This window comes from Talpa occidentalis, unplaced genomic scaffold (genome assembly GCF_014898055.3).
Source record: "Talpa occidentalis isolate TD23 unplaced genomic scaffold, MPIMG_talOcc4v2.1 talOcc4.3, whole genome shotgun sequence".
Lineage (NCBI taxonomy): Eukaryota > Metazoa > Chordata > Mammalia > Eulipotyphla > Talpidae > Talpa > Talpa occidentalis.
The window spans coordinates 118,820,796-118,892,884 of NW_023603184.1; positions in this window are offsets into that span (position 1 = coordinate 118,820,796).

The following is a 72,089-nucleotide window of genomic DNA, read 5'->3' on the forward strand; positions in this document are numbered from 1 at the left end:
TGGACCCATACATTTTCCAATTCTAATTGAATTTACTCTCACAAATAGACAATTAGTCATTAAAATTTCCTCCAAAAATACATCCAATAAGGTCAAAATTAATAAAAATCTAGCATAAGCAAATCAATAAGTGGCAAAGGTAATGAGAACACTGTGAGAGATATTTTTCTGACCCACTACTTTGTGGTCTGTGTGTAGGAGGGAAGGGATGGCACAAAAATTGAAAGAAAGACAAAAGACTCAGCAAATGAAGAAGCAAATTATTACTGATAAGGGTTAAGTTGAAACAAAAGTTTTAAAATGCAACCCAGGCACAGGTGAAATTTACCAAATAGGAACTGACATAGCTATACCAGAGAAGGCGTCACCCGGGAATGGAGTCTTGCTCCAGAAAGAGAATCAAGGGTCTATGTTGTGCTAACCACTAAAACACAATTACAAATAGGAAAGAAGAAGCAGAAAAGGGCATAACCTGTTTATTTTTCTATAATAGAATAATTAGATAAGTTATTCTGCTCCCCGGGAATAAAATAATGGGAAAAGCTCAGAGACTAGAATATGATAGAGAATTCCATAAGCCTAAAGAATCTCATTTCCTGGGCCTCCCTGGTGGTGCAAGGGATTAAGATGCAACCTATGAAGCTATCCACAGTCTCTGCAGTACCAGTTCGATCCCTGTCTAGCGAGCTACCCACATTGCACAGCAGACCTCTCCTGACTCGCCCGCTGTTCCCCCAACATCTGCCTGTTCTGCTCCCCACTCTGTCTCTGGTGAATCCTCTCACCCCCCACATCTCTGGCCTGCACCCCAGTTCTTGTGTGCATAAATAAATAAATCTTTAAAAAAATAAAAGAATCTCATTTCCTCCCTAATAACGTTTCCAAAAATCTACATGCCTCTAAAAGACTATGCTGTTTTAAGATTACTGTTGGACATGCAACTGAAATGATAGGTTGTAAATGGCTACTCATGGTTAACCTGGTCGTTATTTCAGAGGACTTAACTAAACAAGTACATGCATTCAAGAATCATTTGAGAAGAGAATATGAATCCTGTTGTTCTCCAAAAACATTTCCTTGACATCACCTGGGGAAATTAAGGAAATGATAGCATTAAAATTTTCACAATGAATGTGTATGATGTGGAAAATTAGAGACAATAATGTACCGCTCTTAAGAAAGGTGACATTAGAAATGTTCCTGTGGGTTCAAGATACATAAGATTGAAAACATCTGGCACCAAAGATGGTGACTCAAATGTGATTTACAAAACTTGGAACCGCTACTTAAAGATGTTTGAAATGACCAGATGTATTTCACTTTGTTCTCTTTAATATATGTACAAGATATAAACATGATAAAAATCTACATAAGTGCAGAAGAACTCTCTCAATGAGTATAAAACACATATTCTAAGTCATAAATCATGTTGCAATATAACTGGCAGCATTTTTTCTTAGTTGCCCATACAATAATAGTATATTTTACAATCAATGGCATCTTAGAGTCAATAAAATAGTATATGTGATAACATGTAACATTTATTGACTATTCTCTGCATCCAGACTCAGTACTTTGCATGTGGTAATTTAATTTAATCATAGCAAAAACTCTATAAGGTAAAAACTGATGTTATTTTTCTTTGACACATTAGAAAACAAAGGCACAGAGGGATATATAATAATTATCCAAGGTCACAGACAGCAATTTTATGAATGAAGCTTTGAAATCAGGTTAACTATGTTGAAAGTCAACTTAAACACAATGTCATGTTGAAACACAATATATATTATTTACTCGAAAGTAACCGTCTTCTTTGGGGGAAATCGAATAACCTTAGTTCTGAAACTAAACTAGAAAATACTACTCCTCCTTAGAAAATTTCATCACTATCTCTTATTTTAAAGTTTTAATGGAATCCTGTCAAAGATATACTTTTTAAAAGACATTTTAAAGTTTTGTTGTGAAATGCTTCAAAGTTATTGCAAAATAAGAAATATTGACCCAATCTGTACCAGTCTTTTAACAACTGCACTTTTATCTTTTATGTATGAATGTGGGCAGAAAAGAGCTATATTCTGTACAGCCATGTGGAAGGGAACAAATTAACCATACTGGATCCAATTTTTTTTTGGGGGGGGTTAGTTTTTCATTTTCTGACCATAGAAGTTAATCTTCACGACCTCTTATTAAACTTAAACAGAATTTAAAACCATACCAATATCAATATTTAAGTTATTAACTGACTCTAGATAACACTGCCAAATAAAAATTAATTCTGTGTATGCATGTAGGGTAATATGTATCTTATTCAGCATGCAGAGAATTACAAAAGCTGTGAAGATATTAAAGTGACTATGTTTGAGAACACTCATTTTTCCTGAGTAGAGCATTGCAATCAGCGCATATGTAATTATAACTGCATTCATGCCTAAATGAAATGATGTTAGAAACATTAACTGGGATTAGATGTTTGTGATACTGGTGTTTTTTCTTGCTGAATAGGTGTTTTTGTTTTTTTTTTTTTTTTAAGTTTGCTGTTTTTTTTTTTTTATTTGCCCTAATAACTCTACCTCTTATGCTAGCATAGCAAACCAGCAGTGAAAAATATATGAGCATCTCAGACCAAACAACCTGTAGAAGCTAATTTAGAAAAGAATCATTCTCTGCATCAGGGACATCAAAATAGGACTTTCAGTGAGTAAATAAAACAGTTTTATCAGACTTGGGAGTATTTATAGCTAGAATGATGTTTAACTTAGTTTATTTCAAAAATAATTATAAATCATATTTTCCAGGGATTATGCCAGATAATATACTGGTGTAGCAAGAAGCCACATTCTCTGCTCTCAAGAAAGTAATAATTGCATGTGGCAGACAGACAAAAGGAGGCACTGAATATCATTCAGGGTATTTAACACTCAGGATGTCACCAAGTTGAAGACATATATTGATTAATGTTTTCACTGATTATAAATAAGTCAATAACATCTATAGATTTTTCTTGATATAATTTTAGAGAAAATAAAATGAAATATTAGGAGTAATTATAAAGAGTCATATAATTTTAAAGCAAGCTTACTTGCTTATATTTGAGCAATTAAGCATATGAATCTGTGGGCATCATAAAAATATGGAATAATTTTCTGAGCCACTACATCCTGTACAGTCAGGTATTATAGCAAGTATCTAGAATTTCCAATAAATAAAAGTTTGATCCTTAGTTCTGTAAAATATTCAACATGAAATCTGAAGTATAAAGACACACAAACACCACACAAGCGACAATATCTTTTCCAAAGATATGTTTTCACTCAAAATTTGGAATTTGATTTTTTTTAACTTTTGCACTTGAAATATCACTAAATACCATAACTTATACTTCATACATTTATATTTCAAGACACATGCACACAGGGAAAAATTATGATTTCATGTAATTTCAAAGATCTTCAAACCAAGAACTATTAAGATGAAATGTATTCAACATGGATTCTCTAAGAGTTTCCTTCTCAAGCTCTGACTGAGATTTTTTGTTTTCTCTGTGCTTCCAGGAATATATTGGAAAACAAAGATTAAAGAGAATTCTCAAGTAAGTCATTTACTGAGAATTTAATTGTAAGGTTGCCAGCCATGGTTTGATTTTTCATCATCTTGTTCCAGGGTTATAAACCTTTCAATTCATTTATATTTACAATTCCCACTACATTACGTGCATGGATTATTACGAAGTTCTCCCAATAGAATTTTCTGTACACAATTAATTAAAAGCCTCCGTGCATTTTTTTATCAAACTTTTACAGTGGGTTAGAATATCTGAAATCTAAACTGAAAGTGTCTTTTAGCCCAAACGACTACTCATTCCATAGTTTGGAAGGCTCTTTATTTCATGGATTTGAAAAGGGGGATTAAAGCCATTGGAGAAATCACCTTGGGCAGAATGTGTTTTTGCTGATAACAGAATTATGCTTCCCAGCAAAGGAAGTCAGACTCTGTTTCTAATTAACAAAACTGTGATAAAAACAGTTAAAGGAGAAAACTTTTAGTCTAAAATAATGATCTTACCTGCAAAAGAATAGAGAAAGTGTAATAGTTGCCCTTTGACCATGAAAATATTTGCAAGTCATATTGTATTTCTAGAAAGAACTCAAATAAGCACTGTAAGTATGGCCTTTGCCACAGAGTAAAAATCTCAAGCCCTACAATTCTAACTAACCCAGCTTCCTCATGAAGGCTCTTCTGAGTCTCCTGAGGAGTCTAAACTATTAATACCTGACCTCTAGCAACCAGAGATTCCATTCAATTAGTCCATAGTGGAAAGAAAGAAAGCGATATATTTACAAATACATACATAGTCCTTGTCTATTAATTCTGATAAATGTGGAATCATTTAAAAATGTATGTTTTGTGTTAATCTTCATAATACTTGTTTTTGTTCCCATTATTTCCTCACTATTATGTTATATTTTGAAAGATGAGTATAAATTTACTGGGAGTAATAGGTTATAGTCCAAAAGTATAGAAGGACAAAATTGGCAGTGATAAGTATATATTTAAAGTAACATATTGCCAAGTAAAATAATTGAAATTTCAAAATTTCAAAGATCTTTCATAACCACTGTCTCATATGCTTGCTTTTATTTTTTTCTTTTAGATTTAGGTGCAAAAGTGTAAGTCAATCGGGCCTCCCTGTGGTGCAGCGGTTTGAGTGCTGCCCTGTGAAGCTGTCCGCAGCCTCTGCAGTGCAGGTTCAATCCCAGCCAGCTGGGGAGATTTCCACATGGTGTGGCAGATCTTTCCTGCCTCGCCCCTGCTCCCTCAGCAGTGTATTTCTGTCATCTGCCTGTTCTGCACCCTGCTCTGCCTCTGGTGAATCCTCTCACCCTCCCGCACTTCTGGTCTATATCCCAACTCTTGTATAAAACATATATAAATCTTTAAAAAAAAAAAGTGTAAGCCATTCATGTCCCTCTAGACATGGCATATTTACTTCTTAGGACCATGATGCATTCCTCCTATTTATTTAATCTCCAAGTGTTCTTCATTTCCCTCACAACACAATGGACAGTCATTTTTTTCCTAAGTAGTGTGCATTATTTTATTACATAGTTTTTTAAGTAAAGTAGAGCAAGTTCTATTTTTCTCAATTTTAGAGGTTAATAAACTGAAAGCCAACTCTTTCCCCACCCCCTTAAAACTGGACCATGTTTAAAGTTTTCTTGTGATTGAATATATAGCTATAGTTCTCTTGATAACAACCGGCTTGTAATAATCAGAGACTTCATAGCAATTGTGGTTTTCTTGATTGCTGTGTAGTCTTCAATAATTATGAGGAGTTACTGGCACGAAGCTGTTGTCAAACAAGTATGACTGGACCTACACATCCACCATTTTTAGGACTGTTGGTCACCTGGGCATATTTCCCCAGAAAAATGTTGTCTCCTTGTATCACATGACCCAATTCACTCATGCCCCCTTCGATGACAGTGTCTTAGAGATAACTCGTAAGTTGTATATAGTGGGAATGAGGGATTCTTCTTGTTTATTTTAATTTCAAATCATATTTTTTTCTTTTTAAATATTTTTGTTGAGCTAATATTTATTGCCATTGTTGTTTTCAGAACACAGGTTTGCAATCCCTCTTTCAGGCATTGCTGTCCTACTGCACCCACCACCACAGAACCCAGAGTCTACCACCATAGACCCCTGTGCGCCCTTGGCTCTTTACAGCAAAAATTAACAGGCAAAATTGGGCTTTCATTTCAGGATGTGTTCCATAGGCTTGTATGCCTGTTAGTCTAATGAATCTTTTGTATCTAGGTTGTTTTCTTGTAAGGCTAACTCCCACAAAGCAGACCTAGTGACCATCCTCTTGCACATTTTCTTTGTATCTTTTCTGTTGAACTTTTTAATATTTCTGTTTCTCTCTGACATGGACTTCCCATTTCTCCCTATTTTCTTTTCTCATTGAGCTTGGGACTGTCCCTGTCTGTGCAGCAGATAGATGCACAGTACTGCTCCTTTTGGTGTTCTTACATCATTATTTTATTTGACGTTTGCCTTGTGATGCATTTTGATAGTCCTTTCATTTGTTTTTTCTCAATACAAGAACTTAACATTCAGACCAATTATCTTTTCAGTCTTTATTCAACATTTAGGAGCCTCTCGACCCTTCTTCTCTATCTTTCTCTTTTTTTTTAATGGCAAGTCAAACAGTATCCACAGCATTTGTGGTGTAACTCAGTGCATTCATTTTGTGTTATCATGACAACCCCAGGATCGCCTGCTGCAGTTGTATAGATGCCAAGGAGTTTTCAATTTTCTCAAGTAGTATTTTCATATACATATTTTAATGGAGTTATTGATTCAGAGGGTAAATATTTTAATATTTTAGAAACTCGTTTCTCTGCAGTTTGTACCAATATGCATACTCACAAATGGGAATCCTATTGTTCAAGTAAGCATTACTTTTAAAAGGGATATTAAAAAATCACATGCATGACAAAGAATTCTTATCTGGAGTACAGAAATAATTCTTGGAAGCCAATCAGAATAATTCTTGAAAATCCCTTTGTAACATACAATTGATGGTTTTCTACTGGTATTAAGACTTACTTATGTGACCAGAGTATATAAAATGCCTCACTAGAAATTTCTACGTAAGCTCTATTAAAGCTAAAATTTGTCACACAAAACTTGATGGTTTAATCTTGTGACAACTATGAGAAATTAGCCATTATAAGTACCATCACTCCCATCTCTTTAATGTGTTTATTTTCACTCACATCCATAAAATTTGCTCTTTATTTTAACTTTTTAGTGGTCTGGCTATAGACTCTTTGATGTGGTTTAGATGTAGGATTTGTTTTGCATTTATTCTACTTTCGTTTTGCTAAGTCCCTTATTCTGTGGCTATTGTGCTCTTTAATTTTGGAAATATTTTAGCCATTATGTTCTTCAAATGATAATCTTTCTTACTTTCTCTCCTTTTGAGGTTCCATTTTTTTTTTTTGACATTTGGGATTATTTCAAATATTTTCGATGCATTATTGTCTTTGCTATAGTTTAAAAATTTATTTCTATTTTTATTTCACTTTGTATTTTTGGTACTTACCTATATTCAAGTTCACTACTATTTCTTTCTGATTTATCTAGTCTTAGTCCACTAAAATGAATCATTTCTGAATTCATATTTTAAGTTTTTATAACTTTATTACACAGTTTTCATGACTCCTGAAGTATTTTCTTTATGAAACTTTTCTGCTTTCTTATTCATCATAGTTAATTTAAACTCCATGTTTGATGATCCAGCTCTCTTTGAAGTTAATTACATCATTCCCTTCATTGACAATGAGCTATATTTTTTATGTGGCTGGTAATCATCAACTCCATGTCAGATAGTCATGAAAAAATAAAAGCAGTGACTTAAGTAAACAATATTTGCTTCCACAATAGGCAAGTTCATTTTATTTTCGGGCTGCTAGTGCGGGGGTCTCAATCAATATAATCCATGATTCAGTTGTTTCTGGGCTTTGTTAAACCTAACTCTTCTTTTTTTCAATTTACTAGTGCCTCATGTGCTTTGAGGACAGGACCAGTATTTTCTTATTTAACACTATCTGGGATCTAAACATTGGTGTGATCCTAGAACCGTACCTCAGAGAATGCAATTGATCTGCTCAGGTTTATATAGTTAATAATTTATAAACTAGCAACTCTGAACTTTCCTATTTTTAAACCCATCATACACTTCACACTTCAAATGAATAAAGAGAATTGTATAGCTTGGAGGAGTACCCGGGGCTCTGATGTAAATCTCATACATAAGCACAGGCAGTTTAATTCCCAGATCAAACAGAAGGAATGCAAAGAAAACAATGCATTGTAAAATGTTTCAAAAATTATGTGATGTATGGCATTCAGGAGTAAATCATCTAGGTTATTCAAAGTGAAAGAAATCTATAGAACCATCGGCATATTTTATCTCAAAATTTCTATTCTTTATCATAATATGTTCTCTTGTTTTAGAACTAGGTTGCTGACTTTGGATTAGTTACCACTTTAAATCTAGGAAGATGGTGATCAGGAAGTAGAATTTGTCATTTTTATTTTCTTAGCTCCACTTCAATTCAGCATTTAGAGCCCTTATGCTCTCTCTTTTCACTTTTATTAGAATCTCCATTTGCTTTATTTCTTTATTTGCTTTGAGACTGGTTGTTAGAAATGTTGGATATGACCATGAGCCTAGTTGTGACAAACTTAGACTAATAAGTACATAATTGTGCAGTGCATTTTACTAAAAATAATCTATTCCCAAGAAAATGACACACTTCCTTTAATTTAAATAACCAGGGAGGCCAGTTGATGATACCAGAGGAATTAGGACACTACCATTTTCCATTATCCCATGAAGTCACAATATATAAGTGTGCTGCCCTTCTCAATATTTTTACACTACATATGGTAATATTTTAGACTCTATACTGAATATTATGATTCAATTTTCTGATTGAATCTACATGACACTGCATTTAGATTTGACGAAACAGAGACTTAAAGAGATGAAATCCCTTAACTAAGATTTCACAGCAATATCTGGCCAAGTACTTGCACTCCAAATTCTGCATGGTAATTATTCTAATAGTTTAATACACACTATCTAGAATGAAACATAATTTTCTAAAATATGTGATCAAAATTATTCTATACTGAGCAAGAGTTATTATATAAGATGTGTGGTACAGTAATCATTACACAGTAAATAATTGATAAATACCTTTCAGTTGGTGATAAAGATATGTATCACTGCTAGAAAAATGACTAAATGAAAAGAATTTAGCATCATATTTAATACAGCACTTAGTATGACAAAAAAATTGTTTTTTGTCTTTTACCCCTCCAAAAATACTTTATAACTCTTCTGTGTACATTATAAGATCTATATTTTAGTTAACTTACAGGCAGACACCTCAACTTTGGTTGTATGAATAAGAAATATTTTTGTCATGATATGATGTAAATAAAAGAATGTACATTCTCATCTAGATAATGCTACTTTTACAGCTTCTTATATAAAATAATACTATATAAAACAATTCACCTTTACTCTTGCATTTAGTAAAGTACTAAAGATTGCCCAAAGTCACAAAATTTACAAGAGCATCTACAAATATTTGTCATAAGTCCTGTGGGTCCTTTTTTTTCTTATCTGTGGTCCTTTTCATTTGTTTTTTTTTAATTAAATATTCTTAAGAAAGTTCACTAATGCCATTTGTAACTTGCCAACAAGCATATAATCAGAGTGCTTACAATATATTACATTACAACAATGACATGCTGACTGATATAAAAGGTGTGAAGGACATCTCATTCCACTTTTCTATTTATCAATACAATTACTCTGTAATACCTATTTTTTATTTAATTTTGATGTCCCCATTGCCGTTTCTTTACAAGTTATGAATTCCAACCAGTATTTTTGTATATATAGCCAATATTTCAAAAAATAAAAAAGTAACTCAATTTACTTCTTTCACATAAAACCATTTATTTTAAATATTGCAGCCATGCTATGTCCTATCACCAGTCATGTATAAACATATACATATATGCATACTTTCAAAATATATCTCTCTGTTATACCTATTCTGATTCAGCTTCATGTCAAGTTATGCTCTTCATTCATATTCCAACCTTCTGTAATAGTTACTGTCTGAATCAAGCATTATATTTTTATCTAGTGTTTAATCATTATATTAGTATATTAATATAATAAATTGAAGAGTACTATGTTTACTTTTTATTGAGGAAGGTAGCCAGGCACTTTGTACTACTTTTTTTTTTTTTTTCAGAGAATCCAGCAAGCTGAGTGTAATATCACTTTCCTCTCTTTGTATCAACTTATCTGTAGGAGGGTTTTCACAAATGAGGGGAGAAAAGAGAGTTTTTTGGGAACAAGAGTTAAGAGAGATTCAGAGGGGGAGAAAGACCATAACTCTTTCTAACAAAGGCCATGGATGGTCCTGGTAGGCAGGAAATGGGAAACTATAAAAGAATAGTCATTGTGTACCTCATTGAAGCAGACGCTGAAGTTTTATCAAAGAGCCTCAAAGATTCCATAAAAAAGCTGAGTTTATGAACCTAAAAGGATCCTAAAAACTGGGATAATGGATGTTTCAATGGATACCAATGAGCACTAAAGAATTATAACTGGGCCTCCCCGGTGGCGCAGCGGTTGAGTGCTGAGTTGCGAAGCTGCCCGCAATCTCTGCGGCGCCGGTTCGATCCCCGGCTGCTCCCCGGCCACCGGAGGAGGGTCCCACATGGCGCGCAGACCTCTCCTGCCGCCCGCTGCTCCCCTCAGCAGTGTCCTTTGGTCCTTCTGCCTGCTCTGCTCCCCGCTCTGGCTCTGGTGAATTCTCTCACCCTCCCGCGCTTCTGACTGTACCCAGTGCATGTATAAACAAACAAACAAACAAACAAATAAATAAAATAAATAACATGCCTCTATAAAAAAAAAAAAAAAATTTAAAAAAAAAAAAAAAAAAAAAAAAGAATTATAACTAAGGAGACCTCTTCAATGTAAGATGTTAGAATGATTATATAACATTAGTTCAGTGAGAGAAAGGGCCAAACCCTAAGACTGAGTTTAAATTGTAGTGCACAGCTTGATATAAAAAACGAAGGTATGCATCAGTTCTGCACAATTGCATCTGTGATTTATATCTTCCATATATATTAGTGTTTTATTACTCCATTATAAAGCTCTTATAAGGAGTATTCTCACATATTTGCGACCCTCTTAACACCTAATCCAAATACCTAACATAAAATAGGTTGTCATTATGTACTGATTTGTCTCTTTATCTATAGTTTTTAGAATGGAAGTGAACATTTGTGACTTAAAAAAGAAGAATTAGAGTTATTGAAATTAAAAAAAAGTCACACTATACTACTAAACCAAAGGTTAAAAGGCTAGAAATATATGTTAGCACAAACTGCTTAATGAACACAATATGGTTCTGTAGCACTGATACCACACTTCCATACACGTACCCTAGCACTGCTGAAAAAAATTTACAAAAATTTAATTTCTAAATTAAATAGTAATGTTTACATTGAAGGTTGGCTGAAATGACATTAGAAGACTTAATGGCTTCATGAATGGATATGATAGAATTTGAGACAAACACATTTGTCTTTCTAAGACAATTTCTCTTCAGAAATTTTTCTTAGAACAATAATTTCTTCATAACATGTTTCATATACTTGTAAGATTATGTAATACATCTCTGAAATAAATATGTAATACTAGATGTAATTGTAAAGTTCCTGAAGTGATTCACAAATAGAATTTGTTCTTATTCAAGTAGCATGACTGTAATTTCAACAGAATTTTCAGGATATAGGAATTTTTCTGTTTCCAGTAACCATGTGACTGGTGACCCAAAAGACAAGAGAATAATGACAAAAAAAGAAGATTCAAAGGAAAATATCTAAAAACTTTCTAAATTTAGTGGAAGACACAGACTTAAGAGACATACATTAAAAATGATAAACCTAAAGAATCCATGCAAACACACTTCTGAAAATGAAATTTTTGAAAACTCAACAACTAGTTTTGAATACAGTAACAGAGAAATGACACCTTGCCTATGGAAAACACATTTCAAATGACAGCTGAATTCTCATCTAAATACATAGAAGAAAATGGCACAATATTTTTAAAGTACTAAAAAAAATTATTGTCAACTGCAAATTCAATATCCAGCAAAATAATCTTTCAGGATAAAGAACAAATTAAGACATTGTTAGACAAATTAAAAAAAAAAAAAGCAACTTGCTGTCAAACCTAACCTTACTGTTTGTCAACAGTAAGGGAACTATTTCTACATAAATTATTTATATAACAATAAGAGGATCAATTCAGGGGAAGGACACAAATATCCTGAAGAGCAGAACATCAAAACATATAAAACTGAAAGAAAAATAGTATCTACAATGTTGAAGAATTCAATCTCTGAAAGCCTCAGCAACAGATGAAATTAACAAAGAAAATGAAGAAGCACTTAGAAGATCCGAACAATGTAAAGAAAGCAGCAGAATCTAAATGACATATAAGAACATTTGGTCTCACAAAGGAAAGGAGATCTTTTTAATCACATGGAACATTCATGAAAAAAGACCACAATATGAACTCTCAAGCAAATTTCAACTAAATGACTGAAACTATACAAAAAGTGTTCTCTGACATTAATGGAATTAAATTACAAGTCAATGAAAAATCAACAGGCAAATCTCTAGACACACAGAAATAATCCTTAAATACATAGAAATTGAATAATATACATCAAAACTAATCTATGTGTCAAAGAGGACAGATAAGATTAATTTATAAGATAAATGTAATATATTTAACATGTTAAACTAAACATAAAATGATTATGCAGTACAGATCCTAATAACAAATATTCTAATTTTAATATGCACCAGTATTGCACATTTTAAATATAAAATTAACATAAAAGTAATTATTGCATTTGCAAATTATTTCTAAATTATAAAGTATTTCCTTTATTATTTCATCTGATATTATAAGAATTAGCCTTCTCTAAGACTTCTAATAATGTTCATTTGAATGACAGAAATACATACTGCAAGATTTTTAAAAATATAAAGGGAACACTACATGATAGAATTGTTTCAGAGAAGTATATGACTCTTGACACATTCTAAATTGGTTGCAAATTATAGTGTATTAAGATGCAATTCTCTTGCATGACCTAATTCTCCCAAAGTTATAGCATTCCCTAATAACATAGGATTTAATTCAAATGTTTTCTAAGAGGAAATGATACTATTAGTAGAAGTACTATTATTAGTTTTATTGAATTTAGTCCAAAAACATCATGTCAATAAAGAATATGTATTTACCATATTAGACTTAATATATATATTTATCATATTAAAATATTTGTCTTTTCTGAAACATTTAAATCTCCTCTGTTCTCAAACTGTCTTTTAGTTCATAATGATGTACATGTCACAGAGATTCTAGAGTCAGCTATTATAATTAGCACATTGGCGAATGAACCAAAGTAATTGACACAATATAGAAGAAGGAAGATGAAGTTAGAGAATGAATACTACTTGTCTTCAAGATTTACAGAATGTTACAGTCATCAAGAAAGTGTGGTATTGGCAAAACAATGGACAAATCAATGAAGGAGACTAGAGAATGCAGAAATTGACCCACATAAGAGTCAACTGATCTTTGAAAAAGAGGCAAAGGCAATATGGTAGAGTAAAGATAAAGGCAGTGTTTTTAGCAAATGGTGCTGTAACAACTGGACATCCACATATTAAAAAAAAAAATGAATATAGTCAAATGCTGTATATTTGTTGGGGAACAGTATGTCCCAAAGAACTACACCCACTAATGTTTTATGGACTCCACCCCCATTTCCATGCCAAACATATCCCTGGTGCCAAGGATTACAACCTCCATCATGCCATGAATCTGCCATGACTCTTGATTTCTTGAAGGGGGAGTTTCTGGGAACCAAGGTGGAGTTAAGTCCATGCTTAAAACAAAACCAAACATATGGGCCTGCAGGAGTCTTAGTTTCACCTGTGTTCAGTGTACACCTGGAGTTCCTGCTCATACAGCATTATCAGCCAAGTAGCAGGTAAACAAAGAAGAAAGATAAAACCAAGCCCTCTTCCAGGCCCCTGAGTGTCCCATTTTGCTCCAAGCATGGTTGCTCCACTCCACCCTTAGTTTCCAGCAATTCCATCTTCAAGAAGTCAAGTGCCATGGCAGATCTATGGCATGATGAGAGTTGTATTTCTCAGACCCTGAAATATCTTTGGCATGAAGTGGGGCTGGAGTCCCTAAAACATTACTGGATAGAGTTCATTCAGGACATACTGTTACCCCAACATATACATTATAAAATTGACTCGACAAGAATCATAGACAAAATGTAAAACATAAACCTATAATTCTCCTAGAAGATAACATAGGAGAAAACCTAGGTGAACTTGGATATGGCAATGAAATTTTAGATACAATACCAAAAAATGAAAGAAATCCTTGACAAGCTGCTCTTCATTAAAATTACTTTGCTAAAGACAATGTCTAGATAGCGAGAAGGAAAACCAGAGACTCTGAAGAAATGTTAGCAACACTGTTAGCCATCTGATAAAGATCTATTACTCAAATAAACAAAGAAGCTACTAATCTAGCAGCCTATTAAGTGTTACCTACAGCAAATAGAAAAAATTAACAACAAGAATTTTTTTGGCATTTAATAGCATTTAAATAAAAATAAGCACCTTAATGTTAAAATAATCTTATCAGCAATTTGGCTTGGTTATGTAAATAAGATAAAACGGTCAGGTTGCACTAGTTTAATAATAATTATTTTGAGGTTAAGAGGTAGCAAATTTATAGATAGCAAAAAGAAAGAAAATTATATTAAAATAAATGTGAATAAAAATGATAATTTGAATTTAGTTTGCCACTAAAAATGAAGAAAATGGACTGTCAATATTTTGTGCAATTAGTGAAAGCACATAGAATTTGAGGGGGTAATTGTCTTTCTTTTTGATACATATATGAATGTATGTGTGCTTAAGCATGTGTGTTCATATTTCCATGTGAATCTGCTTTTACTTTCTGTTTTTCAAAAATCTTTGGATTTCTTAAACCAAATAGTGTCACCATATAGAGAAAGATTAGGCAAGTGGTGGTAAAATTTGATGATAGTGGTAAAATTCTATGATCTTAAAGAGGAAGGTGCTTTTTAAGACTTAGTCAAGATAAACAACAGCCTTGAGAAGCTGGGGTTTCATTGTAAGAATGACTCCACAGGCCTGCTGTTACTAAATGCCAAGCAAATACAGAAGCAAGTTGAGTACACTCCATGGGTTTTTTTAAAGTACCTTGATTCATAATAAAACAGTGCTTAAAATCTTGAAACTTCCTTTTCTTTTCTTTTGTAAAAATTGCTTGGAGCCTGCTGAGGTATTGTTATTGTTCAAAAAACAGTTTCATAAAGAAACCTGTTAGAATCAAAAGAGTAGCTCAAGTAGTGTTATCATTTATATGAGGAAATACATTACCATAAACATACTCTTAGGTCTTTTTCTGACTCTGTATTATGGGCTTCTAAAATTAAAGTATGACTCAAAGAAATACAAACTGAGCCACCCTCAAAAGGCTTTGTCTTTATTAAGTCCCCTTCTCTACATGATAGAATTATCTTGTCTCCTCCCTCTGGAAACCAATATCCTCCTAGAAAGTTTCCACTGATTCTGTTTCCTATCCCTATTGGTTTGATAAGACTATTACTGAAATATACTTAAGGCCGTTTCTGATATCAGACACGAGATTATACACTTTCATAATTTGCTTTGTCTGTCAAAAAATCTAGACTAAGATCTAAGAGGTTTCTTTATAGGGCGTGAGAACTAAGTGTCCAATATGAAATGGCTCTTTAATGGAGTAAAAAAACTCTCACCAGCACCATTAACATTTTGAAGAATATGGGTGAAACTGGGTTTTGCAAACTTATTTTAGTTCTCTCACTTTCCAGATATAGGGTTGTACAGAGAAAATATATAAAAGTAATTAAATCTTGCCCTTTCTAAAAGAGTAGCTATCAAATTTCACTTCTCAATGAGGAGAACAGCTGCTAGGAAATGAGCCACCTATTTAAATTCTAGCTCCCTTAGAATTTTTTCCCCCTCACAGTTCCTGTTAAATTCATGCTTAATGTGACACATGGAACACAATAAAAAGGAATAATGGTAACCTATTAAAGGAAACATTATCCCCAAATCAGAGAGTTGATTCATCTTGACTAATGCATATTCAATAACAATTTTTCTATTGCCTTTGATTTTTAGCCTGTTGAAATGGAAAAAAGAATTATAATTTTTTCATTTTTTATTGTTGGGACTTTGATTTACTTACATAGCACTGAGATTCTGTGTCAGTAGACTTTGAGAGCACAAAACAGATATTGCACTTTCTTTTTCAATTGTATCATTAATTGAGGTACCATTGATCTAGGGGTACAGGTCCACACCACATCAGATGTATATTACACCCTACACCAATGCATCCATAAATCTCCATCATATGTTGTTTGGCCCCATCTCTCTCTTCACCCCCACCTCACCTCTTATCCTTCTGGTAGCCTCAATTCTACAGTCACATTACTAGGGTTTGTTTTGCTTAGATTTTGACTGTTTTTTTGTTTTGGTTCTTTGCAGTTCACATTTGAGTGAAATCATTCTGTATTTGTTTTTCACCTGATTTATTTCCTTAGCATAAATTCCTTCAGTTTCATCCACGTTATCACTAATTATATGTATTTTTTATAGCAGAGTAGTTTTTCATTGTGTAAATATAAGACATCTTCTTAATCTACATGTTTAAATTCTTGGGGACTTAGGGTTTAGTTTGATTTAGTCCCATTTATTTATTTTTACTTTTGTTTCTTTGCCTTTGGAGTCAAAGCCCCAAAGACATGAAGTCAATGTTATGGAGTATTTTGCCTGTGTAATCTTCTATTTATTTTATGGTTTCAGGTCTTACATCCAAGTTTTTAATTCATTTTTGAATTAATATTTGCATATGGTGTGAGAGAGTAGTCTAGTTTCATTCTTTTACAGATGGCTGTTCAGTTTTCCCAACACTATTTGTCAAAGAGAATATCTTTCTCCACATACTTTTGACTCCTTTGCTATATATTATCATGTAAGTATGGGTTTATAGCTGGTCTCACAATTCAATTCCATTGATATACGTCTATTTTTATTCCAACACCAAATTGTTTTGAATATTGTAGTCTTGTAATATAGCTTGAAATCTAGGAGTATGAGATCTCCATTTTTTTTTATCAGAATTTTTTTGGCTATTCAGGGTTCTTTGTGGTTTCATATAAATTTCAGTAATGTTTCCTCAACTTCTTTGAAGAACACCACTGCAATTTGATAGAGAATGCATTAAATCTATATATTGTTTTGACCATTTAAAAAATATCAATTCTTCTAATCCATGAGCAAAGATTAGCATCTCAATTTTTCTTTCTTTTTCTATTTCTTTTAACAATGTCCTAGAGTTTTAATTGTGCAGGTTCTTTGACCTTCATTGTTACATTTATTCCCAGGTATTTCTTTTTGCTGTGAGTATAAATGGATTTTTTTTTCTCTAGTAAGTTGTTTGATAAAGGACTGCAACAATTTTTTGCATATTGACTTTTAGCCTGCTAATTCACTGTACTATTTATTGTTTTTAATGACTTTTAGTGACGTCTTACCTTCCCAACTGGAGCCTTAGTCAGGAACTAGACATAGATGGGATAAATACACATAATGACTACAGAAAAGGATCTTTTCTATGGAAAGGTTACTATAAGGAGGGAAACAGCAAAAGAAAAAAATAAAGAATGAATGAAAACAAAATGGTATGTGGTGAGAATGCTAACTGATATTCATTTTATTATCAACTACAAGATTTTGCAGTAATGTCTAATAATTACTAGACTTCAGATGTCATATTTTCTTCATGGCTTCATTTCTTTGTTGGTAAAAAAGAGTATCTATCAATTATATCTTCATGTGGTCTGAAAAGAGCAGAAATTAGTTATACTTTATTCTGTTGGCTAATTATTTGGATATTTTTAAAAAGAATTTAGTATTCATTCATTAAGAAAAAAGCACGACCTTATGGTTTCTCTAACAGTATTACTACTTCTATTGCTAAAAGATAAAGTGAGGTATAGTCACAGTTTTAAGAGTTCATTTGAGTAAAATTCTATTCAAATCAGTCAGCATCCAATCTGACAATTAGAAAGGAACTCTTTGAAAGACTGTTACAAAGAGAAGGGGTAAAGAACAAATTTATTCTAGGCAAAAGAAGCAGGTTGGTTATTGCAAAATTACTTTTGATTAGAGAATGGCAGAGTTTTGTCAAGCAGATTGCCTAACTAGTAGAAATCAGGTAATTCCTGATTGGGTGGTCTAAGATTGCATTTTAGAGAAACCCAGAACTTTAATGAAATTCTGTTTCTTTTGGTGACCTGGGGCATACCATAATGGACTCCAGTTTTGGTGTGTGTTCTTGTTTTTAACAAGGTTAAGTAGAATTGTATCTGTAAATTGAAATTCTTTAAGCTGTTTGGGAAAATATTATATTTCTGTCATCCTAAAAACACATGTCATTCTTACGATTCAGGGCAAAATTTGTCTATAGATTTAATATATTAAAAAGAGTGCTGTTCTTTCACCATTACTATTTAATATATTTAGATGTCCTAGACAGATCCAGTTTGGAAAAGAAAAAGGAAAAATGTCTTTTCTATGGGAAAAATGCAAATAAGGAAACATACTTTTAGAAGGTGAGTAGAGACCTGTAGGAGAGTCACGTGAATTTCAGTCATTTCTCTAGACTGAACATAGTTCACTGCAAAATAGAGTTGCTAGTAAAAGTTAAAGTTCAGAATTAAAAGCTTAGTTCATTAACTTCACCTGCTTACAGACACAGACACAAAAGCAGAGCAACAAGGCCTAATATAGACCTTCTATAATAAAAATCTTTAAATGAGTTAGGAAAATGCTTAAAATACAGAAAGTTGAAAAAATAATGCATATTTTAATGCATATTTTAACTTCATAATTATTTTAATGCAGTTAAAAATGATATAAATTATAAACCTAAACACCTATGATAATTTGAAATGAATGCAAAAAACACTAAATAAATATAACATCCAACTCTATTTCTTCTCAACTATTCAATATTGGTGTTTCCAGATCCATGAAAAGGCAAGCAGCATATGCAAAAATTCAGAAAGTTGAATAATTGCTGACATAGTTGTTTCTAAATTTTAATAAAATAGAACACATTTTATCTAAAATCAATACAAAAAAATATTCTTATAATCTCAATCTGAGTTTACATGTGAACATTTGCACAAAATACTGTATTCCATGGAGCAGAGGCCATGATTTTATAGTGTCAGAAAATAGTAATTTCAGATATATTTCTATAAAATAATGTTCTGCTTGTGTGATGTTTGTGTCAAATTCAAAGTATGTATGTGAATTTCAAGAGTAGTAACTAAAATCTAAACAACCAAGGCCACTTTAAAATGAGAGAATCTCCTGAGGATACTAGTCTAAATATGCTGATCATTCTATAGCGTGATGTGTTTCTAATTTTTCACACAATCTTATTAAAAATTGTGTGAGTACATAATATAATTTAGAAGGGCTTTCTTTTCATATGCTTGGTATCTCCAGAGGAGTTAATATTTGTTCTGGGGATCAGTGAGCACTAGAGATAAAATTAAAGCTAATGCGTAGATCTCTTTTTCATCTAAAAAATCCCTTCTAAGCCTCATTGACTGAAGGCCCAGTGTATATGACAAGATGTAGGGAACAAAGAAGGAAAATAAAAATGAAAAGTCTGGAAAAAACTTCTTTAATTCAATCTCCCAATTTCTGTAATTTTATTTTACATCTTCACTTGCTATTTTGCCACAAATAAATTTTATTTTTATATAAAAAATATAAAAATATAAATTTATTTATTTGTATGTTTTAAACAGTTGTTCTAACATAAAAACAGATACAAGGATTATTGATTGAAGTATGAAAAAGTGCTATAAATATTAGCATAACTTATTGAAGGAATGTTCCAATCTCATCTTCATTTGAAAAGAAATTATCTAGTAACAGTAATATTTATGAAATAACAAGTTGAGATTTGATCTTACCACAATTTATATGATAGTCACATAGGGCACAAGTTCAGCGAAATATGATTTTTATTCTTGTTTAGTAAGTTTCCTTCTTGCATAACAGAATTCTGATTACATATTTTAATATTTTCATGAAGATAAAAGGTTTGTTGTTTGTACAAAAAGGTTTTAACAATGTGTTAAACAAATTACTTCTGTGTAACTATACATAGATAGCATAATAGGAGTTCCTGTTTATATATTTTAAAGATTTGTTTCTCAATTTTATGAACAAATTCAAAAACAAAATGAGGGCCTCCCCGGTGGCGCAGCAGTTGAGCGCTGGGTTGCGAAGCTGCCCGCAACCTCCACAGCACCAGTTTGATCCCCAGCCACCAGGTGAGGGTCCCACATGGAGCGCAGACCTCTCCCGCCATCCGCTGCTCCCCTCAGCAGTGTACTTCAGTCCTTCTGCCTGTTCTGCTCCCTGCTCTGGCTCTGGTGAATTCTCTCACCCTCCCGCGCTCCTGACTGTACCCAGTGCTTGTATAAATAAATAAATAAATAAATCTTAAAAAAAAAAAAAAAAAGAATTCCTTTTCTGTTCCAACCATACATTATCACACATATTTTAATGTTACGTAAAATCACACTAAGGGCTTAAAATAAGAAAGCACTGCATATGGATCAAAGAGTTGGATATAATCCTGAAACCATAAAATATATAGAAGAAATACTCCAGGACACTGGCTTCAGTGATGTCTTTGGAGATTGAACTCCAACAGCAAAGGAAACAAATGAACAAACAAAAAAGATAAATAAATGGGACTACACCAAACTAAAAAGCAAAAGAAAGTATCATTAAAGGAATCATGTCCTATGGGATATTTACACATCGCATAGCCAACAAAGGGTTAAGGCTCAAGATCTACAAAGAACAAATACCACTGAGAAAGAAAAATACATAGCTCAATCAAAATATGGGCAGATGAGCTAAATTAGACACTTTTCCAAAGAAGACATACAAATGGGCAACAGGCGTATGAAAAAATGCTCATCACCAATTATCATCCAGGAAATGTAAATCAAAACTGCAATGAAATATCATCTCACAGGGCCTCCCCCTGGTGGTGCAGGCTGTTGAGCACTGTGCTATAAAGCTGTCCACATCCTCTACAGTGCTGGTTTGATCCCGGCTGGCCGGGGAGATATCCATATAGTCACAGCAGACCTCTCCTGTCTTGCCCGCTGCTCCCCTCAGCAGTGTATTTTGGTCAGTCTGACTGTTCTGTTCCCCGTTCTGTCTCTGGTGGATCCTCTCACCTTCCTCCACATCTGGCCTGTACTCTGGTTCTTGTATGGAAGAATAAATATATCTTTAAAAAAAAAAAGAAATAACATCTCACAACTGTGAGAATGGCCTATATCAGAAAACATTGATGAAGATATGAAGAGAAAGAGAAAGGAAACTTGGTAGGAAAATAGACTGGTCCAGTTCCTGTGGAAAACAATGTGAAGGTTTCTCATAATATTAATAACACATGTATAATGGAGTCTAGCAGTTCTACTCCTTGGTATCTACCCCCAAAATGCAGCAACTCTAATTTGAAAGGATATATGCATTCCTAAGTTCACTGCAGTCCTATTCATATTAGCCAAATTATGAAAACAACCTGTTTCCAAGAATAGAGGAATGGACTAGAAAAGTGTGATATATATTACCCAACTATAAAAAAAAAAAAAAATGAATGCTTGCCATTTGTGACAACATGGATGGAACTGGAGGGGATAATGCTTAATGAAATAAATCAGAAGGAAACACAAATACTAGCTGTTTATACTTATATGTAAAAGATGAAGAAACAATATAACGTATCAGACAAAACCAAACCAATGAAAAATTCTACAAATCTCACTGTGAAGTTGAGGCTACAATATGGGGAGAGGGACAAGAGGAAGAAAAGAAGAGAGGGAACACAACAAATGATTATGGTGGATTATGGTGGAGGGCTGAGGGTGTGATGTGGGGCATACATCTGAAAGGTGTGATCATACACCTTTGAATCACATGCAATGTTGTAAACCAGTATCTCAATTTTTAAAAAAGGACATTTTACACACATGCAATGGAACAATACTCAGCTATAAAAACATGAAATCTTGTCATTTGCAGCAACATGGATGGAACTAGAAGGGATTATACAAATGTACAAATAAGGCATAATTTCATTCATGTAGAATTTCAAGAAAGAAAACAAAAGAATAGGCAAAACACACCCTAGAAATTGTATTGTACCCTTGAGGCTATCAGAGGCTGAGGGTGTGGGTTATGGAGCAAAGCAGGAAGGAACCCCAGTGAACTATAATGTAGAATTATTGGTGCTTTGTTGGTAGATTTGTTGCTCCTATATACATCTGAAGGTTTACACCCAGAAACATGATCCTATTCTTCATGTTATAAATATATATCAAGTGCTTGCAGCCCTGGGCATACATACATAGTATAACTAAAAAGTAGGAAAAAATCCACTAAAAAAAATCCAAAGTAGAGGGAATGAGGGAGGGAGGGGGGAGAGAAAGGGACAGAAAGAAGAAAGGGAGGGAAGAGGAAGACTTAAAGGGAAAAAAATTAGAATGGAAGAAAATAGTTAAGAAAAAATAAAAGAATGAAAAAAAAATGACAGAGGAAAGAAGAAAGTGCCCCTCTACATGCTTTCAAGAAAGTTATGCTATTAAATTGCACAAAGTAAACCTGGTTGTCTTACTTGTAAACTTAGGAAAGAGACCAATTTGAGATGGTCAACCAAGATTACAATTCTAATCCGCTTTCTCTTTAACAGAAAGTTTTGAAAATACTATTTTATTTTTTTAAGATTTATTTATTTATGCATACAAGAACCAGGGTACAGGACAGATGCATGGGAGGGTGAGAGGATTCACTAGAGACAGAGTGGGGAACATAACAGGCAGACTGACTGAAGTACACTGCTAAGGGGAGCAGTGGGAGAGACAGGAGAGGTCTGCCCTGCCATGTGGGTATCTCGCCAGCCAGCTGGGCTCGAACCCACACTGCAGAGGCTGTGGACAGCTTTACAGTGCTGTGCTCAACTGCCTGCACCACCAGGGGAGGCCCTCAAAATACTATTTTATTCTCAGTGTGTTCCTTAATGAGAAAAAAAAATCAAAATTCCAAGATAAATTGTGGACTAAAAGACCTAAAAAATGTTGAAACTAATGCCCTATTTTGATGTGTAGGTCAAGAATGGACAAGTCTGTTAATTAAGCTTAATCATAAGAAGATGAGTAGAAAAATTCTGACATGGATATAGGAGTTTGTGTTAGAATCAAAGTCTGTGTGTGGCATTAAATCTTTCTTTTCTAACTCTCATTAAATCTGTTCTGACCCCAGTGTCTGTCTTCCTCTAAGATCATACTTTTACAAAGTTGTAATGACAAAGAAGCTGGGATCAGGATATTAATATTCCTTTCCTTATTCTCCTATAGATAAAGAAATATAAGCTAATGCCAGTGTTGTAAAAGGTGGAAGGTTAAAGTGGAGCTAAGGTAGAGAAAGATATTTATCTCCCCAGTTAATATTATCAAAACTTTAGTGATTATCTGAATGGACACTGAGCATCTGCAGTGAAGAGAAGTCCAAGACAGTACAAAAAATTCTTCATTTTCACATCACTTTGTTCTAACCAGTCATTTATAGAATGATGATATAAGGGCACATATTTTGTGCTTAAGCAGGGCAGGACATTTAAAGAAAAACAAAATGTGATCTTTGTCTTCAAGTAGGTAGAAACCATTTCAACAATAATTCAAAGAACGAGGCGATCAATCTGAAATTGAGATGTATTAAGAAATCATGGGCCTCCCTGGTGGTGCAGGCGGTTAAGCGCAGCACTGTGAAGCTGTCGGCAGCCTCTGCAGCGCGAGTTCAATCCCGGCCAGCCGGCGAGAATCCCACATGGCACAGCAGACCTCTCCTGTCTTGCCCATTGCTCCCCTCAGCAGTGTATTTTGTCAGTCTGCCTGTTCTGTCATCCGCTCTGTCTCTCACCCTCCCACACATCTGGCCTGTACCCCGGTTCTTGTATAAAAATAAATAAATCTTTAAAAAAAAATTAAAAATGCAAGTGTTAGGTTATCGTTATCATTATCCTTGTAATTCAGATATACATTCAACTCAACAGCTACACTGGCTTCAAGTTATAGGCCTGTTAGTTAGAACAAAAAGGAATCAAGTCATTTTTTAACATAAAATTGTGGGTAGCAGCAAAAGCACTCCACATAAAGAGAAACATATTGCAAGAGAACTTGAACAATGAAGGAGCAATCTGAGATGTTATACTGTAGCTCTTTACTTGGATTCACAGAAGTAGGCAACAGGGATAATAAGACTTTCGCTTTTAGTTAGTCATCGACCTCAAGGTAATAGAGACAAATAGAGAATGTGAACTAAATGGCAGATAATTTTCACAAGAGAATGAAATAATAGTCATTTTTATTCAACCATTTGATGGGAGAAGAGAAGTATACCTCCTCAAGTAGTTTCAAGTTATGGCAAAAATATGTACCATATATCAAGAAGGGAGAAAATTGTCGGGAAAAGAGCATTCTAGAACACAGCTCTAAATAAATTCCAGCTATAAATTTATTTGGTTACCAAAAACAATGAGTTAACCCAGGAAAACATAAAAATGCAATGGGATTTTAATGGTACAATTTTCAAGATTAATAAAGCACATCTCAAAGATAAAACAATCCAATTGCTAGCTTCCTTATTTATAGTATTTTTTTCCAAAAAAAAAAAAAAGAATCAATGTGAATGTGTATCTGTAACAGGAGACACATAACTTTATTAAGATCAGAAATGTTTACAATAAATTATAAATACCCATTTTCTAAAGTGTAATGGGTAGGAATTATGGGGGGAGGAAATATTTTTTTTCTATTTATCTTGACATCACACCAATGAAATGGAGATAAAATGCATTCTCCTTAAATGACTAAGCAGGATAAGCCATGCATATGTAACTGTTCCTCTAGTAACATCAGTGCATGATGTTAATGAGGAAATAAAAACCGATTTCTGACCCGCCCTGCTGTTATGAGGGTCAGTACATTCTTCTAATTTCTGTGTGGTTTTCTTCCACATCCCAAAGTGTGCACACTGAGTGAGTTTGTGTTTCTAAATTGTCTTGATCTGAGTGAGGTTGGGTGTGCGTGAGGGTGTCCTGTAATAGAAGAGTGCCATGTGCTAGGCGGGTTATTTTCTCGCAACCTGAGCTGCTGAGATAAACTCTCCAGTCACACATGAGTTTCAATAAGTGTGCTGGAAAATGAATGAATGAATGAATGAATGAAAACCATTGTTTAATATTAGGAGTTCTGAACTTTTATTTAGAAGTTTAGTGATGTTTACATGACAAGAAATGTCAAAGGAACTTAACTCTTGGTTGTAACAATTAGCATATGGTAAAATTGATCTTTTAGAGATCATTTTGCTTAAAGTTGCAGTTTTCAAGATCATATCCATAATGCTAAGTAAGGTCTTACTATATAAGTACATAGCATATACAACACCCCTACATATACACAAACACACACACACACAGGGAAAATAAATAGTATATATACTAACATACTTTTTCAAATCATCTGTGTTTTAATAGCACACTCTGTCTTTCTCTTGCCTATAGCAGAAATTTGAAAAGAATGTTTTGAGTTATTTAATGCTTTATTTCAAAATATAATGATATTTTCCCTTCTTTTCATTAACTCTGAAATTCAAAAGCACTTCTCAGAAATGTGACAAGTAGTGGAGACAATTTTTTTAAAAGGCCCAAAAGAGATAAATAGAAAATAGCAGCTATTTACACAGATCTTAACTAAGAAACATAATACTTTCATGAGAAGTAATGTTTCCATGTAATTTAGTTTTCAACAACTCTTTTCCAAAACTATAGATACCCTAACTGTCCAACACCACGGGTGTTCTCTCTGAAAACAGTGACTCTGAGTGCAGAAAATAACACTTTATCTCAAATATACTGAAAGGATCACACACACGTCACCAAGCTCAGTATGTGAACTGTTAGTCAAATACTCAATTACACATCAGTCACAACCATGATAACTTGGATGGAACGGAAACCAGTGGGTTGTAGAATGGTAGAAAATAACCTTGAATGTTTTTTACCATGGTAGCAAATCCAATTTGTCTTTTGTAAAAGACTAGTGAATTAACATTTTACTTACAGTTATGTAAAAACTATGTTTCTTGGCTTAGCTAAAAGATCTGGACACGATCCTCTGATAAAATAAATTTTAAAGTTAATTCTCTTTTCACCTCAAGTTCATCACTGGATTAGGTTTGCTTAGCTCATGTAAGAATCTGTCTCTCCATATTATTGTTCATCTTATCACATAAACAGTAGCACATTAATCAACAAAAATCTACTTTCTTTAATATGAGTCACACTGTGCTTCAGTGAGTTAAGTCACAACTTGGAATATTCCCCAGTTAAGAAAATTTACCTAAATTACTTAGTCATAATCATCTATCTCTTGTCTTCATCTATGAAATAAAAAAAAATTGTAATACATTTTATTTTCTAAATGTGGAAAACAGCCAGATTTAAATAGCTATTTTGTTTAAATAATATTAATAGCAAATGGAATAATCATTTCGGTGACACAAAATGTTCTTTTAATGTTAATTTAATATTATAAAACTATGATTACTGGGCCTCCCTGGTGGTGCAAGGGTTAAAGACAGAGTGCTATCAAGCTATTGCCAGTCACTGCAACAAGTTCAATCCCCAGCCAGGGAGCCGACCCACATGGTCCAGCAGACCTCTCTTGTCTCAACTGCTGCTCCCCTCAGCAGTATATTTCAGTAGATCTGCCTGTTCTGCTCCCTACTCTGTCTCTGGTGAATCCTCTCAAACCCCCCCCCACCCCTCTGGCCAACACCCTAGTTCTTGTATGCATAAATAAATAAAACAAAAGAAAATTATAATTTCTTCCATTCTATAGAGTTATATTTCAAAGGTCTTTTTCCAGTGACATATTTATGAGGAATATTAAAAACAGTTAATTTTTATTCCTTTGCTTTCTGAACTCAACTGTATGCATCTTACTTCATCCCACAGAATTCTAATAGGTACACTATGGAAGAGATGGAAACAGAAGAAAATTATATATTCAAAATGACATATCTTTTTTTAAAGTGCTGCCTGAAAATCAAAAGTGAGTAGCATTCTACCAAGATATTGAAACTTGGTACAGCAATGCCTTTAATTGACCCTGAATACAGAAAACATTTTGTCATTAGAGACATCACCTTCCAGAAATCCAGAATTGAGGTTTACACAATTTGCTGGGGTTGTAGGAAGAAGCAGGTACTGTTCTATGAAGTCATTTTCAGGAACAGGAAAAACGTTTTATATACTGCCCATTTTGCAGGGCCAAAATAAATTCCCCAGTGGATGCCTTTCAAGTTATCTTTTGAAGAGATACTATATAAGCTTAAAAATTAAAATTATCTCAGAAGTAGTGCAAAGTGATGGGACAAAAGAAATTACAAACTAAAAATATTTACATTCTATTGTTTCTGAATAGAATAGCTTATTAATTATTGAATCAATCCAGTACATAAAACACAAAAGACAGTAAATAGCAATGCTTATGTCTGTGAAAAAGGAATGAAGGGAGTTTTGACCAATTTCATTATGCTTATGTGGATACATAATCATTTTAGTGGCTGAATTAAAATTTGTATATGTTAATGATTTAAAAATTTTTTAAAACAAACATGGGTCATAAAAACTTAACTCAAAAGAATGAAAAGTGTGTTTTGCATTTTTTCGAACCTTGGATACAAGCATGGCAGTGATTTTTGCCTGAGTATATTAGCAAATGGTGCAGAGATGCCATGTGTATCTGACGACCCTTCATTTTGGCAGTGGGGTTATGGTGAACAGCTGAACGTTAAGCACTGCTGACACACCCCCAATCTGTCTAGAATGCAATACAGCTGGAACACTGGCACTGGGGTGGTGCTAAATGTTGTTTTGCTCACAACCTTGAGTAGCTTTAAAACAATTAATAATCTGTGAATCAAATAAAATTGAATATCCCTGTTTCTCTCTATATATACACATACATGTATATGCACATACATACATACATATATAGAAATTCTGAATTTTTTAAATGATGGAGTTAAAATCTTAATACTGCATTTTTGCTTTTTTAACCATTGCTCCCAGAGGTTGTTTCCACAATGGCATCAAAGATATACTATTTTATAACACCTTTTCTTTTAAGAAACTGGTTAAAATTATACCTATTAGTTAACTTGATTATTAGCTTGGTTATTAGTATCACATCTGCCTTTCATGATTTTAATAAGACAACTTGTACTGGGATTTTTCTATTTCTTTTTCAACTTTCATCATCTCTTATTTCATATACATATTATGCTTACCTAATTTAAGAAGTCTTTAAAAATCCTAGCTTCTGACTTGTATTTACTTCACAGAATGAACAGTGTGGTGAATTAATAATTGATTCTGGAAAAACTGCTTTGTCCAGGAGAAATTTTGTTAAGTAACTAAACAATGATTTGTCCATTTTTATAGAAATGATTTAGTACACAAAGCATCAATCCATGTGTTTGACATAGGCACAATCTGCGCACTTCTGAGCTAAGCTCTACTGGCAAAAATTCATTGTATGATTCCTACTTTATTCATTATTTATTTGTCTAAGTTATCCTTAGTGTTTTTATTGAGGAACATTTAAGATGATCCTATCTATTACTATAAACTTGTCTAACTTCTAAATATGAAATTAGACATTAGTAATCTAGTTTCCCCCTCTACATTTTTTAACCTAATTTATATATTTCACCTTTATTTTAACTCTTCATTCAATAAATGCTACACTGACCCTCAATTTTTAAAAGTCTTAGTTCTTAAAGGGATGATCTGCCTTAAAAAATTAGTTGGTGTCATAATTTCATTATGACTCAAAGAAGCTAATATATCCATTTTGTGAATATGGAGTGATATCTAGATATCTAAAAATATAGCAGTAATATGTTTAAAACTGCCACAGTTGAGCACTGTAATTTTATTTTGATAATTTTTTGGTTCTTTATTTCTACCAGAAGGGGAAAAAAAAACCAACTAAATTCTTCCAATGGTTAAGAACCCTAACACAAAACAAAATGGTTTATGAGATAGATTTTCTCTGTAGAAATCAGCTAAATCATTAACAATATAGCAACACTACCAAATAGGTGGATGTACCAAATTTTTACATACTTTGCTTTCAGAGAAGTTGAATGTGCATTCAACGTTGAGAGCAAGTAAATGGCCCATCAGGGCCACTCAAAGTCATGCCATGACTTGATTTCAGAATTTAGAGCATGGACAATCTTGCAGCTTACATAAAGCACTACCTGGCATTTCAGTGCATGGTTTCTGGCACATAGAAATGTATTTTTTATCTGATCATTTTAGAAATTCAGTAAGTTATGCCAAAGTCACTTGATAATGTATTCCTTTCAGTAGGATTAACTGGAAAAAACACATTATTTGTTAAAGTAGAAAATATGCTATAAGTTAGACAAAGGTTTTACGTCAGCAAATTTACCCTTACAGAGAATAATTATGAAGAAATATGTCTCAAGGAGAAGATGGATAAATTGAGGATAAGAGACAAAGTAATTTTACTTACTTCATGGTCTCTATTCTCTTTACTTAACTGATGGCCAGTTTTGTGTCTAAAGTTCTAATAGTCTTTTCAGATATGATATTTAGGGGAAAAAATAAACATATTTCTAAAATTTAAGTTTATTTGTGATAATAATACTAGAGATTAAATTTAAGCATAATAAAAATAAAATGTAGCATAATTTATTAAGATTCACTTATTATTAGGCTATTTATAATACTAAAAAATCAAACTATTTATAGTAATAACTTTAATACTACTTAAAGTTTTTCTTCCCTCATTAAGATATTCCCATGTCAAGAATAATATTTTGTAGCATATGATCTTTTAATGATATATTTAAAAATTGAAAGTACATCAATATCTAAAGAGGATAGTCACAAAGGTATGAGATTAAAAATTAAAACTCTGATTAATATCAAAGGTGAATTAGAAAGAAGATAGAATAAAAATTTGATTAAAAGAAACCCATAGCCCAGACTTCAGTTAATCAAGTGTTTCCTTAATTTTGACAGCAATATTATAAGAAAATTTAGTAAAAAAAAATTTAATCTAAATTTGGAGTAACTCTAATGCTATTCAATCTTTTGCCACATATATTGTCTATGAGTAATAAATACAGAGGTCATAATCTCATAGCATAGTAGATTCCTTAGTTCTCCCTGAAGATCTAACTATACCCAAGCAGCTAGAACATCTAAAATCTAGTCAATGATTAATGTTCAGTTACCTGTAAGGCACTGATGCCTATTTCACCTTGGTAATGCTAATTAACCAAGTGCAGAGAATAGTACTCTCTTTGCATAAGTGTTCTTGGAGTAGTACACACAATAATGCCTGATTATTGGAATTCTAAATTAATGCAGAATTATCTAGACACATTTTCATCAATTATTCACTCAAATGTTAAATTAGCTTTTGAAGTCTTAATGATCTTTCCATGCAGAAATAGGTCATTCCTTGACTTTGTTAAAGCTGTTTTTACAGAAGACCTCAATCCCATGCAGAGAACACAGAGGCCATGAAATAGTTGATTTATTGCTTTGTTCAAAAAATCACAAAAATGCTTCTGCCTTGAGATCATATGCATATCATGATTTTATAGAAACAAATTTTATGAGTGTTTTAAGGAAAGGACATCTGCTAAGAGATATGTCATTGGAGCTGTCTACTAATCTGAGTGTCATGGAACAACCAGTATTTTCAACATTGTGAGTCTTTGTGCACTGAATGACCAGTGATTCAAATTAAGGGATAATGATAAATAATGATAATTCCCCAATAATAATGAAAGAACTTGGGACATAAATGTTTGTCTAGCTCCTTCTGTACCACCCTTGAATTTTTCCATTTCTTCCAAATCTCCAAAGTGGACAACCTAGAATCAGTATAAAAAGAGTTCATCTGGAATTACTGTTTTTCCTTATTTTAAAAATTTATTTTTTTCTTTTCATTACCAGTCATTCTTTTTACTCTCTTTTCAACTTATCACTTTCATTTACATTTATCTACAACATATACTTTTTATATCCAGTTTTTATTTGGCAAAAAATATGCATACTTTAGGATTAATAAATTAATAAGTGCTTTTATTTTTTATATGTGTAGAAATTGACTGTTGTTCTTTCACAAAAAAAAACCCAGAAATACAAGTTTCTATCACTAGGCATACATTAGATTTCAAAAACTAAGCTACATTGAACCCCTTTAATTTCAAATGATTTTTACAAATGTTGTTATTTTATTTAATACTGTATAGCAGATAAAGAATTGATATGATATTATTGGTTTCATTCCTCTCGTGTATATCTCCACACCAATTACTAAGAATTGTAAGTGCTCTCAAATGAAACCATGTTTAACCAAACAGCAGCAGGAGGTAGAAAGCTGCTTTTAAGAATCACAAACAAGTATACACTTCAGCATAAGGCTTTTACTGTATATACTTCTCATAAACTCATGGTAACAATTTTCCAGAGAGCATCATTCTAAATAATGGTTAGCCAATTTTCCAGAATTATTCAGAAAAAAACACACAATATGACACAAGATATAACACAAGTGATGTAATATCACAGAAGGATGAACAAGTTTGAGAGGTAGTGGAAACATGAAAGCAAGTTTTTATATAGAATAGTAGACATGTTTATTGTAAACAAATTCTTTGTGATATCTGTTTCTGTCTGTATACTAACAAAAACAATAGGTATGACCATTTAATTCTACCCAATGCTTTAGGAAATGCAGAAGTTACCCAGTCTTCTGATTTTGACTTAAAGAAAGAAGGAGGTTTATATTTAAGCTTATATGTGAATGGAATGAAGTCTAAGGAATAATTCAGTCCTCATCAAGTATTTGAGAATATTTTGGGAACTTTTAAGAGACTTTACATAAGTACATAAAATTTTCTGTGAGCTAAAGTCCTCACAAGCATACCAGGTCTCTTTCTGCCTCTGTGTCTATCTGTGGAAAGTCATTATAGAAAGGTACTTGAAGATAAATATTATCACCATGGTTGGCTTACTGCACTGGTATCACTTTGCAGAATAGGTCTCCTTAGTTGAATAAAATAAACATTTAGTCCATTTACTATAATTCTAATCACACTTTATTAAATAAAGTCAAGTGATGACAGGTATCCCATAGTATGTTGTATATTTGAGTGCATGAAAATACTTTGCTTGGAGTTTTATTATTGATCTGAAAGTTTTATTTCCTTTTCAACATTCTTATCATTTTGTATAATTTTCTAACATAATTTTCTAACACCATAATATCTCCCCAGGCATCCACTATGTACTACTTCCAATGCATCATCCCATAACTGGAAATATTTTTTAAATCATTATAATGAAACATACATTTTTTTCCTCACAGGATTGCTAAAACACAAGAGGGCACCCAACTACACAAGACTTTTTTTTTTTTTTTGCTAGAATATTTTACTAATTCATTTGTTATTTTTCCCTCACTTCCTTTTTTTATACAGTAACATTGGTTTACAAGTTGTTTGAATATTAGAAGCATAGCATCCCCCCACCCAGGGGCTGTTATGCACCGGGCCTATCAGCAAGACATCCATAGAGCTTTACTTTATTTCTACTCTCTCTCTTTCTCTCTCTCCCCCCCCCTCTGCTTCTCCCTCTCTGTCTCTCTCTCCCTCCATCTCCTTTCTTTTACTGAGATCATGGAGATCATGCTAGTTTACAACACTGTCTATGTTTTAGGAGTACAGGCTTACACTTCTTCAAACATATAATACCACACTACACCACTACACCCACTATCAAAGTACTCCAAACACTGACAAAAGAATTTCCACTCTATATTTAACTCCCCAGAGGTTATATAACAGAATTATATTCCTCTTGGAAAGTGAGAGGAGAGTGATTGAATATTTTTTTTAACAATAATCTAATCAAAGGGGGACTATATTGCATTCCAGGATTGTCAGGATTGTGTCTTGCAGTAGGTAAAATGGGCCCATATGAAGAGAATTGTAAGATTAAGGATACTTAGGAAGTAATACAAATAGAATGTAAGATGGATAATGATGAGATTGGGATAGGGTTTGTTGAGGAAGTGACAGACATTACTCCTAGAAGTATAGTTTCAATTACTTGAGGCCTGGCATAGCCACTCAAAGATGATGAACAGTAGAAGAAATGAGGGTGAATTTATGAGTTGGTGCAAGGGGGTTATAAATCACTGTAATTGGTACCATTGTTATCATCACTATTATTGTTACTACTGGTTTGAAAAATTGATGAACATATAGAACGTTCAGGATTATATTTCCCATGCTTAGGCGTAAGTCCACTTGAGAACCATGACATCACTCAACTCTGTCCAGAGCTATCAGTTTTATTTTCCTCCCAAAAGGGCTACTCTAATATCATCTATCCAGTCTTCTCTCTTATCTTGATATTGTCATAAATATCAAACAAGACATTACTGAATTTATTCACTGCTCTGTGCAGAAATTGCTTTAGGTCTCCTGCTCACCTTCTGTTTACATAAACACCATGTATGACTTGAGTAAATATTCCCTTTGTCTGTTCTATGGACTTCATGTTTTTTTTTTTTTCATTTTCATATTCGAACTAATCACTTTCAGACTAGTAAATTGCTTTGATCTGTACTCCATATTTTAATTGTCACATTTAGGTTACTTGTAACCTGTTGAGCTCTGTTCAACTACAGTCATAAGGCAGGTATCACTGCATGTCCAACACAAAACCTAGGCACTGAGATCCTCTACCCCATGGTCTCACCTGGGTATCTGAATGCATAGTGGCATAGGACACAGGACTGAAATGAATTTTGTATAGACTTCCATTTATAATTTTCTAAATGGTCAAAATAACTGCCATTTTGACAAAAACCTAAAACATTAGTTTGGATCATATTTTGGTAAAAAAAATTAAAATGCAGGATACTTATTATGATAGCTATATCAATAGTCTCTATCAAAAAAATCAAAAGGCGGCTTATAAATGGCCTGGATCTATTAATGAGCAGCAGCACTTGGTTCAGTACTAGCATATGTGCATCTAGAGGAAACACACACACACACGATTTCTGGTAAATTATTTAGCATTTTCAGCATAGATGCACTATGTGAGTATTTATTAATTGCCTGTAAAACCAGCAAAATGTGTTCAGTAAGTGCCAGTTTGGCATATATTGTACATAATCACACATTTAAGCCACACAATTGCTCATGTCTTTTATAATCATGCTAATAATTAATAGAAAACTAAATTATTCAGAAAACTATAAATGTTATAATTACTTTATCATTTTTTGTATGTTACCATGGAGATTAAATTGCTAACTCAATCTATAAATCAGTTCTTTTATAATATCCATCTTTATCAATATGAATGTAGAATAAATTAATGGAACTGGGAAACATGTGCAAGCAAGTTAGTATTTTCTTGATATGTTTTCTATTCACATCACACAGCTACTATATGATGGTGTGAAAATTTATCAGCTTCTCTCTAGCATCTTCAAAGCATTCCAGAGCTCTGAAAATTAAAGGTAGGGGAATAAAATAAATCTTTCATAGGATACAATTTCCACCTTCTGTCAGGAACTAACTGATTAGAAAACTCTTTATAGGTTAAACTAACCATTACATTTTTATGGTTCTGTGTATTTCCAAACATAAAGAATAAACCTTTCTCACTATAAATCCCACTACCCTTATAGAGTAAACACTAGTCCACAGAAGAAGTCTGTTTAACAATTTGTTATATATCTATTCTTGCTTTTCTACAGTATCTTTTTTATAGGCCTGCAAATTTCCCTAAGATTATTCCTACATCTAAAAATTTTATATGTTCAAATTATCTTGTGATAACCATTGAATTTATATCAGTCCTTCCTATAAAGCACTCAATCTTTTTTTTTAATTAATAAATTTTATTTTTATATTCCCCATACAATTATTTGAGTATAAGGAATTTAAGTCATTAAAAAGAGTTTCTCATCTATTAGGTAGCAAGTACTGAGAGTATCCAAAGAAATGCAGGGCCTTAACATTACTGGAAGATTCCAATTGTTTTGAAACATTTAAATTACATTAGAATTTATTCTGGAGCCTTTATTTATACATTTCTAATATGGCAGTGGCTTCTCCGGGTGATAGAAACAACCAAAGTTCTTGGGCTTATTTGTCCCATACATATTTGGGAAGACATTCACCCTAAAGTGTCCTAATCCATTACTGGATTATTTATGCCTAGAGCAAGCCCAAAAGATGCCTAAACTTTTGATTGGATTAGACATACATAATGCTATATGCCATAGCTCATTCATAAATACTCATTTACCCAATTGATACAACATGCATTTTAATATACTTGGTAAAATTATAACATTTGTTAAAATTTTATAGACATTTTGCAGATATTTGTCTAATACATAACTATACATTCAGATATTAATGATAGTTTCAAAATCTCAGCAAATATTAGAGAAATTGTAGGAATGAATGAATGCAAGAAATCCTGGTAGGAGATAGAATGTTATTAATACCAGAATACTTCCTAGGGGAGAAATAATACTTCCTGGGGGAAAAATGTTCTTCACAAAACTGAGGGATTTAGGGCCTCCCCGGTGGCGCAGCGGTTGAGCGCTGGGTTGCGAGGCTGCCCGCGGCCTCTGCGGCGCCAGTTCGATCCCTAGCTGCTCCCCGGCCACCGGAGGAGGGTCCCATATGGCGCGCAGGCCTCTCCTGCCGCCCGCTGGTCCCCTCAGCAGTGTACTTCGGTCCTTCTGCCTGCTCTGCTCCCTGCTCTGGTTCTGGTGAGTTCTCTCACCCTCCCGCGCTTCTGACTGTGCCCAGTGCATATATAAACAAAAACAACCAACCAACTAAAATAAATAAAAAACTGAGGGATTTATATAATCAAATTAAATATCAAAACATATAGAAAAATCATGCAAGACAACATTAAATCTTGCCTGGATTACTGATAAGGTCTCTCAGCTGGCTTTACGACCTCTAGTCTGCGCCTTTTCAAACTAATTTCTACCCATTTGTAGAAGTCCTTTTCCTAGAGAACAAATTATACGTGATATCACTCCAATACTTAGAACTCTTCCCTTGTTTCAAATTTTCTCTGGAATTAACTCTAATATGACATGAGGATTAACTCTAATATGGCACACAGATCAATTTAACATGATACCCTTGCTTGACTCTCTTATTTTCTGTCTGGCTACTTTCCCTTTGCATGCTATACTCATCACACTAGCCATCCTGAATTTTTGTTTAGTTCATAAAATATGTCATATTTTATTTAGCTTTTGGATATTTACACACATAACTCTTCCTTTTAAAAACAGATTTGACTGTCTCCTTTGAATATTTTCTCGTGAAGCCTTGTTTCTGAGTAGGTGTTAATACTTAAGAAATATTCCCCTAATACAATACTGAAAATTGTATTAGATAAATTTTCTATATCCTCAGTACCATTTTCCACCTATAGAGGTATGAGCCAAACAATTTTTTCTCTCTATACTTCTCTATTAAATTTTAATCTCTATGAAGCTTTGCATTTCTTATCTTCGATGTTAGATTTTCAGTTTTAGTTAATAGTTTCAGATAATAATTATTTTTCAATAAATATGAAAATAAGATAAAATGAACAATACTTCTCCTACCAGATAAAAATGCTCAAGTCTAAGACCTGAAACTTGAAAATAGAAAATCCTTAATGTTAATGTCATCCCCCAGCATTTATGAATCATTACACAGCTTTAATTATCTCATCCATGTTTAAGGTTAAAATATTGGAGGAAACGTTAGTGCACATTTGAATTAATTTCATACCTAATCAATATATAAAAAAGTAATCAACTTTTCATAAGAAAATAGGCTTAGCAGTAAAAATTAATAATCAAGATAATCATAAATTTTCTATTTCATTTCTATTTCAGATTAAATTAGAAGATGATAAGCAAATTGGCAAGGACATAAGGTATGAAATCATATACATATATGCCACAGACAAAAGGACTTTGGCTGCTTATTGTACCAAAATAAAATAAGAATTCAAATTGTGTAATACTTTAAAGTCTATCTTTATATGCATAAAGGCAATGCTCATAAGTGTGCTAGTCACATTTTATATGCAATAAATGATTTTTTTCAACCCAACTTTTCCCTTTCATCAGAGACCATCTTCATCATTGTATGAGAAAATAATAATCTAAAAAATTGCCCAAGTATCCCTGGAGACTCTGTGGTAGAGACAGCCATTCTCTCAGCCAGCCCCAGAACACTGATATTGATGTGACTCTCTAAAGGCTGCAGTGAAGATAAATTACTGGTTGTCATTTTTTTAAAGTATGCCTTTTAGCTCTTCAGACTATACTAAATGAATAAAATGACTTAAAATAGTAATAAATTGGGGTTTATCATTAATGCCATCCCTGTGGTGGCATGTCAATACCAAAGGACACACGAGCAAAGCAAACCACTAATACTAAACTCAAGCTGAGATACAGGGAATATTCATGTATCTTGCCTAACAACTAAGAGGAAAAGAAATCAAGTGTCATGAAGGGAATATCAAGTGGTCAGCAGGAAAATTAAGAAATAAAAGAGAACACATGGAGATTTAGAAATGGTAAATTCAAGGTTTAAATTTAGAATTAGGCCAGAGAGCTCTTTTCAAGCATTGTTGACAATTCAGGTGCTTAGATCAGAATAAAGGTCTCTGTACAAACCCAAGCTGTGCAAACTTACACCTGTTATATAGTTGGTTCTTAGTAAATACTGCTGCAATCATTAGGCCATATAAATCTGGAGTTCCACAAAGGTGTATTTCACTAAAAGATTTGATTACCTCCTTGAAAAGAAGCCATGTTAGATGAATGGCAGTAGGCTTGTTTGGGGACCTTTACTGAACTGCTGGATGCCAAAATCAGTGACATGTATATGTGACTCTTGAGCAAGAGGAGGTAAAAATAAAAATAGAAAAGGGTGTTTCATTTTTCTACAATGTTAAGGCAAAAGGCAACAGTTCTTAGGGTGTAATGTTAAGTAAATGAAGTAAGAGAGAATTATCCTTACTTTAGTGGGATCAGATAACCCCTACATGTCAACAGCACTAAAATGCAGAACTCAAATTGGTGTGCACTGAAGAGGTACATCAACTTTTTCAGAGACATTAAGACACCCAAGTTTCTTTTCTTGGAAGGAAGCAGCACTGGACGCATTTAATTAGCATTATGTGTATTGGATAATTAATATTGTTTAATATAAGTTCATTGTGGTTCCAGTAAAAACTTAATAAATACCAACATTATATCCTTCTATCTACAACTACTCCCTTTGTGAGTTCGTTAACTTATAAACTATAAACTCAAGATGTATTTTAAAGATGAAATTAATAGGATTTGTCTGGCTAGACTATGAAAGTGGTAATAAAAGGGAGAAATCAAAGATGATTAAGGTTTTTGTTTTGTTTTGTTTTGCTTCACCAACAGGATAGATGGAAGAGTCATTATGGAAATGGAAAAAAAAAAACCTAAGTTTTTAAGGTTTGGGGGTGATGACAAGATTTCTGATTGGAATATCTTGCTTAAGAGGACTATTAAACAATCAAGTAATATATCAACCTGATTTTGGAGTTCAAAATGAGAGTCGGTAATATATATGAATTGGGAAATCATCAAATTGAGAATGAGGCCTCATAGCAGGTTGAGCACCAGGCTGTGAAGCTGTCCACAGCCTCTGCAGCATGGGTTCAATTCCTGGCCGGCCAGGGAGAAACCCACATGGCATGACAGACCTCTCCTGCCTCACCCGCTGTGTCTTCGATCTGTCTGCCTGCTCTGCTCCCCGCTCTCTCTGGTGAAGTCTCTCACCCTCCCACACCTCTGACCTCTACCCCAGTTCTTATATAAATAATCTTAAAAAAAAAATGAGAATGAATGAGAGATCATCAATGAAAGGCATACTGATAGAAATGAAGTTTCCAAAGTCTGAGTGCTAGGACATATATAGCTTTAAAGGTCTGAGAGGTGAGAAGTCAGATAAGTAAACAATTTGTGTAAACTAGCCTTTTCTAAGACTGATATATTTTATATTAGACATAGTCCCAGATAATGCTATAAGAGGGTTGTTTATTTCACCTCGGCCTGGTTCTTGCTTTTTCACAGTTAGCTTACCACTAGTACTCCACTCTCTGAGAAGTAATGGTATTATTATTTATCATATAAGAATCAAACAGTCATAGCAGTCAAGTTTGAGGCTTTTCCTAAACTCTGTCCACATTTCTTGTCCCCGGGCCACATGAATATTTTATTCTGTGTAGTTATCATAGGATAGGCTCCCCAACTCTTAACCTAAAAATGTTTAAAATTTTCAAAAAAAAAAAAAATACCACTGCTGACAGGCTCAAAAGGAATAAAAGTAATTGAGCATGAATGAGTAAATACACAGATGTGATTATATTCACACTTTATAGTTGTTAAGAGAAGATATGGAACACAGTAAGTAAGAAGACATAATTTGACAGGTAAACAGGATATGTTTTATCATCTTATGAATGTAGAACAGACTTATTGGAAAAATGTGGAATATTAAGAGCTGTCTGAAAGAGGAAAAGCAAGTTGAGTATGCTAACAAAACAAAGGATTCTTTTTATCATATTTCCCGTACATTAGTATTTACTTTTCTGTTAGTTTTGCAGCAGTTTTGCTTGTGATATGCTCCTTTTGCCTAGAAGAAACACCAAAGGATATTATCTACTCTGAGAATTTTCTTATTAGGAGGAAACATGTATCCTAGTGGAAAACACAGTTGATGCCTTAGGCTTAACATACAAAGAAATGCTGAGTGTCCAGTAGATGGATAGCTAGATTGGATTGGTTCTAAGTATGTTCAGGAGGGTGGGGGGGGAACCAACAAATTCTACATATGCTACTTTTTTATCATTCTTTATGAGTGTAGTTCTCCAGAGAAACTCTTCCCCTGCTACTGGATTACTTTGGCAATAGTAGGATTAAAAAGCTTCCTGGCTAATATCTCAAAATGGGAATCAGTGGGATGGCTGGTCCTGATGACATTAAACAGTCCTTTAACCATAAAATTACATGATGCTTTAGATATCTAAAACTCTGAAAATAAAGTCATATTATATGGATTCTCTGTCCACTCTGTCTGAGAGAGGGAGAGAGAGAGAGAAACTGAGAAACTGTTTTTCATTATCAGTGAAGTGATTACATTTCATTATATTAAAAATTGTAGTTCAATATCTTAGAAATAATTCCATGGGCCTCAGTCTCACTTTGTGAAATGTGAATAACAATGCTTCTTGTCTGTTATATCTGTATGTTGAGAGAATAAATACAAAGTACACACTAAAAATTAATTAATTTGATTAAATATGAATATATGAATATGAAGTAAATGCTAACTAGAGAAGATTTTAAATAATTGTGGTATTTGTAAGACATTGAACTACAATTTTAATATACTTCATAATTTCTGAAAATTAGTAAAAATTTATTATCATAAAGGTAAGTTGTTGAATATTTCTGACTTCTGTTCTAACATGTAAATATATCCTCACAATAAAAAAAAAAAAAGACAAACAAACTGAAAGTCAACAACTCTATTTAAAACCATCAAAGACTTGAAGTCATAAGCAACCTACTGTCCAAAATCCAGAGACAAACAAGAAGATATGGACGGTCTCAGTTTACCAGGTGCTGGAGCATGGAAGCAATAACTTCCAGCTGGAACCAGTATCACTACTGAAGCCATTATCAGTAGAAAGACATTAGACTACAATTGATGAATGTCTGCAGATTCAAGATAGATTAATTTAGGAGTTAAAAAATCTGAGGGGGCTAGCTATGAGGGGACCCCCACATTTTTTATAGGTTTGACCTTTAAGAAGTCCATAGCTCTCACTCTAAAGACAGAAGAAAAATCCCTTTGAACTACAGGCAGGAGGAGTATGGAAAATATTCTAAATATACTCAGAGCTCTCCAGGCTTACTCTCAAGGGAAACAATTTTACCAGAGTCCAGTCTACTGGAGTTTTTCACCAATGATTAACCATCTGAGGGGATGGGAAACCTCCAACTGCAGTCCTTCAAGCCTTCAATTTAGGGTAAGAGAAATACCCAATCCAGCCTCACTTACAGACTGACATCCAATTACAGGAAAGTAGAATACTTTCCCTTCTTCCACACCTCACCATTGCGTCAGTAAGACTCCAGGATAATATAATAACGGATTAAGAGTTTAAAACAAAAAGACCTGTCTCAGATTCTATCAGAAATGTCTAGAAAAACTCAAAGATAACAGAAGAGTCAAAAACAAGGACACTACAAGAAATGTTAGGCTCTGAGGCACAGTCACAACAAACAACAAGCCTGACCTAATAACTAGTCAGATCCAAAGTAAACTCACATTAAGACACTTCTACCTCTGTTGAATGAAAACCATTTTCTCTTATTCTCTGCTTCCAAATTTTCTGATCCATCTTATCATTTTGAGATATATAATTCAAACTTGGGAGAGATTATGACAAAAAAAATGACAAAAGTATAGACAGCAATAACAAAATGAAATTTTAGTCTCATTAAAGATATTACCAATCAAATTTAAAATGTCAGTATCATCAAATGCATTTGATCACAGAATTTAATTTTTCAGATTGCCTATTAGCATCTCAATAGGTGTTGATATTTCATGGCACGTAATTTGAGATATTCTGATTTTTTTTTTTAAGTATAGGCATGTTTTCATTAATATCTATGCTCACTAGCTTTTGCAGGATATTTCTGCAAAAGATTACAAATGCTTTCAGGGAAAAGCATTTAGAAATATGGCCTGACCATCAACCTTTAGACAAACTGGTTTTTAGACAAATCACACTTACATGAACTTAATTCAGCTATTTGTTAAATAGAAATTTGGGGACTTCAAGTAAAATGATATCTAGCTAATGACACAAAACTTTTCCACTACTATCATTCTATTAAAGTATAAAACAAAACAAAAAAAGGAAGGAAAAATTGCAATTAATCATCAAATTTTTATATAAAGCAAATTTCCCACCTAATATAATGAGTGTTCAACAAAATAAATTCTACAACTTTTCATCTCCAAGATACTAAAAGAAGCAAAACCACAATAAAATTCTACTGATCATAAAAATTATTTGATGCTTAAAAATAAAGTTTTCTATTAAGCTATATATCAAGCTGTTAGTTTTCCTTAAGACTTTTTCACATTTGCCATTTTCCTCTGAAATGGAAACTAAGTTTCCTCATATTTCAGACACTATTGAATATCAGAAACAACTTCTTTTTTGTATAATCTCTAGTTAAATTAATACCATATAATTGACTGAAAGATATATATTTTATTCAGAGAGGCTAACAAAGTGATATATAAATATGTTTGTATGTTTTTGTGTAAATGTATATATTAATATATATGTTATTTGGAGGAAGAAAAATTTAAACAACTTTTTTTTAACTTTCTAACACCTTTTATAAAACACTTTTTGGCAAAGTCACTATCTCAAAGTCTTTGTAAAATCCTTTAACAACATTCCTATAAATAAGAAGGTCAAATACTCCTCAGTACCAAGCTTGAAACATTTATGCTCAGCTGAGATTTCTAGACTCTATTATTTAGAAAGGGAAAAGTGAAACAATTACCTTTAAAATACATGAATACCTAATTCTTAAAAATTTGAATTACAGTGCCTCTTGTTTGCTAGGAAAAACTACAAATACAATCTTAAAATAACAACAGATATAACACCAAAGTCAAACTGTTGTCTTTCTTCTTAACATTCAGAATATTTAATATTGAAATGGCAGTAATAAGTTACTCTGATCTCTTTGCAAAATATAAATTATTTTATTACTCAAGGATTAAATCCACCCAAATCTTCCCATAGTAATTAGAATATTGTGCAAATCTTTAACCTAGTTTATAAGACAAATTATGGACACTACAAGGCTCTCTACCCTGGGCTCTCACCTCACTTCCTCTGTTCCCTTTTCCTAGGCCACACTGACTTTCTTTATAATTTAATCTGATATTATAACATGAACTTGTTTTTAAATTATTAAGTTTTAGAGCATTAAGCACAGCTACAAAATAGTTTTTGTTTCTGCAATTTTCTGCATCAGGAACACATTTACATCAGACCTTAACATTGTTGTCTTAACAATTTTTATATTTTGGTAATAATTTTTCCTCCCAGAGGCTTTTACTTGCCACTCTATTTACCTTCTCCTTATTTCCAATAACTCTTAACTCCATTTTCCTATTTTATTTTACCACTCTCTGAAATGATTATCTTATCATGTTCAATAAAATGGCAGGTCTTAATTTTTTCCCCTCTTTTTCACTCATCACTCTTTCTCTAGTGACTAGAATTATATGGTGGTTCACTAATGGTGATAGCTAAACACACTTGAGTGACTGGATTTATACAAACCAAAATCACAATAATTACAAATCCACAGTTTGATTACTAGGAAAGGAAATGCAACAGCATCAAAGTCAGGATATCCAAGACCAGTCCTGAGAATCATTGTCCTCCTACTCTAAGAGTGATCTGGTCAGTTTTAGATGAGAAACCACTGATATGTATAGAGAATAGCTCAGAACCAGGAAGCCCAAAATGGAACACCTAGAGAAATAAATTTTATCAATGAACAATGCTGATAAACTATAACAAATTGCCTTGAAACTCCTGAGATCCATGGTTACCAGCCACTATTATCAATAAATTGTATCTCAATCCTAGGGATTACTGTCATGCACAGGCATTCAGTGGAACAGTGCTGGCTATCTCCTGGCTTACTGAAATTAAGCCTACCAGGAAAGGCACGTAGTGTGTGTGTGTGTTCTAAATGAATAAATTTTTACATCACTTTTCTTAAAATAATAAATTTATATCCTAATTTTATCTAGTAGAAAATAAACCTGGTTATATTTAATTCTCTGGTGGAATGATTAAATTGGTGCTTCCTCTTCCATAACAAAGAGTATTTGTAATACTGCCCAAACTAGAGCTACATTTCCAAACTCTACCAAAGGGATTACAAAGACAGTGATAAGTGTTTCTGGGAGGAGCAAATAAAAAGCAGACGTGACTTCTCACCCTACTATTCCCATATATTTTATCAATTGAGAAGTAGAGAAGGTCCGATCATTAGACAGAAACTGATGCTGGCAATGAATAACTTCACCTACTATTACATGTGTGAGAAATGGTGCTCCATTGTGCTCAGATGTTGAAATTGTGGTATTTATTACTTATTGCAACCAGTGTTCCCTTTACCATAGAGAAGGGCACCTATAAAAGGGACTTCTATAAAGGACACCTATAAAAATCTGTTACTCTCTAATGATTAAAGTGTATTTTCAGAATTATAGCATATTACTTTATTTAACAGCTGATATTTAACTTACAATTCAGCAATCCATTTCTATATAAATACAGAGCACATGTCAAATAATCTGCTCTCAAATAATTTATTTACCTTAATTAACAACATGCTTTAGGATTGCTGTGTTCTCATGCACATGTGCTACATTTGATATGGTCAAGACATTTTACAATATAAACTGGAAGAGTCTCATATTTCTGTATTCCTGACTTGTATGTTGCCGACTAAGAAACATTAAGAAACGAACCTCTCAACTTTTCCAAAGTATGTTTTCACTCTGGATTTCTTCCATCATAAACATAAATATTTACTCTATGTGACACACAGTTTAGAATGTGTTAATAATCTGCATTATATTTTTCTCTAAATACTGCAGCACAATATTAGGCCTTATGCAAGTTGAATACAATTTGCTGTTGATTTGTAAAGATTTGCTTGTTACATGTTTACTATTATTATTGTGCTGTTCAGACAAATTTTAATTTATCTATTTTGTGAAACAGCCCTATTTAATTATGTGTAACCTAGTAAGTCCAAACAATTCAATAATTACACAACATGTAATTTATTATAAAAAAAAAAAACTCACTACTAGGTTCTCAGTAAGGATACTTTTATATAATTTTGTTAAAGTATTTTATAATGCATACGTTAGTATTCAGCTTATAAATATAACTTTTTAAAATGTAATGTGATTCCCCATCATCAAAATTATCCTTTTGCTTCTAGACAATCATAAGTTCTTTAAATACTTAAAATCTTAGGAATATAAACTGTTTTTTGCTTCTGGCTTTACATTATCACTATAAAATTAGAATAATGGCTTGATGTATGTAATTTAGTAATGGCTAAAACAACTTGCTCAATATTTTATCCAAAAGAAATATAAATATGTATGTCACAAATGTTGTAGATACCCTAAAATGTAGTGTTTTAATAGAATTAAAAGTGATAAACCTTTAAGATGCATTCCTTGTATTGCTTTTTAAAAAAAACTGTTCTTGTTTTCTATATTTTATTCATATCTGCCCCATCCCCTCCCCAATGGCATTCATTAATGAGATTCTGTTAAATGTGGTAACAAAATTATATCTGTTAAAAGAGAACAGCAATCAATTTTTGTACATTCATTATAGTTTCAAAAATTTATCTGTCAAATAAAATTACAGTACTTATAAATGTAGCCATTCCCAAATTTTGAATGACAATGCATCAATCAGAAACTATATTGCTTTGGTTTGTTATAGTGGTTTTTGATCATTTTGCGTTTACATCACAGTATCTCCTAAATGGCCCTTCCACTCAAACATTTTCTTTCTTTTGGTAGAAGCAGAGTGAATCTAGATACTGAGGATCTTAAGTTTGAGATAGATATATATATACAGTGAAATTAGAATTTCACTGAACTAATTTATAAATAATTTCAGTGAAATACCATTTGTGACAAAAAAAATCCACAAATATCAATAAAGTAGATTTGCAAATGTCTTAAGCAAGTCACAAACTTGCAATTAAAAAAGAAAAAAAAAGCTAGGAGTTTTTAAAAGTAGATTGAATACTCAATGGTAATTATTAACTTTTCTATAGAAATTAAACACTGCAATAAAGAACTGCTGAGAGGAATGTCAAATGTTTCCTCTTATTTCTTCATATGTATAAACAGTTTAGTTTGGGATCAAAGTTGTCAGAGCAGGTTCAGTATGATTAACTCTTTTTTTAAAGATTTATTTATTTATTTATTTATTTGATTACTTATACAAGCACTGGGTACAGTCAGAAGCACGGGAGGGTGAGAGAATTCACCAGAGCCAGAGTGGGGAGCAGAGCAGGCAGAAGGACCGAAGTACACTGCCGAGGGGAGCAGCGGGCGGCAGGAGAGGTCTGCGTGCCATGTGGGACCCTTGCCCAGCGGCCAAGGATAGAACCGGCGCTGCAGAGGCTGCGGGCAGCTTCGCAACCCAGCACTCAACCGCTGCACCACTAGGGAGGCCCCAGTATGATTAACTCGTTCAGGAAAAAAAGAGCCACATGTATGATTAGTACAAACTGCTCCAAATTAGACCAACTGCAATTTTAGTATGTTATTGATTATGTGTTTTGATAATTGATTTGTTTAAATTGTCATTTTAGGTGGGTTGTATATTAAAGTTTAAAAGAATTCTTTATTGAATGCGTATAGGTTAGTGAATGTCAGTGACAAACACCAATGGCACTTATAGCCTGTAGAAACTAGGTTCTCAACATCAAAGATCACATTCAGATGATTCAGTTTTTGAGTGCAGAAGATTATAGTTTGGAGAAATATGGAGTAAGTAAAAGGGATAGACCCAAGTGAAGTACTCCTGAACTCCAAAACTGGATGTGCAATAAATCTTTAATGAAATTGCTAGAAAAGAATAACACTGGAATTTAAAAGTTACTAAGACAAGGTTACTATTTTTCAAAGTTTGAAAAAAATGGACATCTTCCTCTGCTTTATATATAGTGATTTAATTTTCTGGAAAGTCTCATTCTAAAATAGTAATCCTAAGCAGAAGAAAAAATATTTTTGAATATAATAGAAGTAACAAGATATTGGTACAGATTCTGGCTAGGTAGACAGGGTAGAGGTCCCATGGAGAATGAAAGTGGCAGAACAATAATTATAGAAGAATGGAAATTTACAGTCCATGTGTCCTTGGGCAGGAGACAGCCAAAAATGCTCCATAAGAAGGATGTGATGACCCTGCATTTTGGGCTATGAGTGTTAATCTCTAGCAAGCTTCTGGGATTTCTAGCTGTCCATGCACCCATCTTTAGTAAGCGACCTCCCAAGCAGTATGTTCAACATATAGAGGCCCCTGGCAAGCTGTATTTGGCATAAAGAGCCTAGATACGGCATTTCAGGGGAACCTATTCAAGTGCTCCAACCCTGTCAACACAGGGAGATTTTCTGCTTTCCTATTGCTAAATAAACTTTCTAAAACTCATTCCTCACATTCTGTGGCACAAGACAAGAACTCACCAACACTACAAAAATATGAAAATTTTTATACATACATAATGGTTAGGCCTACATAAGATAATGTATTCATATAGATAGGTTTGAAAATGTCTTTTATTTCTTAATTAAGAATGAAATATAAATTCATTAAGATATCAAAGTACATACACACGAAATATGTTAACATGAGAGAGAATAAGCTAATACCAGTTTTATTAATTTGCTGAATTTTATACTACCAACATCAGGACAAAAGCAGCGTTTGATGACTGGATAATGTTCCAACCACTATACATATAATATAAAAGCTTCCATGAGAAAAAAAAAAATACTTCCAATGGGTTCCTATTTACATGTAAAGACTATGGTAAAGACTTTAGTAACTAAAGATTAAGACCTTTGTAAAATGTACACATCTGCATAGAAGGCATTTAACTAACTTTCTTTACTAAATCATTACAGTGATCATTCTAAATAAAAGGAATAATATCAGTTTTTTCCTTTCTTAAATAATGTCACTTAAAATTTGTATTAAATATGTGTTTCTAGAAGAAAATTATAAAAATCCAGATAAACAAAAAACCTGTCATTTTTTATTGAATATTATCCAAAAATGAGTATGTGAAGTATATTTAGTGACTTATTAGCTATGATAATTGGAACACTATTGGAAATACTGGAAACAAAGTTTCATCAAACTACTCAAGTATGCCTATTATGATACATTCATACAACAATGCTATATAGTCTTTAAAAAAGCATGTGGGATATATCCAAGGATTGATAAGAAAAGATCTCCATGGTACAATATTAAATTAACACACACACATATAAAGTACACATATTTAAAATATAAGTACATATGTGCAAACATACTAAAGAATGAGTAAAATATGTTATTAGAATTTGTATAAAAATACGTCAAAGAAGGAAAGAGGAATATGTATATATAGCTATATATACACACACAGGTATATATGTTTATATATATACACACGCAATCTAATTATATACATAATTTATATATAACAATATGCAGATAAATGCACAGGTGCACAAACACAAAAGCAGGTACAAGTAGTTCTCTTTGAGAATCAGACCGGGGAATTGAGGGACAGGTTGGCAGAATATTTAATTTCACTATATGTATATTTTTAATATTTTTAACTTTCAAATATATTTGTGTACCACATATTTAAAAATTAATCAATGCTATTGTATGAGAATTAAAAGTAACAGTTATGTATATTACAGAAAAAAATGAAATGCAAATAAGAAACTGCAAGTTTTTCAAAGTTTCACATTTGGATGATAAGTACTGCTAATATGATCACATATATTTCCTCCACTTACTATTCCTAAATATTTTAAACAATTTTAATAAATTTTCAGTTGAATTATATTAATTTACAATATTGTTATACTGTTAAAACAATATTATTATATTAACATTAGAATATATTATTGAATGTTATAATTAGCACATTAATATACATGATTTTTAAATAAATTTCTTTAAATATATTTCTAATCCTATAAAAGCTTCCTATTCCCACTCTTTGAAGTGGGATATTTTTGTACATGTCCTATGTGTGTACATGTGTGTTCAACAAAAGTTGGAATCACTGTTAACAATTTGATAAGACTGGCAGTGTAGTTCAGAGACAGCATGATTTACTTTAACCCAGAAAATAATTATAAAATTATATTTCAATTCATAACTTGTTAAATGGGTCTCCCCAAAGGGTCAGATAGGTTTTTCTCAATATGCCCAGAATAGGCCTCATCCAATAAGTGTCAACTTAATATGAGGAACTGAAGGTCAATCAAAACACAATGGGCCTTGGGAAGTCTGCAACCATTACTTCATGATAATTATTTTAAGTTAAAAGCAGTGAAGGTCCTAGAGGCTAAGAATGACATTGTCCTTGTCAGTCATTTGCCCTTTTCCCAATCAAAGAAGCAATCACTGCTCCCCCCTTTTTATGACCTAGAAGAATTTAGTTTGGGGTATATCATTCAGGTGTAGTTATATGACTGAACATATACTCCCTACTGAGAACTTATTTTACTCTCAGAGTAAAATGATTAAGGTCATCCCCTCCTTATCATGGAAATCTGACCTTCTCTCTCCTTGATGTCCCAGCTCCCTAAACACAGGATAAATGTCCCCGAGTCTAATCCATTATTCTTCAGAAATCACAATCATGTAATTTCCCCATACAGATGCTATTCAATTTTATTTTTTGAATAAAAAATAAAAGAAGACAGGTTTTGGATACATGGCATATTCTAGGGCTGGGTCAGGGAAAATGAAAGACAAGCATTCTCATATTGCCAGAAAGTACAGAATGCTAAAGCAAACAAGAAATAACACAATAATGGATGTATATGCCAAAGGAACAGAAGAGCTATCTGTAAGAGATCCCAATGTTCAGAGTGAAACAACTGGAACAAGAAAATAAATTGCATTGCATATAGACCAAATAAAACAAATATCCTAGAGTCCATATTGGAATAAATAAATCAGAGGGGGAAAAAAGTCTCCTGTAAAGAGGAGTTAAAAATTAATTTATATAAAGTCTTCATTTTCGAGGGGAAGGTTCATATAAGTACCCACTCCTTTAACTATCAACACCTGTATACCACTTTCCTCCACATACATTAATTTGTTCTAGGACTCACCATTTCTAAAACTTGACATAGACATAATGGTTTAGAAATGGTAACTTTATGGTCTTTTTTTGATCTTATTAATTTCCTTTATTATAACATTTAAAGTTTCCAATATTTCCTTTTTAATATATTTACCATTTTGCAGAAAAGTAATTGAAGTTTTTATATGTTGCAGAGTATTTGAACTAGTAACGACTCAGAAGTAGTTATTCTGACTTCACATCAAGCACCATTTTACCATACATCTCAATGCCTAACCTTGATAAAATCCATCACCAAAAAGCATAGATTACAACATTCTAAGTACCAATATATAGTGAAAGATTCAGAGAAAAACAGTCCCAAGAGTAAAGGAATAGATACATACTTATCAATATAAGTAAGCACAAATGGAGTTAGCATCACATATACATAATACATGTATTTTTTCTTAAATATGCATGAATATACAGAAAAGCATAAATTACATGCAGCTATACAGTGTTATCTATCTATTATCTGTGTATGTGTATATATATACATGCACAGACATACACATAAAATGTTGACTTTCACCTATTGGCCCTTTGAATGAGTATATATGTTTTTCCAGTCTTAGCTCTCTTAAAAATGGTGTATTCCATTTTTTTGTATTAAAAGCTTTTTATGTATTACTTTATTTTTATGTCTAAATTTTTATGTACTCTATTTATTAGATGATAGAACAGATTCTTTAGTGAAGCTATTAGCCTATAAAGCAATTTAGATAATGGTCATACATGCATTTAAGTTTTTAACTCAGAGATATCTATCTATCTATCTATCTATCTATCTATCTATCTATCTATCTATCTATCTATTATCTATCTATCTAGGAATGAAGACAAAATATAAAAAATGGTATATATGGAATATGTTAGGAGTCAGAAAGGTAATCATAAATATTAGTTCTTAAAAGTCTAGTAGCCTATAAATATTGAGCTTACTGCAACCAATTTTCCACTAGAATGACTATAGACCTCAAAAGTGTAATATCATTGATAAAAATTTTATCTTGAACTAAGTTTACTAAACTTGTCATATCCTAAGTTAGTGAGGCAACCATAACTGATTTGTTTTCCTTGTTCAATTCTTGAACTGAAAAAAGGAAAAAAGTAAAGAAAGGGCAATTCAATGTCAGGTACATCAATTCATGGATAGATACTTTGCAAACTGCTGAACTACAGTTTGTAAGCAAAGCAATTGACAGCAAAATGAAACATTTCTATTCAGTATTAACTATACATGCATTATTATACAGGTGAAATTTATTTTGCCAAAAATAATTCAAATTTGTTTGTGTTTATTCTGGAAGGTCAAATTCAAGTACTTTCATTTTCTCTTTTTTCTGAAACACTGAGCCAGTCATAGAGAGCCTTGACATCAGTGCCTTGATGGCAGTACTGACTACAATATCCTAACTTGTCTTTGAGAATTTTCCCTTATATATACTCTAACCTCCTTACAATTTTTTTATAGAGGGAAGAAATCAACAAGTTAAAAATATCAGAAGTCTGACAGCTTCTGTTTGCTCAAAGGAGACTGCTGAGAACATAAAAGGCTGGTATCTTTCTTATTGATTGTTTGAACAAAAGCAGGACAGATTCTCAGAGTCCAATTTTCTCTTTCCCCCAAGTCCTTCAATCTTGTGTCAATGCTTTGAAAAGCTTCAGGTTCAGAGTTATTGTTCTCCAAGTCACCCTTTTCCAAGTTGAGTTGGTGTACAGTGTGGGAGGCCCTCTCTAAAAAGGAAATATTGGCTGTTACTCATTTTGCTCTTGCCCCACCTTAAGAAAATAAAATAAATAGACTGTAGTACTCTTAATAGGAATTAACTTGAAAATCTGGCAAAAAGTAAAATCAAGGAAAAAATTTGAGATACAAGGGCCTCTCTAGTGGCACAAGGGGTTAAGCACCACACTATAAAGCAATCCACAGCCTCTATAGCATGAGTTCGATCCCCTGCTGGCCAGGGAGAAACCCACATGGTGCAGCAGACCTCTCCTGACTCACCTGCTGCCCCCCTCAGCAGTGTATTTCAGTTGATCTGCCTGTTCTGTTCCCCACTCTGTCTCTGGTGAATCCTTTCACCACCCCGCATCTCTGGCATGTACCCCAGCTCTTGTATGCATAAATAAATAAATCTTTAAAAAATAGAAATATGTATGTACACTTTTTATAATTTGGTCTATCAGTATAATTTGTTGGTTGGGTCCTTAACTTTGCCAATGAAGGGGAAAATTTCCACCAGCCCAATTACTTTCTTCTGACTGGTCTAATAATTAAATTGACACAAGACAGATTAGCGGGAGAAAAAGACCAATATAATTCATGTACATAGATGCCACATAGAAATGTGGGGTTTCTATCATCTGAAAAAAAAAAACGTATTTTTTGTAGATAAAAAAATAATTTTTAAAGTTTCACAGCATACAACATAAAAAAAAAACTTTTAGGTTTAGATATTAATTTGTAAAGGAATTTTGCAGTTTATTGACATAGGGAAATAGGCCTTGAAATGATGCGGTGATAAGTAAATTGTTCCATCTCCAGTGCAAAAAGAGTGTCTTTCACATTGAAATTTTATTTCCTGTTTTTAGGACAAAGGGAAGCTTAGAATATCATTCATATAGATTGTTTCTTTAATATAAAAGAGTTAATATGTCTCTTTGGCAAGTCCTGTGCCCAACTGCACCAGACTTCAGCAACATGCTCAAAAGATTCGCTTACAGATAAAAATAGAAACGTTTAAGTCAGAGAAAAGAAAACTGAAATAACTCAATGTGGTTTGAAAGGAAAGAAGTTTAAGAAACTCTTTTCTACATGCAGCCACCATGAATGAACAAAATACCTTAATCTCAAGACATATCAAATGTTTAAATATGGAACTCAATGCTTGACTTCACAATCAATCATTTTTCTTACTTGGAAACCTGACAACACAAATTGCAGGATCCTATCTTTCCCTTTATCAGTTGTGACTTACTTATTGTTGGGAAATTAGAGCCATTTGAAAAAATACAAACATTTTTAAAAAGCATATTCAATTTATTTTAAATGTATAATATATCAATAAAGATATAATAGAAGGGAGAAAACAAATGTTCCTCCTAGGATTAAGAGAACTGGCAAGGGAAAAACCCCAAGATTAGGAATTGAGTTATATTTGTGGATGAAAAAACAAATTCCACAAGCTTTGGTCATTGAAAGAACATCTTGTCTGGTGTTGACTTATCATGGAAGAAAGATTAAAATAGGAAAGTGCAAAGTTACCTTCTACCACTCTGCATATCACAACCAAGAAAGAGATGGAGAGCAAGGGAGGTAAGGCTCATACCTAAGGCCAAGATTCAGAGTCTCTTTAAAAAAATCTCAAAATCAGTAACTTTCTTTAATGAAAACACAGCTTCTCATTGTGGAATGCTTACTTTCTTGCTGAGTACATCAGGAAGGACTCAATTTCTCCCATTTCACTGAAGGCTGTATTAGAGAATCAGAACAGGTTCGAAGGAACTTCGTGAATCATTTTCTGGGAGAAGACTTGGACTATTTATGTTTCAAACCAAACCGATTTCTTGATTGTCTATCCCTTGGGTACAGTGAATACCTCGGAAAGGTCTGGCGAGCAGCCATAAGCAGTTTCCATACAAACAGGAAAGCCCAGAGAATGTAAAAGAGACTGCACAGAGGAGTTAAAATAATCTCTCTCTCAGGCACAGTAGAGTGCACTGAACATTTAGTCCCTGAGCTCTCTCCCACACACTCTTTCTGGGCCCTCTGTCTCTGTATATGACCTAAACACAAAATTTTCTACTGTTTAGTAATTCCTACAGCAGCTCCTGCCCTGGTGCCTGTATTAGGTACATGTATCACATCCCCAGGTCATCAGGTGGTATTGGGTGACATGAGAGGCTGCACTGGGGGAGCAGCACTAGCCATATTTGTGGGAGTGGTTAATATACCTTGATTCTCCTGTTGAATAAAATGTACTTGTATTACAAAATTGTAATATAAGCTTTCTCTTTCTTTAATAAGGCAAAGGAGTAATGGCACTTCTTTTCCTTTTAATTTTATAGATGTAGAAGAAAAAGAGTCTTGCAATTTTCCTTATCCCATCACTTCACAGCTCTAAAGATCTTCCTTGATTACTCTTAATTACTCAATATGTAGGAAATCAAACCAATATTTTTAAAGATTTATTTATTTATGCATATGAGAACTGGGGTGTAGGCCAGGAGGGGCAGGAGGCGGGCTGAGAGGATTCACCACAGACAGAGTGGGGAGCAGAACAGGTGGCTCTACTGAAATACACTGCTGAGGGAAACAATAGGCGAGACAGGAGAGGTCTGCTGCGCCATGTGGGTTAGCTCCCTGGCCAGGGACCAAACATATGCTGCAGTGGCTGGTGATAGCTATATAGGCTGTGTTTTTAGCCCCTGAACAACCAGGGAGACCACCAATTTTGTTTTCTATCTCCTTATCTCTTACTAAACTATCCTTTCCAGGAATCATGTCTTTCTAAATGTAGGAATACTTTTTAAACCTTAAATAGATTAAACACAAATATAGGTTTAGCACATAATAGAGATTAAATAAAGTACAAACTTTAAATATATAAAAATATATTTATTGCACATGAATATATATTATATATTACATATACTTGTAATTTATTGTACATATACACACATTCCTTATAATTTTCTTTTTTATTATTTATTGAGTTAATATTCCGATACCCCCATCAGGTATTACCACCGTAGTGGTACCGTCACCAAATCACACCCACAGTCCACCACTATAGTGCATTGTGCTTCCCTCTCTGTCCTTATCCCTGCCCCAAACCCTTGGGGTGGTTCAATTCTGTAGTCAGTTATCAAGTGTTAGTCTTTAAGTTTGTCTTTATCTGACTCTTTGTTTAGTTACTTTATATTCCACATATTAGTGGAAATGTGCTTTTATTCCCTTCTCTTCAGTGGGGAATTTATTCTCCAGTATTTCTTTAAATACTTGAAATACATTATTTGCTCCCTCCTCTCTCTCTTCCCTCTCTATAACGAGTAATGGTATTCCCATTACTCTTCTGCCTTTTCTCTTGGAGTTGGATAATACTCAAGAGTATTTCCTAAGTTTTTCTTGCTCATTTCGTTTTCTACCAGGGTTCTTTGTATATTCGCATCTTCAATTATGCTGACTGTTCTTCTCCTTGATCTATTATACTTCCACAACTTCCCCTCAATTTTTCATCTTCTCTATTCCTCTCTTTAAATCCTGAAACTCCATTTTTATCTTATTTAGACCTTCATTTTCTGTCTTCAGTTCGTTGATTTTTTTCTAAGGACATTCATTGTATTTATGACTTTTCTTCCATTTCCTTGAATTTATCATTGCAATTTTTAACTCTGTGTCTCATAGGAAGACCAGAGCTTCCATGTCTTTGAAGTTTGGTTCTGGAGATTTGTTCTCTCTGCATTGAACACATGTTGCTATTTGTTGGGGATTTTCTTCTCTCCATTATTAGCTTAGGGCCCAGCTGCTTCATGTGGGTCTTCCTCTGGTTGCGGTACCTCCCCTCTCATGGGTATGAGGTCTCACCTGTTTGGGCAAGCATCTGTTGGGGTCTCACAAGAGTTCATAAGGCCTCTGGCTAGTTTGTAATATTCCCTGGTGTCAGGGGTCTTGGGGTCTCCTAGTCTGTGCAAGTGCTGGTGGGATCATATGGGAGGTAAGGAGATCTCTGGATGTTCAGGCACTTTCCCTGGTGTGGGTCCAGTGTCTTGCTTGCACTGGCATGGTCTCATGGGAGGTCTCAGTGCCTTTGTGGTCTGGGTTGGCAATATCTTTCTTCTTTTCATTGCAATCTATGGGAAAGGCTATGCAAATAGGTCTATACCTTGCTTTTATACTTCCTTGCTGTTATACTTCTTTGATCATGTGCATTTCTCTAAGAGGTACACACAGATTAACCTCATTAAATATATTCCTATGTGCTGAAAACTTTGCCAAAATATTTCATCTGCCCAGATTCTCTTCAATGTTTTATGACAGTTCATTTTTCCATTTTCTTGGCAATAGAGTCCTTTAACTCTTTAAGGTTTTGCCATGCTGTCAAAATTTGAGCATGTGGCTTTAATTTGCTTTTATTTCATTATTATCAGTGTTGAATATTGTTCATGCATCTTGAGCATTTGTAATTTTGTTAAGTTTCTAAACTCCTTGGAAGTGTCTGTTACTACTTTTCTTTTTTGTGTTTTGGTTCACAATATATTATACAATTTTTATTTTATATTGCTAATTTATTATATATCCTTGTTATATTTCCTTGTCCTATACTTAATATATTAAATAATATTTCTTTGTTGTTCATTTTTATTTTAAATAATTATTTTAAAACAACAATGTCCTCTAGCATATTATGGAAGGGGGAAAATCACAGAGGAGAGAACTTCACATTGAATAAATCCCATTATATTAGCTAATGTTTAGGTAAAAAAAAAAAAGATTAACAACCACTTTACAAGGCTGGTTCATTTTTTAGAGCATACTTAAAAAACACAGATGAAGCATGAGGCTTTTTTTTTTTGCAAGCCAACATGACTATTAATTTGCTTTCAAATTGCATTTTCAACTTTCTTTGATTTATAAAAAGAAGTGCATGTCAACAGAACAGAATTAAAAAGGTGACAAACTGTGAAGAATTAAAACTTCTAATTTAACAGATGAGCAATTGCAAATAACAAAATCTCAGACAAACACAATTTTAATGAAAGGTGACATGCTAGAGATTCTTTTTTGTTTTGTTTTGTTCTTTTTCATCAGGTAACAACAAATTAGCTTAGGAAGCCATACTACAATGCTGTGATTGTGATAACCAGCTCATAGCCCTGCTGTTAGCTTTGTTTTTTGTTTGTTTTCTGAAACCATATATGACACTTCTTTTGTATCAAATACGCATTTCTTCACTCAGATATATCATGTCATTCAAGTCCAAACTAGTCCTTGACGTGTTATTGCTATCCAATGCTATTCTTCTTGTGAAAATCTTATTTGTCTTAGATCTCAGAACTAGAGAACTCTGCAGCAGCATACGGGGAGGAAGCTTGAAGTTTCCAAAGTACAAGAGTAACATTTTTGTCACTCACTGAAGGAAACAAAATTTCTGTCTTATGTTGTAAATTCAGAGAAATAACTCATTTCAAATGAGAGGGGAGTAATTGTGATTAAGGAATAGAATCAAATTCAGTGTGATTCAGGAAATACTGGGATATAATGGCAAGTTCTTTTTAATTTATTAGGGCTCCTACAAAATGTTTGTTGATTAATGAGAGGCTATGTATCCAGCTGTTCCTTGCCCATTTATAAAACACTAAGAGCAAAATGCTCATAAATTTAAAGATTTGTGTGCACAGCATCCACTTATAGATTGTAAATCCATACCTATGTGTGTTCACTTTTTTATCCCAGCACACTGATTCTGAACACTAATCATGTTTTCCTAGTCCTTAATTTCTATTTATACAGTTTTGATAATGAGAAAAAAACTCCAAACAATAATTTTTACTTATTCATTTAAACAAAATTAGTTTAATCTTTTCTTAATTTTCATGTAATATACACTTAATTCTTCTAGGTTAAAATATGTTTATAGTTGAGCTTGAAGAATATTCTGTAATTTGTACACAATAGTATTCTAATTGTATATTGATAAACATTTTAATATTAATATCTATATTTTGCATTATTATATTGTCTATAGATACATACCTATATATAATAAATAATAAATTATTACCATTTAGTATGTGGAATTTCTATAATATTTATTATCTAGCACAACATTTCTCAATTGTCAAAATTTTGACACTTTCTGAAAATCATCTTGGTTGCTACAACTAGGGAATTCTACTGGACAGCAGAAGCACTAATGGGTCAAGGTAAGGCATATGGGATTGTTCCACAATCTCCAGAACAACTCCCCACAATGAAGAGTTAGCTGGTCCAGAAAATCAAATGCACTGATCCTGAGAAACACTGCTCTGGATCACACACTTTCATTTTACTACTCATGAAGTTCTAGCCCAGATAACTTCCCCAAGTGAGACATATAATGAACTTTATCTAAATTTGGGTCTATGGTCCTCTTTTAGAAGTGCTGACACTATATAGCCATACCATAGGCAACATGCAGTGGAAAAGATTATGGAATGATCAAGGTAGCTTTACTTTCCCTGAAATTTATTTTACTAAAATCAAGAAAATAAAAATTGAGAAAAATTTTGCTAGATTTTAAAGTAAAAGAAAATTAACTTTAAAAAACCTTTTGAAATACTTTATATAGGTATTAGAAATTAAATATACAAATCAAACATAATAAACATTCTTATTATTGATTGAAAGGAAGATCCTACCACACACAAAAAAAAAATTACCAATCAGCTAAAAAAAAAAAAAATTGAAGCAGTTTAATCTATCCAATGCCAAATTTCAGGGGAAATATTGAAGACTGTAAAATGGGAAATGCAACTAAAATTGATCTTGATATTCATGAATGAAGTTAAAGTCTTTACAAATTCCATATTAAATAGCATTGGAGAAACTATCCATATACAGTGTCTGCAGACTGAGAACTTCTTTTCCTCCTAAAAATTTCCTCTGAGATGTTTTTGATAAAGACTTAAATTTTGTAGGGCAATTTTAGGCTCAACCTTAGCAAAATTGAAAGGAAAGTTTAGAGATACTCCATATATCCTTATCCCCACACATGCATAGTTCCTCCCGTTATTTACATATTTCACCAGAGGTATATCTATTACCAAGAATAACCCTATACTTACTGACATATCATAATCACCTAAAGTCCATAGTTTATAATAGTCTTCACTGTTCCCCTAATATTTATTAAGAATGATTTAGCAACAGTGCCCGGGTATAAAAATATCTTTTTTTTTTTTTTTTTTTTTTTTTAGTGTCAGTCGTTTAAAAGTAAGTAAAAGAACACAGGATCAGAATGATAGTGAGACAAACTAAGGAAATGATAGAGCAATAGATGAAGAATTGATGACAATCCCAAGTCAGAGTGGCTCTGGAGTACCCCAAATCCAAGTCATCAGTCCAACAGGGGTCAAAAGGGAAGCTTGAGAAGAATCGTTCTAAATTTGTGTATCATGGAGACATATACTCAATGTAATGCTAATGATGATATGAAAATATGAAATATTTCTGGAAAAATCTGGGAGAAAGAAAACTGGAAACAGCATTTTTCTTCTAATGATGGAGAGCAACAAACATATTATTTAGCCCAGTTATTACTTTATCTGTTTAGAGGTATTCATAGTGGGTGACAGCTGTTCTATTAATTTTACCCTGACTGCAGCACAGGGTTTTAATTGGTTTTCTTCTTTTGGAGACTCTCTCATTTCATCTTTTATTGTTGGGTTGTAAAGTAGTTGTCTAAATCAATCCATAACTTCTTGAATTTGTTAACTATATTCCATTTCATATAATTTACAAACAAAGCAGTTATTTTCTGAACTCCTCTTTTTGTTCTTAGCTTACTAAAAAGCAGCTAACAGCCACTATTTTTCACTCTCTTCCCTACAGCAATAAATTCATGAGTTACATAATCTGCCAATCTTAACACAAATTGTTATCTCAATTTCTGATACCTCTCCTTTCTATCTTTCACTTTTCACTGAAACCATTTAAGTTTGTTGTTACTGGTTTTGATTTTGGTTGCTGAATATTTATTGTGTTTTTCTTTTTAATATTGTACCCTCATACTAGTACCAAATCCTGTATCATTCAGCACAGGTAAGATAAGGCTACAGTAACAAACAACTCTTAAAGCTCAATCAAACCCTAAACAAGAAGGTTTATTTTTTCTTTGTATAACACATAATCTTGAATCAGCAATTAATTTGTTCCATTTCATCCTTGCTCAAGGACCCAGACTGATCTGAAGCATCCATCATCTGGGTCATCACTGCTCACTGTAGTAGAGGACAGCAGCAAGACACAAATGAGCATGTGGTCCTCAATACTTCCTCATAGAAATAACACTTGCTGCTTCTATTCACACTTACTTGGTCAAGTGAATTCATAAGACCATATTTTTCTGAACAATAGCAGAGAAATGGAATCCTGTTATGCTCTTATGAAGAAAAGACCCGAAAATAGCAATGAGCAGAGGTAATGACTACTGTGTTCTCAATGATACTAAATATTAGTAAATGGATTAAAGGTAAAAATCTCAAGGACAAATGAAGTCTAGAATAGATGAAAAATTATACCGGGCCTCCCTGGGGGTGCAAGGGATTAAGACGTAGCACTATGAAGGTATCCTGAGCCACTGCAGCATGAGTTAGATCCTTGGCTAGGGAGGTGGCTCACATGGCACAGTAGACCTTTCCTGCCTCGCCTGCTGCTCCCCTCAGCAGTGAATTTCAGTCATTTTGTCTGCTTGGCTCCCTACTCTGTCTCTGGTGCATCCTCTGACCTGTACCCCAGTTCTTGTATCCATAAATAAATAAATCTTAAAAAAAGAATTATACCACCTATTTTACAAATTTACTATACTATATATAGTACATATAATCAGAACACTTTACTGTAGGTACCTTTCTAACCAATACAACATTTCACAAATGTTTACTTGTTCTTATTTCTATACAACCATAATAAGAAAATACATGATGGCAAAATGAGAATAGCAACATTTATGACATAGAGCATTACTGTTTCACCAATGACAACAAATAATTATGCTCATAAATTAATAGAGTATGTTTATTACATAACAAAATTAGTTTTTATTTTATGGGCTGTATATCCCAATATATTTGTAAACCATTCATATTTGAATGAGGAAAGTCTAATTTTACTGGGAGTCTAATTTAATAAGACATGTGGTGCTGTTTCTCTCTCTACGTCAAATAAATATTATTGGTCAAGTAAAGTTAGAATCAATTTCTATTATCTGAACAATTATCATGTTACCTTGCTTTATAAATATTTTTCTATTAGTTAAAATTTAAATTGGTTTTAAATAATAACAATCTTGAAAAACATTGTCAAATGATACTGCTTTATCAATCTTAACTGATTCAAAAAAGCATCTAAGAACTTGTACTTACTGGTCTTTCATTTGTTTTTAGAAAAGGCATAAAATCCTATCTGAAGTAATTTATTAATTGAAAAGAACAGTCTTTGAATCATTCATAGAAAAAAGTGATAAAGAACAGAATCATATTTCCCTTCAATCTTCAAGGAAAAAGAACATCCAAGTCTCCCTCTACAAGTGTATTGCCCTGTCTAGAAATCATTCATCCAACAAGTCTTTCCTACACACAAGCACATTACATGGTCAAAATCCTCTCGCAGCCCAGGGACACAGACCTCATGAAACTAATTTTCAATTAAGACAAATTAATAGTGTTTATTAGTAAACACAAATAAACAAGTAATCAAAGAAGAAAAGAGATTGATGAGAAATAGGACTTAATTGATACAGGACATGAAGCAAAAGTTTCTCTGAGAAAATAACTTTTGAAGTTTGAATTTTACTTAGGTAAAATTGGGGTGTGTGTGTGTGTGTGTGTGTGTGTAAACTTCTGGCAAAATAAGCACCATCTGCAATGACTCTACATTTAATTTCACCAGTGTGGAAACGGAAGATAATCAAGAGAAGTACAGTAATTAGGGACCAAGTCTTATAGTCTTTCATAGACTGAAGTATTTTTATATTTTACTCTGATTTAGAAATCAATGAAAGACTTTACACAGGGAAGTGCAGAAGTCAAAACTTGTTTTGTAAAGGATTAATTAATATATAATAAGAATAATAGGCTGAAAAAGGAGAGGAATACAAATGGAAATGCTATTTAAGAGGTGCTGATAGATGTCTTTGAGAGAGAAGATAATGTCAAGCATTAAGATGAGAGCAATATAACTAAACATCCATATGTGAAATCCACTTAGCAGGTACATTATAAAGAGCTTGATTGAATACAAAGAGGATGAGAGAAGGAATAACCATTGAAAAAATATTTAGTTCTGGAACCCAGCTAGAAAGTTTGATCCTTATATTTTGCTTTCTTACTGGCAATTTACATTTTCCCACAAATTTTTCACTTGTCATTTTTTATGCAAAACCTTTTAAATTTCTGAATCTCTCTCCCATAGCATAAAAGAAAATTATTAGGGGATTTCAACATTTATAGTCCTAAGAATGTACCAATATATAGATTTGAATAGCTGCAAATATAAGGTGTGAATGTCTTTGTGTATACATAGTTAAAACAGTTTTCAAACATCTCATATCTACAGAGAATATTAAACAGAGATTATAAATAATTGAATATAAAATATGTTTTGGATAAAAACTGTATAAAAGTTTTCCAATAGTGATGGATAAAATCAATGTGGAACACTTTACAAGAGTTTTGAATTCTGCTGCCAGTCAGGGTATAACTGAATGCTGACAGACAGGCCTCTCATGGTAGATAGAGGTCAACAACATACAGTCTTGATAGCATTCTGGCATTAAAAGTGAACCTTTGCAATAGGTATGTGGTAATTATATTCAAACATTCTGAATAAAAACTATACTCATCTGATGGTTATTATTTCTAAGAAACTCAGATATATGCCCCTAATCTACTGTTCAGGTCTCTCCTCCCAATAAACTGGACCAGACATGCTATGTTCCCTTTTAGCTCTTTGAATTTGCTTTCAATCAGCCCTTCCCCAAGAATTGGCATCTCGTTTCCCTAAACTCAAGTCCCCGTTTAATTCTGCTAGTTTTCTCTTTTCTGTGTATTTTGCTAATAATAAATTGGGTACTCATCCTGACATGGATAATGACTTGAATATGATAGCATGTATTGTGCTTTTGATCACTGGTGAAGGAAAAACAATTCAACTACTTTGCTTAGTACGCAAGTCACTAAATGAAGTGCTGAATAGTATCTGATGGTATCATAAAATGAACTTGAAATAGGACATCTAGTGAATTTTCTCTTAGTTATTGATGATATAAAGCCATCTGTAATGTTCCTTCCTGTCAGGTAAGAAGAAAATGATATAATAAGAACATTCATTTCCATATTTATTACTAAGTAATAATTTAAAGGTAGTTACATTCTCTTATGAGTTCTACTAGAGAGCTATTGAACTTTAAAAATTAGCAGACTGCTGTAATAAATATTCAATTTCATTGTAAATGATTTCTCCATAGCCTGTCACTTTAGAAATTTAGAAAGTCCAAAAGTTATGACACAAGTAGAGTGAACAAATGATATAATGGAATCAACAACTAATGAAGTAACAGCACATTCATGGAATAGAGATCTAGAACCGCTTCCAGACCATGTAGGTTGGATGAGACTGCTAATGGCAAAATTTAGTCACTATTAAAAAAATAGCATTTAAATTTTGTGAAAATTAATTTTTGAAATTAAGCCAATATTACAGAAGACTAAAAATATATAATGAAAGTCTGGCTTAATAATTCACATAGGTATCCATATGAAGAAAAAAATAAGAAAGAAGGCATAATCTTAAATATCTTCAATGGAAGACACATGTTTTATGTCTCTTAAAATCTACATATTTTAATCATTTAGATCCACCTTACATTATGAATTTGCATAAAACTAAAATATTTAACACAAAATATTAAATAAACTCAATCTTCCATCACATTACTTCAAATGAGGGACAGTTACATAGGAATAATTGGCATTAGTTTTTAAGGACTATTTATACTCAATCATATGTTTACACATTTTAAAGATATCTGACCTCAGAAAAAGTGTTACATACATGTATATACATGCTCACTTTCTCTCTCTCTCTCTCTCTCTCTCACACACACACACACACACACACAAAAAAAAAAAAACATTTAGAAAGTTTCTAAGAAATACAGGTGCCTAAGCTGGAGGAAAAATGCCCACTTTCAAATATACACAAACCATATAATAACATATTTTTAATTGCTAAGCTCAAAAGAAAGAACATGGTATCTCTGGGTAATGAAAAGATAATTCAAAGCCACAGTGGTGGGCAGTAATTCATAGCTAATGGCTTATGAGGGTTTTAGAATAAGAGATTAGGGGGAGGGATAAGCATATGAGAGGTAAGGGCCCATGATAGATTTTTTAAAAAATGACTCCATATACTTGTGTGGGGAAGCAAATGAGGAAAATAGCATATGCCTGGCCCTACAGGTCGAAAATTACTCTAAGTAATCAAAACCACAATATTTCTTCATACATAAGCAAGGTCCTTATTTATAGTATTCTTGCTTTACACATTACACAAGTAGATAAAAGAAATTTCTCCCTGTTTCTATTTGTGTCTGTAGTGATATGGCTCTGTGTGTGTGTTTGTGTGTGTGTATATATATGAGTATATATATATGAAATGAAATGCATATACATAATAACACACATATGTTAAGCAAATTAAAGGATAGGCATTGCATATCAACAGTTCATACCAACATGAAAAGAAAGTCATGTGGAAATTTTGTACTTTCCATGGGAAGAATACACCTGAAATAGACATGCCAAAAAACTTTCCTGAATGTTTTCAGTTCAATAAATCCAACTATCAATACAGAGTAAATATAAACAATAGAACATATTAATGATAAAACCTATTAATCATAAGATTAAGACATTACTAGCAACATCCAGACTACAGAAAACACTGCAGGCCAACTAATCGTTATTTCAACAAAAAAAATTGTAACAGGAAAAAAGAGGTGCAGTTGAAATCCACAGTTTAAGAGAGACAGGAATAGAGAATCACAACATGTGGGCTTTGTATAAATCCTCAGCAAACAAATTACTAAAAATGTATGGAACAATTGAATAATTAAAGAAAATTTAGAAATCTTATCATGTATTAAATATTAGGTAATATAAAATAACTATTAAAGGCCTACAATGGTATTATTTTCAAAGTACTCTATTTCTATGAAGTATTTATTAATATTTATAAAATTATTGTTTTTAATAAAAATATTTATTAAAAATGAGCATGTAGTAAGGAAATTGTTTTAAAAATAATTTGAAGGGGGGAATTCCTTTATAAAGGAATAAAAAATATTAAGAAGTTTTAAAGGTTAAACTGATAATTTAACCTCTTCAAAAGCAGAAATTAAGTCCTACATACCTCTGTAAACCTCACAAATTCTGGCATATAATAATCAATCAATAACAGGCCTTAAATATTTGGTTTTGCTTTGTCATATTGGAGTATGAACAAGAATTAAATGATTCATGAGTTAGATATAATCTGTGAAAACTCAAGAATGTATTTTCCACTTAGGATTTAGAAGTACAGACATAATGATGAAAGTGGGCATTCATATACCCAGAAAAAGTTATATTTATGTAATAATGAATGTTAAATATGTTCCACTCAGTCTGTAAGAATAATCAATTAATGTAATTTTCAGAATTGACTTATGATCTATTACTTCAGAAATAATTTAGTTAAGAAAACTAATTTATGAGCTAGAAGAATCCCATTGCTAACTTTATCTGAGAATTCTTAGGCAGCCTGTAACCCAAGTTTCAATCTCTGTGGCATCATTCATAAAGCAATAACCAAAATAACTACAAATGAGTAAAATATAATGAAAATGTGAGCAATGAGCCACTTGCATTTGTAAAAAAGTAAATCATGTCAAGCAAACTTAATTACTTCCTCAATTGAAATACATAATTTATGGATGAAGTGAATGTGGTAGATGTGATAGATTTATATTTCATGGAGTTGATGTAATGACTCAGAATTATGATTTGAAAAATACATTTAATTGTCTTACATGAGCTGGCATTTCTTATCGAAAATGGAAACACCAATTAAATCTGTTGATGGGATGATAAGATCTACAAATTAGTAATTATAACTACTAAAATAAACTTCTCTTATGAACATGTAGTAAAAGATGATACTCTAAACTTGTGATAACATCCAAGTTCTGTGAAGACAGAATGGAGAAAAGGAAATCAAGAAACTGGGTGCATTCCTGGTGAGAGAGCCAAGTGAAGCTAATTAGGCTACCTATACCTTTGTTTTTTCTTCTGTTGAGACTTTTTCACCATATGTTTTGAAAATATTTCTTGCCTATACGCTTCTTATAATTTAGAACTTATAAAACCGATGTCATTGGTGACTGGATATGTCAAATCTCACAGAAAGTTTGGTGATATTTATATTTTGAAAGATTAATAAAGAAATAAAAAGTATTCAAATTTAAAAGGAAAAAATTAAACTATATATTGTCCTGTATTTAAAAAAGCCTAAGAAATGCGCAAACACAAAATCCGGAACTATGGAATAAGTTCAGTAAGATTAAAAGAATACAAGCTAAATATATAAAAATCAACTGATTAGCTGCATGTTATTAACAAACAATCCAAAAATGTATTAAACTACTTAATTAGTATTAAAACTAATACTAGGAATAAGATTAATATTAGGAATAAGATTAACAAAAAAAAAGAATGTAAGGTTTGCATACTGAGAACTACAAGACATTGTTGAAAGAAATGAAGGAAAACTTTAAAACAACAGAAATACACCCATGTTCATGGATTGGGACAGATTATATCATTAACATCACAATATTATAGATAAAACACAATTCCCATGAAAGCTGGAGTTGGCATTTTTGCAGAAATTTACAAGCTGAACTTAACATTCACATGGAAATGCAAGGGAACTAGAATAGGCAAAGAAGCATTAAAAAGAACACATTTTGATGAATCCTATTTCCAAAATTGAAAACTTTCTACAAACTGTAGTATTCAAGATCCTGTACTGCACAGAAATAAACATAGATCATTGAATAGAACTGACAGTCTAGAACTAAATCTTTACATTTATTTTTTTGCTAGAGTGCCAAGATAATTCACTGGAGAAAGAACTTTTTCTTTCAGCAAATGATGTCAGAACAACTGTACATCTACATGTAAAACCAAGGAATGATTTGCTGATCAGGAGCTTGTACATATTCATGAGGGAAGATTATTTTTGGATCAAAAGCTTCATAGAAGCTTCCCCTGATAACTCACTCACTAGTAAGCTTAAAGAATGGACATGCAGGGCCTCCCTGGTGGCACAAAGGGTTAAGACGCAACCTACAAAGTTGTCCACAGCCTCTGCAGCATGAGTTCGATCCCTGGCCAGGGAGCTACCCACATGGTGCAGCAGACCTCTTCTGTCTCGCCTGCTGCTCCCCTCAGCAGTGTTTTTCAGTCAGTCTGCCTTTCTATTCCCCACTCTGTGTCTGGTGAATCCTCTCACCCCTCACACCTCTGGCCTGTACCCCTGTTCTTGTATGCATAAAAATATTAAAAAAAAATGGACATGCAGCCATCTGTACATATTTATACACTTCTCTATACATTAAAAAGACTTTGTGATGTGCTCACAAATCTTTCTTCCTTAATGTGGTTTCTTTATGCTCTGGATACAACATCCCTGAATAAACATGTCTGCAAATCAGTAGCCCATTTCTACATCTATTTTCCCTACTCTAAGTTCACATACATTTTACCTTTATTCACTCTGCCTTTACAGAGAGGGAATTAATAGGTCATAAATTAATTTATTCATTCAGTCATAAAAATCATAGATTTTTATCTTATATCATAGGGTTTTTATGTCTGGAATGACACTTTAGCAGATAGTTTGTTAATGTTAAATTAATAAAAATAATCATTATACATAGAGCATTAATATGTAAGGCCATGTTCAAAGTCTTTTATCTTGTTAAATCTCACAGCAACATTTTCATAGAGGTGCCAGTATAATCACTACTTCACACTTGAGGAAACTACAGTGCAGAGAATTTAACTTATTTGGACAGGATCACACAGCTGACAAGTGTGGGTTCTAACCTAAACAGTCTGATTCGAAAGCACTAGGGATGATGCCATTTTCTTAGGTGCTTACAACAGCTGGTCACAGAAAACATAGTCACACACAATGCAGCAGAGGACATAAAATTATGTCCTCTTTACTATTTACTAAAGTCATATACTCCCCAATCTTAAAACTGCTGTATACAAATGCAAAGTCTGCCTGAAAAATGAGAAAAGAAAAATACTGATTGGCCAAAAAAGCAAGATCAATTAATAAATTAATTAGCTCATTGGTGCCTATGAATCCTACTCATTTGCTTTAAGAAAAATACAATTAGAAGTTTATTTTTTCTTGAAAAAAAATCCCTTTTCTCTAACAAAATAATTTAGACCCCTCTTATACCCGTTTTCTAAAGTGTGCTGTTCTTTCACAACAATAGAGCTTATACAAATCAATCTACCAAAAAAAAAAAATTCTTCAAATATGCCAATCCTTCATTAGCTCAAGAACTACAATTTATTGTCATTTTATAGTATATTAATAATTAAGGAATTGTAATAGCTCTTTAAAATTATCTTGTTTTGATATGGAATTAAAACCTTCTAAGACTTTTGATTTAGGATTTTTGTATCTATAACTATAAGCACATAAAATGCCCTTTCATCGGTGCTGAATTGGGTGACTCCATTTTGATTACTTAAGACTCATAAAATTACAAGACAGGAAGGAAGCTTGAAAGGTCATTTACATCTTCACTCACAGACAGCACCCTACTTAACTGTCCCTGACAAATGTGCATCTGTCCTATTTTTAAAGCTAAGCTGCAAAGGAAGTTGATATAAATTAATCATATAGATGGCTCTTGAGAACAGAGAACTCAGAATGGCACTCTTGATTTAACCAAATTATTATTGACTGTACTTATTACAATAAATTATTATTGACAGTACTTCCATAGTTTCACCTGCTTTTTGCTTGTAAATAGGTAGCATCTTAAGGACTCAAAATTCTCATTTACTTCTGAGAATATGAGAAATCACCCCTTCCTAATATTTTACTAACCAGATCATGAGTGAAGTCAAGGTAACTATGTCTTATATGAAGAATAAACTGTATCATTAGGGAAAGTAAAGTGGCAGTAAGTAAACTCGAATCCCTAATTCCAAATGATATCTTAAAATGGAAATCAGTAAAAGTGATATATAAATATATATATATTTACCTTCACTATACATATATATATTTACATAATGCATTTTGCTAAATGAATGCAAATACTGATAAAGATTTTTCTCTACTTTAACTTTATATGATCTTTCCCTGTGGCCTTGCTTCTATTGCACACATCATTCATTAGATTATGAAAACCATTAATGTCAAGAAGCAGAACAAAATGAATTCACTGAGGGGCTGCTATTAGCATATCAAGCAGCTATTTCTCACTAAATATTCCTGACAGCTCTCATTACATATGATGGATGAGCTTTATAAGTAGTAGTAGTTTTGGAGGAAAATAAAATCTTTAAGCGTACTACCACGTGTGGCTGAATAACTAGCAATCATCTTCCAACGGTTTATATTTTTCCCTTTTTAATAGGAAAGCATTATGAAATTCACAGGTAGGTTAAATGCCCAAGTCAAAATTCATTTAGTAACTCTGAGTTAATTTATGACCTGAATTTTGTAAATGCTTTTAGTTAAGATACATTGAATCCATTCATCCAAATAATCTCTATAAGCATAGGAAATGGGAGTAATCAGAGCCAAGCAGTTGAAATCAGAATTTTGGAAACCACTGGTACTGGAGAGATTTACAACAAACAGAGAAACCCTGATTATTAACTAAATGGCAAAAAAAATCTGATACTCTTCCTCATCTTTTTGTAGAATTATAAGAAAAAATATCATGAACATTTATCATAATCAGTGTGAAATAATAATCTTTGTGCTACTGTTCACTTTTCTTCTCAAATAAGAATCAAGTTTATAAGTCCCAAGAGTATAACCATGAAACGCCTAGGCATTATATTCTCTATCTTATTTTTCATAAACTGAAACACAGATAGAATCCAGTACCTAGAAGTGTTCTGTTTGTTCTACACAATGAATTTTTGAAAATCAAAATTCAGCATTTAAAAATTAAAGGATTTTGGGTGTCTACATTTCTGGGTTGTTTTTTTTTTTCCTTTTTTAATTTGACAACAGTTGGTAAGAATATCAGCGTTTCTTCCTCTTTCTGCCACAAACTCCTCCCCATAGCAGGCCTGGGAAGGTAAACAGGGAATCTTTTACCTCCTAGGGCTGTATTGTTTTTCTGATGGTAGAGGACTAGTTCTCCATGAAATGTGAGACATCTGATAAACTAAACAGGATACCTAAGTCAATGAATTATGTCATCTTGAGTAGTCCAAATTTAAATGTATGGAAAGATTCAACATAATATTTTCAAATGCTAAATTCTTATTAATAGCAATAAACAAGTATTTGAATAATGATATGGAATGACTTATGCCTTAATATTATATATAATATTTATATATAATTGACTGAATCAACACTTTAATGATTCCTATTACTTTTTTTCAATCAGTAACATCTTAAGAACACAAATATAGGGGCCTCCCTGGTGCTTTGGTCCTATTTTGTTTTCCTTTTGGGGAAAATGTATTTCCATTACTATAACAGACTCAGAACTCTAAAGAACACCTACTTAAGACTTTCACAGTCAGTGTCAGCACCTTAGATAATATAGTGTTATCACTGACACAAAAACATCTAAAATCTTTTGTCTCATTGACAAAAACAGCTGGTGACAAATATTCAGGTTGAAGTTAATAGATGAAAAGTACACCTTGATAATATATAATACCAAATTGCACTAAACAATCTTTACCATAAACAAGAGAAGTACAAAAACTTTCAGTTTTATCAAGAGAATGCAGAACAATGGGGTTCACAAAAGAAAAACAAATTATGTCAACCATTTATCATCCTCATCTTCCATCTCATATTTGAAATCCAGCACTATCTGATTTGTCAATTATTTCAATATTTTCATACCTTTGACCCAAACAGTACCACTGACAATAAACAACTGGAATACTGGAATACTTATATTTATTTAGTGCTTCACTGCAGTAAGTCATGTGTGTGTATGTATATGTATATATAACTTGTATGTATGACATATATAATTACTGACATATCTATGTATGACATATATAATTACTTTAAATGTGTAATAAGTATGGGTCTTCATTCTATGAACTCAGTTATATAAGAACTGTCCAGTAAATACAAATCTGAGGTCTGGGTAGCCAGGCTAATGAAAAATTTAATCAGGGAGAAGATCTTGACTGAGTGTAAAATTAGAAAAGGTCCTTGGATCTTCAGTTTATCAGGTTTATCATCCTCATCTTCCATCTCATATTTCATATCCAGCACTACCTGATTTGTCATAATTTCACAAGTCTGGATTTCATTGTGATTCCAGAAAACCAAGTGTTCAGTCTAGCATCCCCACACACTAGCCAATGTTACTTTTAAGACACATGAATATAACTCAATATCCCTCTGTGCAGAAGATAGTTATCTACAAAGTAGAACAGTGATAACAGAATGTCTTAATTATGAACAATAGATATGTATTTTCAAGTAAGAAGAAAAATATTTTCCAAGAGAACCTCCTAAAAAGAATATTATTTTTCTAAAAGATTGGGTTACAGAATTCATTTCATCCTTAACTCCTCACCATTTCCATTCCACTGAGTTATTTGGCTCACACAAAACAGGGAGTGGAGGAATTATGTAAAAGCAAATCATAACCATCTCTTCCTACAGTTACCATCCTTTGGCATAGAGATGGACAAAAACAAGAAAACTATGGATATTCCATTAAGATATTCACATTTTATTTCACAGATTTGGGTATAAACTATTAAGCAGAATGGAGTGGGGAAATATACTGAAAGATATGCAGATATGTTCCTAGAAAATAAAAGAAACATAAATCATCTTGGAGAAACATGAACTTAATAAAAAAAAAACAATAATGGGAATATCTGTGTTCA